The 71,529-nt window shown below is 36.0% G+C and overlaps 6 protein-coding genes, 2 long non-coding RNA genes and 1 other non-coding gene across 13 annotated transcripts; 7 read left to right on the top strand and 2 right to left on the bottom strand.

The window, feature by feature from the left end:
- Positions 1-292: 292 nt before the first annotated feature.
- LOC121257874 (uncharacterized protein C4F10.09c) lies at positions 293-16,401 on the top strand. The gene is made up of 17 exons (XM_041159131.1): positions 293-557; positions 6,020-6,833; positions 8,929-9,004; positions 9,416-9,535; positions 9,605-9,680; positions 10,075-10,143; positions 10,276-10,356; positions 10,841-10,912; positions 11,721-11,813; positions 12,110-12,280; positions 12,441-12,524; positions 12,667-12,810; positions 13,831-13,920; positions 14,280-14,362; positions 14,437-14,802; positions 15,099-15,321; positions 15,509-16,401. Exons 2-17 carry the CDS (start codon positions 6,062-6,064, stop codon positions 16,160-16,162), a joined length of 3,174 nt encoding a protein of 1,057 aa, XP_041015065.1. The 5' UTR covers positions 293-557; positions 6,020-6,061; the 3' UTR covers positions 16,163-16,401.
- Positions 16,402-17,411: 1,010 nt separating this feature from the next.
- LOC121261488 (17.4 kDa class III heat shock protein) lies at positions 17,412-18,607 on the bottom strand. The gene is given in 2 exon segments (XM_041163899.1): positions 17,412-17,686; positions 17,884-18,607. Coding segments are annotated over 2 exon segments (477 nt in total). The 5' UTR covers positions 18,106-18,607; the 3' UTR covers positions 17,412-17,431.
- Positions 18,608-21,101: 2,494 nt separating this feature from the next.
- Positions 21,102-22,127, top strand: LOC121261853 (auxin-responsive protein SAUR78-like). Its single transcript, XM_041164259.1, has one exon. It carries the CDS (start codon positions 21,547-21,549, stop codon positions 21,901-21,903), a length of 357 nt encoding a protein of 118 aa, XP_041020193.1. The 5' UTR covers positions 21,102-21,546; the 3' UTR covers positions 21,904-22,127.
- An 11,315-nt stretch (positions 22,128-33,442) lies between these two features.
- Positions 33,443-36,790, top strand: LOC121262119. The gene is made up of 2 exons (XR_005940043.1): positions 33,443-33,806; positions 36,423-36,790. It is a non-coding gene; the product is annotated as an uncharacterized LOC121262119 (long non-coding RNA).
- LOC121262216 lies at positions 34,914-35,284 on the bottom strand. The gene is made up of 2 exons (XR_005940059.1): positions 34,983-35,284; positions 34,914-34,944 (listed from the first exon to the last, which is right to left on the bottom strand). It is a non-coding gene; the product is annotated as an uncharacterized LOC121262216 (long non-coding RNA).
- A 6,658-nt stretch (positions 36,791-43,448) lies between the features above and the next one.
- LOC121260855 (chaperone protein DnaJ-like) lies at positions 43,449-46,684 on the top strand. 4 transcript variants are annotated; one of them, XM_041162908.1, is made up of 6 exons: positions 43,451-43,866; positions 44,200-44,293; positions 44,473-44,540; positions 45,068-45,124; positions 45,941-46,192; positions 46,343-46,684. In XM_041162908.1, exons 1-6 carry the CDS (start codon positions 43,762-43,764, stop codon positions 46,520-46,522), a joined length of 756 nt encoding a protein of 251 aa, XP_041018842.1. In that variant the 5' UTR covers positions 43,451-43,761; the 3' UTR covers positions 46,523-46,684. The 4 variants fall into 4 exon arrangements, with proteins under 4 accessions (XP_041018851.1, XP_041018866.1, XP_041018842.1 ...); XM_041162924.1 differs by having other exon boundaries at positions 43,452-43,866; positions 46,339-46,684; XM_041162917.1 differs by lacking the exon at positions 45,068-45,124 and having other exon boundaries at positions 43,449-43,866.
- Positions 46,685-54,736: 8,052 nt separating this feature from the next.
- On the top strand, positions 54,737-57,370 carry LOC121261769 (dormancy-associated protein homolog 4). 2 transcript variants are annotated; one of them, XM_041164219.1, is made up of 3 exons: positions 54,737-55,246; positions 56,144-56,227; positions 56,730-57,370. In XM_041164219.1, exons 1-3 carry the CDS (start codon positions 54,997-54,999, stop codon positions 56,732-56,734), a joined length of 339 nt encoding a protein of 112 aa, XP_041020153.1. In that variant the 5' UTR covers positions 54,737-54,996; the 3' UTR covers positions 56,735-57,370. The 2 variants fall into 2 exon arrangements, with proteins under 2 accessions (XP_041020153.1, XP_041020152.1); XM_041164218.1 differs by having other exon boundaries at positions 54,738-55,246; positions 56,144-56,246.
- Positions 57,371-64,967: 7,597 nt separating this feature from the next.
- TRNAA-UGC lies at positions 64,968-65,040 on the top strand. Its single transcript has one exon. It is a non-coding gene; the product is annotated as a tRNA-Ala (tRNA).
- A 1,705-nt stretch (positions 65,041-66,745) lies between these two features.
- LOC121260054 (trihelix transcription factor ASIL2) lies at positions 66,746-68,752 on the top strand. The gene has a single exon (XM_041161910.1). It carries the CDS (start codon positions 67,413-67,415, stop codon positions 68,553-68,555), a length of 1,143 nt encoding a protein of 380 aa, XP_041017844.1. The 5' UTR covers positions 66,746-67,412; the 3' UTR covers positions 68,556-68,752.
- Positions 68,753-71,529: the final 2,777 nt, after the last annotated feature.

Below are 71,529 nucleotides of genomic sequence, written 5' to 3' on the forward strand. Positions count from 1 at the left end.
GTAACGTTTACCACACAATTTGCATATATATATAGAGTTACTTGTAAAACCTTTAATTTTTTTATTTTCTTTTTTGTCGCCTATCGATTAGTTTTATGTTGTTTTTGTTTTTGTTTTATTTATTTTTTCTTGATTGCCTTATTCATCGCCTTTGTTTTTTTATTGGTCCTATTGGCTTCTATGGAACTCTTCCTACTATGTAGATTATCATCTTTCACTTCAAACTTTCCACTTCAACCCAGCATCAAAACGGGCGTCGTTTTGACACAAGGGTTAAAAACCCTCGTTCCCATTTCACCCCCCACCAAGCCTTCTCTCTCTCTCTCTCTCTCTCTCTCTCTCTCTCTCTCTCTCTCTCGTTAAGGAACCCTAGCCTCCCTCCTCAGTGCCGAATTGCAGAATTGAAGAAATCCCATCATCCTCGTGACCCCACCATTGTCGTCGCCGTCATCCTCGTGACTCCAACGTTTGTTATCTTCTTTTTATTCCGATTTGGGTCTGTTTTTAACTTTTAATGCTCAAATTTCATGACATAGTTTGCAAATGCTTGAGGCATTTTCTCGTGACTCCATCATCTCTCTCGTTCCAATTAGAGGTGTGCAAAATTCCGAGAATTCCGACTTCGTCCGACCTCCGCTCCGACGCCGACTCCGACGGAGTCGGAGTTGTCAGAATTCGGAGTCGGAATTCGGAACTACTCCGACTCGTGATTCGGAAGCGGAGTCGGAGTCGGAGCTCCATGTAGCTCCGACTCCGACTCCGAAAATTTTTTTTTAAACCCAGCTGTAAAACGACGTCGTTTTACAGCTGGGTTTAAAAAAAAAATTTTGAACGACACCGTTCCACTTAATATGGAACAGCGTCGTTTCATATGGCTTCCTAAGGAAGCCTTCTCCCCTTCTTCTTCCTTCTCCAGTTCTTCTTCTTCTTCCTTCTCCCTTCTCTCTCGCGTCTCCCGTCCCAAACTCCCAGTGACTGAACCATCCATTCTCTCTCGCGTCTTCCGTCCTAGTGCCAGCGTGCCGCCGTTCGTCGTTGCTCCTCCGTGCCGCCGTTTCTCGTTGCTCCTCTACTCAGCTTCCAAGTTCCACCTACGGTGAGCCCTAAATTTATGAGCACTAAATTTAATTCAACCACGTCTCTTATGAATTGGAGCCTGCAGTTGTGATTCTTGTGAATTGGTTGTATTGAATATTCAATATAGTCCCAACACGGCGCTCAAAACCCTGAATTTTACATTGTATTGCAGACTTGCGCTCGAGCGAGGTGTCGAGTGCAAGTCGAGCGCACGTTGTATTGAACATTGGCTCGAGCGCCATGTCGAGCGCGCGTCGAGCGAACCTCTCTGGATGGGTTTTGCTCGAGCGTTACGTCGAGCGCACGTCGAGCGAACCTCTCTGGATGGATTCTGCTCGAGCGCCATGTCGAGCGGAAGTCGAGCGAACCTCTCTGGATGGATTCTGCTCGAGCGTCATGTCGAGCGCACGTCGAGCGAACCTCTCTGGTGGATTCTGCTCGAGCGCCACGTCGAGCGCATTTCGAGCGAACCTCTCTGGATGGGTTCCGCTCGAGCTCACGTCGAGCGCACGTCGAGCGAACCTCTCTGGATGGTTTCCGCTGAGTCGAGCGCAAGTCAACCGAACCTCGATGTAATAATACATCGATACAATAATATATTATGATACAATAATACATGTCCTATTGTATAATACAATAGCCTAGTTTATTTGCACATCTAATTTTTTGCTTCTAATTTAATTTTTTCAGCTTCATTGATTGTGATATGGATCCTAGACATAGTGGAGATGATCGTCCACAAAGGAATGTGGCGGATGCCAATGCTACAACTCCTACACCGGTGGGTACTTCCACCCCTAGAGCCACATCTAGGGCAGCTACATCTAGAGCAGCTACATCTAGAGCAGCTACATCTTGTGCGAGTAGTCGACTCCCACTCCCAGTTGATATAGAGGATGAGGATATGTTCAACGAAGAGGAGGAGATGCCCATTGAGCAAGATCAACCACCACGACCTTCTAAAAAGAGGTCGTGGACATGGGAGCATTTCACCAAAATTCCTGGTGAAATTGCGAACCCAGTAGCAAGATGCCATTACTGTGGATCACTTTGTGGATGCCATTCGAAGAAGCAAGGTACCAGTGTGTTAATAGCACATCTAAATGGTTGTCAACGATATAAGATAGCGAAGGGATTGTAAGCCACTAATCAGACCAACCTCAGTTACCAAACTTCTACAGCCACTGATGGTACACAGACTAAGAAATTGGTCATCCCTTAATACAGTGAGAAGATGTTGAGGGACATGCTTGCAGAGATGATAATTACTGATGAGATGCCATTTACCACTGTCGAGAAAAGAGGCTTTCGAAAGTTTCTAAATTTTGTTGAGCCACGATTTCCCATTCCATCACGGTATACAGTGATGCGAGATTGTATGAAGAGGCATGCGAAGGACAATGAGGAGATGAGGAAGATGTTTATTACCACTGGCCAGAGAGTGTCTTTTACGACTGACACATGGACTTCCATACAGAACGTCTGCTACATGTGTATCACAGCACACTACATTGACAGTGAGTGGATTTTGCATAAAAAAATTATTAGTTTTAAAGAAATTGTGGATCATAAAGGTGCATCCATTGGGGCGAAGATGGATGATTGTTTAAAGGACTGGGGAATTCGAAAAGTGCTGTGTATTACAGTTGACAATGCCAGTGCGAATGAAACAGCAATTGATTGGTTTAAGCGGAACACGACGGTGAGAGATGATGTCATTCGGGCCCACGAGTTTATTCACGTTCGATGTTGTGCTCATATCATTAACCTCATAGTTGTTGAGGGATTAAAAGAGGTTCATGATTCCATAACCCGAGTCCGCAATATTGTACGATATGTGAGGGGTTCCCCTCAAATGCTTGCCAAGTTTAAGGCAATAGCAGAAGATCTGAAGATTGAATGTTCTAGTATGTTGTGCTTGGACGTTCCGACTCGATGGAATTCTACATACATGATGTTGGATGTGGCACAGAAGTACCAAAAAGCATTCGAGCGGATGGAGGTCGAGGATGGGGGCCTGAGGTATGCTTTGTTGGAGCCAGCAGGACAGGGGCTCGGTGCGCCGGACGCACATGATTGGACCAGTGTGAGTTATTTTGTTGAATTTTTAAGAACTTTTTATGAGATAACCATGCGGCTATCTGGATCCAAATATACGACTGCGAACTCATTTTTCGACGAGCTCTCGGAGCTTCACTTCCAGTTGGAAAATAGTTGTACTAACTCTGCTGGATTGTTATCTGCTATGGCTACGAGGATGAAGATCAAATATGATAAATATTGGGGGAATATTGAGAAGATAAATAGATTGCTATTTGTGGCTGTGATCCTTGACCCCCGAGTTAAGTTGGCCGTTCTAGAATTTTGGGTAAATTCCGTCCTCGGGGCAGTGAAGGCTGCAGAGTTTATTAAATTGCTAAAAAGTGATGTTGATGACTTATATCATCACTACAGTACTAGTGCTCAGCCTTCATCCGCAGTTGGTAGCTCCTCACATTCGAGGCCGACAGGATTGACAGTTTCCTCAGGTGATACTGACCCATCTGTAGGGGTTAGAGGCAATCGTATTATACAGCAGTATCATCAACTCATGTCAACAAGGAATATTATGCATTGTATATCTGAGGTTGAACGATATTTTATGGAAGCTGTCGAGGCACCTAGTGATGTATTTCAGTTATTAACTTGGTGGAAAGTTAATTCCACCAAGTATCCAGTCCTTTCTCGTGTGGCCAGAGATGTGCTAGTCATTCCTGTCACTACAGTTGCCTCAGAGTCGGCATTTAGCACTGGAGGTCGCGTGTTGGATGCTTATCGGAGTTCTTGTCACCGTCAACCGTGGAGGCCCTCGTTTGCACACAGAATTGGATAAGTGAAACGCCTATTGGACTAGATACCGTTGGCGTTGATGCCGAGAGCTATAGGCTTGAATCGGGTAAGTTTATATGCTTTTAAATGATGATTTAATTATTTTTAATGTTTCTAACTTCTAATTTTTATGATTTTATAGATCTAATTGTGAACCCTAACATAATTACCGATGATTGAGAGTCTGGAACGGACGCTACTTGAGAGTTGGGATGGAGTTGGGAGAACCTCCTTTCTTGGTAAGAATAAAATTATTCTTTTACCGTATTCAATTTTTTATTATCAATTTTTTTTCATCTGTTGATTGTTACTTTCTATCTTCATTTCAGGCATGACCAATGGAACAAAAAGTATTTGACTGAAATCCGTGTTTAATCGAATTGTAGTTATATTTCAAATTATAGTCATATTGTTATTACGTTATAAATGAGACTGTTATAACTTATGGCTACATCATACATGTTATTTACTTTTTAAACTATTTATATAGTTATATTTATGTAGTTATATCCCGAGCAAAGACGTGAGATAAGTACTCTTTATTCTATAATTTCTATTAGTACTTATTCATCCTCTCTCAAACGTTTAGAATTTATTATCCAACTGAAATTAATCGAATTATAGAAATTCGTACCATCATTCTTTTTTATAAAATTTTAAATTTATGTAATTTTCAACTCATGAGTCATGAGCACTTTTAATGCTAAATTTCAGGCGGACATAAAACAAATTAAAGATATAATCAAAATTCAGTAACAAAATCAGAACGAATATTTAAATTATTGAGAACTCTTGAATAAACCAAATATTTGTAGATCGTTTCACTTTTAAAAAAAATATATATGTTGCTCACTATCTGAAACGAAATTGAACAATAAAATTTAAATAATAATAAAAAAAAGAACAAAATTTTGTTCGGAGTTCGGAAATTTTATTCGGAGGTCGGAGCCCCGAACTCCGATCGGAGTTCCGATCGGAGTTCGGGGCTCCGACCTCCGTTCGGAGTTCGGGGCTCTGACCTCCGATCGGAGTTCTGATCGGAGTTCGGAGCTCCGACCTCCGATCGGAATCGGACTCCGACTACGTTCGGAGTCGGAGTCGGAGGGAAAATTCAACTCCGACTTTTGTCGGAGTCGGAGGTCGGAAGTGCCAACTCCGACTCCGTCGGAGTCGGAGCCCACCCCTAGTTCCAATGCGGGTCTGTGTTGGGTTAGTACTAAAGTTATTTTCGATTGAGATGCGGGTAAATCTGTGAAAAAATCTAATATGCATAAGCAGTAGTACTCTTCAACTCACGTACGCTTTCCTTCTCAAACTTCTCAACCCACTTGCTTTTAATGCGTAATATTCCCAAATCAGTACTTCCGTATGAAGTTTACAAAGAAAAAAGAAAAAAAAGCTAAGTCATGAAATTATTGACTGTGTGAAGGATAATTGTACTTTTATATGGGAAACTGTACCATTTCTAGTTATTTATTTATTTGTTTTCACTTCTTATTCATGCATGCCCTGTGCAGTGTTCTTGTTTAGAGGGTTTTGTTTCATTTTGGATAGTGTTCTTCAAATTTACTTTATGCTTGACACTTGTAGACTTGCAGTTGTGGTCTGGGGTGGGTATCCATGTTGGGTTGGGAAGTAGAGACTAATCTGTAGATTGTGAACATTGTTAGCATAATGAGAGTGTTGTTAGCATAATGAGAGTATTGTTTGACAGTCTGATGTTGAATTTGTATGGTAGTTTGGTGTTATGGCCAGAAAGGCGTTTGATGATTTGTAGGTTCTGTAATATTTATTAATTTGATTATTAATATTTAATTATTTATTATATTGTGTCTTATGATTTTTATTATTTAAAAACAGATGGAAGAAGATTACTTGGTTTTTATTACTTGAGGAACGGATCGCCTGCTCAGAAGCCATGACCCAAGCCCATCATAAAGTTTAATGGACTAATTACTAGTATGCCACTCGCCTACTCCGGTTACTTTGCATCGAGTCCTTCGGCTCCATAAACCCTACTCTCTCTCTCTCTGCTTGTGCAAAGTTCGCAACTTTACGACCTCCCAACGCTCCATTCAAAACCTTAAACCCTCGTCTCGGAGCTCCTTATTTGACAATGGCTGTTTCACTGAAATCGAAGAAACCTTTGAAGGCCTCAGAAGACATAGATACTCTCAAATCCGACGTAGCCTCCTTTGCTTCTTCTCTCGGCCTCTCCTCCTCTCTCCCACCTTCGTCCTACTCAGGCTTCAACGATTCTGATTTTCGGAAAACAGGTCCTCTCAAACCAAAACCCACAACACCACACAAGCCAAAGACCCAAAACACCAACAATACCAACGAGGATAAAGAAAGACCCAGGCGTAAGGGGTTTGACAAATCTCAACCCAACGGCAATCACAACCCAAAGACTCAGAATTTAAATCCCAACGGGAAAATCTGGAGTAACCAGAAGCCAAAGGACCAGAACTGGAACAAAAACGAGAAGGCCAAGGCTCCCGTATTGGCACTTGATGATCACGATAAGCAACAGGGTCTTAATAAATTCAAGAATTTACCAAAACTGCCACTAGTGAAAGCTAGTGGGGTAGGAGTGTGGTATGTGGATGCTGCGGAACTAGAAGCAAAGGTGGTTGGAGAGGGGAAGAGATTGGAAGCGAGGAATGTGGAGCAATTGAAGACTGTGGTGGAGAAGAAGAGGGAGCTCGGGGAACGGTTGATGGCACAGTATACGAAGGATTATGAGACCTCGAGAGGGCAGAGTGGGGATATTAAGATGTTGGTAGTCACCCAAAGGTCGGGTACTGCAGCCGATAAGGTCTCGGCATTCTCGGTTATGGTGGGGGACAATCCAATTGCCAATTTGCGGTCACTCGATGCGCTTTTGGGTAAATATGCTTCTGGAACTGAAATCTTTGAACTTCATGATTTGTACAACAAAAGGGTATTTTGTTTAGTTTGTTTCTTCCACAACCATTTTTTGTTTAATTGGAAAATAATTTATTTTCTGAAAATGAGAATTTCTACAACTGTGGTTAAAGAAGGTTTGGTTATGCTTCTGAACTATGGACTCTGAATAAGCTTATTAGGTTTATAAAAGTTATGCAATTTAGGCGTGAAACTTAAGTTACTTCTTCTTCTTCTTTTTTCTGGTTGATTTGGTAAGTATTGTTTCTTTCCTTTTTTTTTTTTTTTTATAATTTATTATTATTATTATTATTATTATTATTATTATTATCGGTAAACAAAATTTTATTGAGAAATCCATGAAAAAATTAGAAATGTTCAAGTTCTTCCTTGCATATTATATACACCTCGAGCAAGGCTATAGGCCCAGTGGTCTTTGTTGATCAATGGGCCTTTCAATTAATTCAATTAAGGAGGAGGAGGAGGAGGAGGACGCTGTAAGGTTTCAAATAAAAAGTTTATGTTTTGTTGTTAATCTCAATTATGAGAACTGTTACGCCCACAAAGAGATTCACAAAAAATACCTCACAAAGTGATGTGGAATGATGTAGTACATCAGATTTACTTTACAATGAAGAAAGCTTTATAATCTAAAGTACCACATTACGTCACATCACTTTGTGAGAGTTTTTGTGAAGCTGTTTATGGACTAATTATTTTCCTTCAGTTATATATTAATCAATAAGTGCTAATGTAGAAAGTAGATCTTTTTTCCATATATTGTAACAACTTAAAGCATACGATAATTATGTTTTTAAATAGATTCATTGGAAAATGCATGTAAGAGCATGAAGACTAAGAAAAATAGGTTAATCTGACATGAATCCAGCTAACTCAACACGAACCTGGATGACACGTACTCAAATGACTCATTTTGTTATTCGAGTCTGGTTAGGGTTGGCTCTTTTATGACACGACCCAAATAACCCGACACGAATCCTAATGACAGCACGAATTGTCACCCCCAGTATGTATGTCAATGTAGCACAGAAACTTGGCGGATGGATTCTTTGAATATAATGTGGTGCATTTGAAAGGAATGCACTGAGTGGAGATTGAAGATTTTTTGAGAATGCGACGGATGACCTTAGATCCATGGAGCTAGAAATTCTTTGGCTAGATGTCAGCTCAGAATAGATATAGCCTTGCTAGTTATCAAGATTTTGTCTTTTTGTTTTCTCTCACCTTTCTTTTCAGGCGCTCCTCTTGTATACAGCATGCATACTTCATTTTGTGTCCTTGCGCTTGTAATAAAGATGGCTTATATATATTGTGGGATTGGGATGCCGCAGACAATAGTGTTTGCTGGTTTCTAAATCTTTCTACATATATGTTTCTCATCCTGTTAATCATTTTGATTAGCTTTCAGCAAAACATCTCGTGAAAGATATATCCTTCTTTCTGTGGAATCTTTGTTTGTAAAGCACTGTTTTTTGATCTTAAGATCTTTAAGGTTAGCTGTTTTTTGGGTGATTAGGAAAGGTTCTGGCAACTGATAACTTGAGAAAGAGGCACATTCTGACAACAGTTAAATTGGATGGCTTCTCACAACAGCTACCAACTTTGCAGCTTTTTATATTTCAACTATGTTTGTTCTTTCATCTTCCTAATAGTTGGATGTTTCTTTTGTATACTTCCTATATACTAGGGTTACACCCACTGCATGTCTTAATGATATTGCATTACGAAAAAAATGAATGTTAAGGTCTTGGTTCTTCTATGACCTCACTCAAGATGCTAATTTGATACGGATTCTTAACCTTTCATTGTTTGTCCTTATAGATATATTTGCCAAAGGGAGTGGTAATAATAACCAACTTTTCTGGAATTGTCTATATATTGCATTTCATTATGGCTTATGATTATGCCAGAAATATGTGAACCAATTGTGTCAAATGCTATGCATCTGAGTGCTCTTGTCATCCAAGGACATTATATTTGCATTAGTTCAGTTGTTGTGCATGTTATATTGGGTCTTTGAACTGGCTTTTAATGGAACAGATTATTTGTTTGCAGGAATGGTAGCATCAAAAGTTGGGAAGCGGCATGCATTGACAGGTTTTGAAGCACTGAAAGAACTGTTTATTTCAAGGTTCTCTTCCTCTCTCTTCTATTTCATGACATCTAACAACCTGAAAAATGACCCCTTTGTAGTTGCTTAATGCCCTCTTTGAGGCACAAGGAATTGTATGTGGTGTGTCCTAGATTGGTGGCGTCCACCTGTAGTAGCCACTGTTCACACTGTTTATTATTTCATGATATCCTATAGACTCCCATTATTTCAATGGTAAATTTAGCGTATGAGAGGCTCAATTCCTAGTTTGGCATGTGTAATGCTATATGATCTGGCAATAAGAAGCTGGTCCACTTTGAGTGTATAATTACATTTGCTTCAACACTTCTGCTTGTATCATAACTCTCATTCAACACTTTTCTTATTTTCATATTTGTGAATTGTGCTTCATTGCTGCACTGATTATCCCGTATAATTTTATTTTACCAGTTTGCTACCTGATCGTAAGCTGAAGAGCCTCTTACAGCGACCAGTAGATAGTCTTCCTGAGACTAAGGATGGTTATTCCCTTCTTCTTTTCTGGTATTGGGAAGAATGCTTGAAGCAGAGGTAGGTATTATATCTGTTTCATTAAATGAGCTTTGGTTCCAGTTGTGCATGAGTCATTTTTTATTCTAGGTATGAACAGTTTATTTGTGCGCTTGAGGAAGCATCAAGAGATATGCTACCTGCATTGAAACATAAGGCGTTGAAGGTTAGTCCGGTCATTATTATCTGATCTCATCTGTGATTTCTTTCTTGTTTTTTTTTTTTTTTTTTTTTGGGGGGGGGGGGTAGAGAGGGAATTTCGTTGCATATTGTCTCCTCTTCAAAGCACTTTGCCTAGGTATTTTTGTAAATCGGAAGTGTGTTTTCAAGAATCATGCAGCTAATTGAGTTATTGAATAAATTACAAAGTTGGTGGATTTTGATTGACTGCTTGGGACAATGAAGGTTGAAGTAAATTGAAATCAAATGTGAGAGGTTTCAGTTCGTAACTAGTAAGTGAGAAAGATTAAATCTAATGAGTATTGTGGGTTAAAACTTAAATTATATAAAGTAGGTGTTTAGCCAAAGTGATTGTGATCTCATGGATTTTTTTTTTCCAGACAATGTATGCGCTGCTGAAGAGTAAATCAGAGCAGGAGCGCAGATTGCTTTCTGCGTTAGTCAACAAAGTAAGTTCACCTTGAAGTCTGCCTCATGTGGAAACTACTAATAAAAAAAATCCTTCTTGAAGATTTTAATTGAAGTTGCTTTAACTTTTGAAGTTGTTTCCTTGTCTACTTCAATTATTGTATTACTTACAGCTGGGAGATCCTGAAAACAAGGGTGCATCTAATGCTGATTTTCACTTGGCAAACCTTTTGTCTGATCATCCCAATATGAAGGTATGGCATCTGGTGTAGTTAATTCTAATTGTTTGCTTTGTGTATAATTTTTTTTATAGGTAATCAAGAAGTTTTATTCATAGAAATAGGCAAAGCCCAAGTACACAAGGAGTATACATGAGAGTTTGCTTTGTGTATAATGTGAAGGCTTATGTGTTGGTTAACTGGTTTAGCCTGCTTGTTTTAACCAAAGACACATTCAAGTTTAAACTTCGTAAAAGTTGGGGTATAGGGCATAGAACATTGCATTTTCTTTATTGAAAGGGTATGTACAGGTCATATGTCAAATATTGTAAGATTTCTCACGCTCATGGTCCTTTGTCATTATGAATCCCCTTCCCTCCTCACACTCTCCCTCCCACACCAAAAAAAGGGAAAATAAAATTTGCTGCTGAGTTTTCTGGCTTTTAGGATGCACTTACTGAAAGTCATGGTTGCTATTGTGGACGGTGATTTGATCTAATTATTGACCTACCGTTTACAGGTGGTGGTCATTGATGAGGTGGATTCTTTCCTCTTTCGGCCGCATTTAGGGTTACGAGCGAAGTACCATGCTGTATGGCTCTTCATTTTTACTGCTGATAATTTTAGTCTCTACCATGTAATTTGGAGGAAACTTGTTGCATAGTTTGAATATTAGTTTGTCCTGTATATTTTTCCAGTAGCTTGTATAATAATGGTGATCTTGTGCTTACGAAACGCGTACACACAGACTGGTAAGAGATTTAGTGAAGTTCTTTGCATTTGTTTGCACCAAATATATGGTTGCTATGATTGGCTTTCTAGAGTCAAGTATCATTCGATATTGTGAGCCAGATTAGTTGGCACATTTTTCTGCTATTCGTGTTGACTTTTACAAGATTGTATGACTGATTGGGAATCTTATGACCAGGCTGGCATGGATATTTATGGTTTTTTGCCATTGTCCTTAGCCAACCAAAGTATTCTGATGGCAATAACCATGTTTGCCGTTAAAAGTCAAACAGTGTTCACGTGTTCTTCTGTACTGATATGCCTCTTTACATTTGTTTTACTGATTCAAGTCCCCTTGATACTTTTGAGCTTGAACTTCCATATACTAGATCCTATTCATTCTTAATTAATTTTTCATGATCATAGACATTTAGTGTGGGTCTGTCTTATTTGGAACCATTTGTTTTCCTTCACTGAAACCACCTCTCTAAAACTACTGAACTGGTTCCAAAACCTTGATTATACTTCTGAAGGGTTGTGTTCCTCAGCTCCTGTATTGCACCACAAATCTCTATTTCTTTTGCTCAACTTTTCTCCTTACCATAGTGCACCCAATTCAGGCTTGTTTGTTTTGACCTGCAAGTTTTTCGTTCTTTTTTATACAAATGCAGGTTAACTTTTTAAGCCAAGTTCGACTTAGTCAAAAAGGAGATGGGCCAATAGTAGCTAAACGTTTAATAGATGTGTATTTTGGACTTTTCAAGGTATGGCTGCACTCCTGTTTTGAATTTGTATCATTTATAGTGCATGGCTTTCATATCACGTTTGAATTAAATTTACACATTCTCTATACAGTTTCATCTTTATTATTGTAGTTTTGAATTAAATACAGTTTCATACCTATACTTGCAAAAAAAAAAAAATGTATATTAAGAGACCATCTTTCTGACTAACTACAATTTTTTTCGTTGGACATTGTTGTTTTACTTCAACAATGCACTATCCTTCTGACTTGGTGAGGATGATAGAAGTACCTTATAGTTACAATTCACAATTTCAGGTCCTGATTACTGAGGCTGGTACTGGTGCTGATCAAAAGATAGATAAAAGTGGCAAGGCTCTGGATAAAAAGGCTCAGGGGTACCATAAGGATAGTAAGGGTAGTAGAGTGAAAAGTTCTTCAGAAACTCACATTGAATTGGATTCACGACTTCTATCAGCTCTTCTAACAGTTCGTATAAATGCTTATTCATTCTATGTCAATGTTACTCTGAATAGGATATTTTTGTTTGCTTCCCAGTTATAGTTATGCTCTAATTGTGGGCTTTTGGAAAAGCTTATTCTGAAATGTTTCTAACTACTTGTGCTTTCCCTCTCTTCCATTCTAATAGGGAGTAAATAGAGCATTTCCTTATGTCTTGAGCAATGAGGCTGATGACATTATTGAGGTCCAAACGCCCATGCTCTTCCAACTGGTAGGTGTAATGCTTGATGTCAATTTATTGCAATCCGTTGAGAGGAAACTTCATTTTTTGTGCTGTAATGTGGACGTTCATTAAAAAAAATCAGTGTCCTTATCAGATGTTTGGATGTTAATGTAAACCTTTCACCCTGCAGGTTCATTCTAAGAATTTCAGTGTAGGAGTTCAAGCATTAATGCTTCTCGATAAGATATCTTCTAAGAATCAAATTGCTAGTGACCGGTTTTACCGAGCCTTATATGCAAAACTTCTACTTCCCGCTGCCTTGAATTCTTCCAAGGCAAGTAAATATGGGTTGATGTGCTGTAGTTTTGTTTGATTGCACATCCTCCAAATTCAAATTCTATTTCAATTTCTAAGAGTGTTCATAAGCATGAGCTTATATTAATGTGATGCAGGATTATTTATTCTTTTTATTGTTATTATTATTATCTTTAATCTTTAATCTTTTTTTGGTTTTATTATCACATTATTTGGGTGTTCTGTTATCCTGTTTGATGCCATTTGGTTAAACTAGCTCATGATATGGAATTGGGTGAGGCTATTTTGATTCCACTACTCATTTAGACTGATTCAGATCTATGTTTCCTAGTTTACCTACTGTGATCCTCATTGACATCTATATATAGCTGGGAATGTAGTTGTGGAGGTTTTGCTGTATATTTGTGTGTACAGCTTTTCCTTAATGTAAGGAGGGAAAGAGCCTAATTAAAAAAGCGTAGTAAGACGTTCTTGACGTAAGGAAAGGTTGTGAATGGGCTCCTCTTTATCATACCATCCGTAAAAGGGAAGACTTACTTCCTGGCCGTGTGGCCTTGCAGCTCACTAGTTCCTTACAATTTCCAAGATATCTTCTGGCTTGGGTAGAGACTAGAATGGAATTTTGGATAAATTGGATTATTAGTTCTGTATAGGTTATTCTAACTTTTCTGCTGGCCAACCTGTCCATGGATCTGGATTCTTTGGCTGCTGATGTTGGAAGTTTCAGATTATGAGATCACTTTTCCCATTTTTTGCAAATTCAAGGTCCCTATTGTGAATTTATTATTTTCTCAAATAAGCGTGTCTGGGTTAGATCTTTGAATTCCATGGTAGTTGGCAGGACTCAACTTGACCATTGAGAATGTGGAGTCAATTTCTTATTTTATCAGATGAATAATTATCATGAATGAACTGATAATGATGTTAACATTACCAGATCGATCTTTTTAATATGTTATCGTTCTTCCAATTTGAGTTGCACCTTAGTATATGGTTGTATAAAGGGAAGTGGTTCTTTAATGAAGAAAATGTTCTACAGGCAGAAATGTTTATTGGACTTCTTCTTAGAGCAATGAAAAGTGATGTGAATTTGAAGCGTGTAGCTGCTTTTGCGAAGCGTGTGCTTCAGGTTAGTAAGAAAATGCATTCTTGCTCTTGTTAGACCTTTGTTTATCACACAGATGTCTGACAGAAACAATCTACATGGATAGCTCTGCACGCATTCGCTGTTGTAATGCACCCTGCTAATTTAAATCGAGAAGTTATGTTTTAAATAACATTCATCTATGCTGTTTTGGTACTACCTAGAAGAAAGAGGAATTTTTTAAATCGTGGGAAATTGGTCTTTCTTTTTTCTTATCTTTTAGCATTTTGTAAGTTTTATAATATCCTTGAGGGTTGTGGGCATTGTTTCCGTCAATTAAATAATCTATGGCTTCGCTTGTCCTGCACTTTGAAAAAGATTTACATATGCAAATACACCAACAGGTTGCACTTCAGCAGCCCCCTCAATATGCCTGTGGATGCCTCTTTCTCCTCTCTGAAGTTTTTAAAGCTAGGCCACCCTTGTGGTAAGTCAGATTTTTGTGAACTGGCTTGGTCCCCTTATCATTACCTTTAAATTAAGAGTTCCATCACTATGCAGGAACATGGTGCTTCAGAATGAGTCAATTGATGAAGAACTAGAACATTTTGAAGATGTAATTGAAGAAACTGCTGAGGAACCAAGCACTGCAGCAAAGGAAGAGGAAAATGATGGTGGGCTGGTTCACAGCACTGATGCTACCAACTCAGATGGTGAATCTTCAGAAGATGAAGATGAATCTCCAGCTTTTAATTCTGAAGATGATGTTTCTGATGAAGCAGAGGAATTTCTTATGAGAAATGATTCAAAAGATATTGAGGAATCCAAAACAGTATCTCCTCTTAATGCGCAGCGACCTCAAGTATCTTCTAAGAAGTCTTTGCTGCCTGGAGGGTACGATCCACGGCACAGAGAGCCCTCTTACTGGTCAGTCATCTATTATTCCCAGTTTATTTTTTATGGTTCCCACTTTCCATTGCTTGGAACACATTTAGGTGGCCAATTAAAGACAACATCAATAGATTTGACAGAAACTAATCTATATATTCGTTCCATGTAAGTTATTTCAAACGTTACCTATATATATATATTATAATAAAGTTATTTTGAACTTTGAGGAAGATAGAACAGCTCCGCTGCAGGAGCAACCTTTTTGACTGTGTTGTCAAATTCTTTTTTGAACATGGTTCTCCTTTTTATCTTTCATTTTAATGCATTTTCAGCAATGCGGACCGTGTAAGCTGGTGGGAGTTGGTGGTACTTGCTTCTCATGTGCATCCATCAGTCGCTACCATGGCTAATACTCTTCTTTCTGGGGCCAATATCGTCTACAACGGAAACCCACTGAATGACTTGTCACTTACCGCGTTTCTGGACAAGTTCATGGAGAAGAAACCAAAGCCAAGCGCATGGCATGGTGGTTCTCAAATTGAACCTGCTAGGAAGGTTAGCTTACATACTGGAATTTCTAGAGCAGTCTATTTTGTTTTTTTTTTCAAAAAATAAAAATAATTTTTCCCTTCAGGATGTAGAGTTCCTGCATCTTGCTCGAGTGATTGAATCAGTTTCAGTGGACATTGACAAACTATCAAGCCAATTAATTATTTTTCTGATTTTACTTTTATTTCCCCAGCTTGACATGAACAACCTTTTAATTGGGCAAGAGATTCTTTCATTGGCTGAAGTTGACGTACCTCCAGAAGATCTGGTCTTCCACAAGTTTTATATGAATAAAATGAATTCTTCAAAGAAACCAAAGAAGAAAAAGAAAAAAACAGCAGATGAAGAGGCAGCGGAAGATTTGTTTGACGTGGACGGTGGTGTGGATGGAGCTGATGAGAGTGATAATGAAGAAATTGAGAGCATGCTGGATTCGGCTAATATTTCCATGAAAGCAGATGGTGACTATGATTATGATGATTTGGACGAAGTTGCCAATGAAGATGATGAAGACTTGGTCGGTAATGCTAGTGATGCAGAAAACGATCCCCCCTCGGATATTGCCGAGGGAGAAGATTTTGATGCCACTGCTGATAATGGTCCAAGTGACAATGAGGATGACATTGACATGGGGGATGTAGATGATGGTAGTGATGATGAAGATGAGGTCTTTGACCAGAGAAGAAAACGGAAGTCCAGTGGGAAGGCCACGGCATCCCCATTTGCAAGCCTAGAGGACTATGAGCATTTGTTAAGCGGGGATAGTCCTGCTAATGAGCAATATACGAAAAAGAAGCCCAAATCACGAAAGAAGAAGAGGTCATCTTCCCGAGACGAATCTGTTTGACATCTCATTCACAATCCTTGTAGCTGTCTCCGAGGAAACATAATTTAGTTCCCTTTTCTTGTACCCAACAACATCTTTATTAGAAATGTTTTTGTTATTTTCTTCATGATCAAGCAGCATGGCTTAAAAATTTTGAGTATGCAGACTAGCTCTTAAAAGTTTTACTTCGATGTTTGTATGACCAAAGGATGTAGAACGTTGTTCCCCATACAAACAAAGTACTAATTTAAAGCCAGCTATCACATGGTAATCAGAATTTGAGCGCAAAAACGTGGGCTCTCATGATTATTTCGCATAAAAATTGACTATTTCGCATAAAAATATGGTTTATGTGGAATGTATACAATAGAATTTACTCTCAGATACCCGAGACCACGAGGCTCTGCCAAGTACCACAGTCAACTACGGTTTTTCTCCCCGTATCACTAGGGAATCCATACTACTTTCTGGTAGGGGTGGCAATATGTGATACGACCCGTTAATCCAATACGAACACGACATAATAAAAACGGATTAGGATTTACCATTAACGGGTTCGGGTCAAAACGGGTTGACCCGTTAAGACACGATAGCTTAACTGGTTGATAACAGATCAACCCATTATAATCCGTTATGATTCGTTAAGAAAGTTAAAATTACAATTATACCCTTATACCTAAAAAATAAAATTGTTGGAATTTTAATTTCGATATATTTATTGTTTGGATTGTAATTTTAGACTTGTAGTTAGTTTTATATTTTTTATAGATATTGTGATTTTAACATTTATATAAAATTATGCTAAACTTAACTAGATCAAATGGGTTAATTTTGGGTATGTTTCAATCCATTTACATAAATGGGTCAAAACGGGTTGACACGACAAGACCCGTTATGTTAATGGGTCGTGTTAGGGTTTGAGATTTTGACATGATAAGCTTAATGGGTCGGGTTAGAGTTGACCTATATAGTATAATATATATGTCTTGACACGACATGAACACGATCCGTTAACACGATTTGACACCCCTACTTTCCGGCAAACACAGCGAGGACCATAAGATAACCCATCAAACAGCGATTACAAAGATTAATCAAACTCCCATTAAATGAATCATAACATAAGTCCATGACGGTCACAAACCAAAAGCAAGACCTAAAACTAAAACTGAGGCCTACAACTTGAAACTCAAAGATGTCTTTCCCCTATGTGAAACCACCCACACCACCCCTCCCCACCCCCCCCCCCCCCCCCCCCCCCCCCCCCCCCCCCCCCGGGGCAAATACCCTTTAGGAAACAGTAACTTCCACAGTTTTGGGCTTGTTTGGCAGAGGAAGCTTCTCAACCACCACAGTTAAAACCCCATTCTTGCATTTGGCTGTGATAGCCGACACATTCGCATTTTCGGGCAAGCGGAACTTCCTCAAGAGCTTTTGGGGTACCCTCCTCTCAAGCCTGAGGTACTTGCAGCCTTCCTCATCATCTTCACGTTTTCTCTTACCACCACTACGGATCACAAGAGTGTTCTCATCTTCGACCGTCACCTGCAACAGATTCATTGATGCACAGCAAGCAATACCAACAAAGAGATTTCAGCAACCATTCGGATATGGAGAAGTAGACAATATGAACACGGGGTAATACAAAGAGGAGACTACTTCAAAAACCAGCCTCCCATCTCGCATTCGCTACGCGAAATATAAAACACGGCTATATGAGAAGTTGGGATAGAAAGATGCACCTGAATATCAGACCTGGATAGTCCAGGCACGCCCATGTAGAAAATGTACTCCTTGGGAGTCTCTAAAATGTCAGCCGGAATGCTCAACACGCCCTCATTGGACTGCGGTGGCCGTAAAGTAAACATTAATTTCTCACCGCTTTCTGGGAAATTGAACAGCTAGCTCACCGCCTACGCCCAGTCCCCAACAAACCCATTCGAGTCCGCAACAACACGACTCATTTTCACTCAACAGCCCACAGATGCCCTGTAAGGCTAGACAAATGCATTTACCACATTAGTTCCTGTAGAAAATATAAACCTTCAGCAAGAAACTACAACAGCCCATGGAGAAGACCAGTACCATGACATAATCACGTTGTCCCAAATTTAGGGACCCAGACTCTATTTTTCCCAAGGGAAAAGGCAGAGATTAGAGAGAGTGAAGCAAAAAGCCAACGAGTGAAAAGTGTGAGCCTCTCATTAATGTCGATCCATGTTTAGGAGTTCAGCAGTAAGTAACCAAATAAAATTGAAAAACAAAAGACTTAACCGTCTTCTGTTTGGTTTCTAGATAAAATGAGAAACTCCTGCAACTTACCTATTGACGCCTAAATAATGGACTTCCTGATTAGCGCAAGAAGAGGATTACGCAACGAAGAAAGTAAATCCAAGCAGCCAGATTTTTTGCTGAGAAAATGTGGGGATTGCTATAAATGGATGAAAGCAAAGAGGTAGGAAAGTTTGAGAGGGTCAGGTCTGGCAAGAGCTTTGGCATTTGGAGAGGTCGAGTGCTTACACGTGTATTTCTTCAGGCTAGTGTGGAACCCTCTAATCGTTTAACGATCAACTGTGTTGTCGTGTCAACTAAGTTGGCACAAACTATTTTGAAGTTAAAGCCCCTCATTGGGCTATTAACCGGCAAGTCTGCCGTCTAGCCCAATCAAATGGCGGGTGGTCAGGGCATTCAAAGCTCTGAAGCTCTTCGATCAGGCCCATGATTATGGTTCTTTTCTTTCAGTTTAAATCCTTGATGTTGCATGGCTAACATGTCTATGATACATTGGACTCTCACCATTTCTTTGATTTGATTGAGCAAGTTATTGGACTTGTGAGGCCCTTTGGAGGCCCATGTATCGAAAGATAAAAAGAGAACTTGAATTAACTGAGATGGTTTGCATGAGGAGAGAAGATAACTATGTTGTTAAAGCCCCTAAAACAAACAAGAGTTGTTGGTCTTGTGGAAAATCTCATTTTTTTCAACAAACACACAAGGACTTTCTGTTGACCATCTGACAACAAATTAAAAGCTGTGTGATTTTCTTTTAGGCTCTATTTAAATTCTAAGAATATTTCAGATTATCTATAAATAGTACTATTGAAATAGTTTATAAATAGTAGTGAACTGCTTATAAATAATAATGAAGTAATCTTAGAAGGTCTGAGAACACAGATATTATGAGCCTTAATTATCATGCAAGAAGGGCATTTTTTTTGCTGGGAAAGTAAGAAAAGTAGACGCTGATCCTTGGGTTCGTACATGGGATGTGTGATCCCTCATTCACCAAATAAAATTTGCTTAGATTGTTAATTTGGAACCGAACATGATTATTAATCCTACAATTTATTAATTACACGACTCGATCGATTCTTTAAAAATGCATTGATTATTTATGATGTTTCTTGTAAATTAAGCACGTGATTCAAGCTCTCAAAATCTTCGATCCATTTATATATAGATCACAACCTGATCATGTCCTCGAGCACATGCCCCCTAAGCGGCTAATATTCCTAACAACCATATATACTCGAGATTTTAGGATCATTTTATTCATTGAGCCGTACATCAATCGCTAGGGGAAGAGAGAACACCAACATGTGGGAGCTGCATTGCAACATACATACTGCCTTCATTACCTTCCAACAAGAGTAATTTGAATGTTCCTAATCATTTTCGATTATGAACCAGACCAAATTATTGTGTATGTTTTTTTCTTCAAGGACAAAGAATCTAGCCTGAACTTATATTTCCTGTTTTATATTGATTATAACTATGATTTAGTAATTTAATTTCTAATAGCTAATTTATAAGATGATGAGGCCACCTGCAAGACGAGAGCTAGCAAAAGCAAAAAGGGGCATGACAAGAAACCAAATTAAGCGTGGCTTGTTGTTAGGTATATATCCTATATCTGACTTGTTCGAGCTTGCTAATTGCAAGAAGAAATACTGTTGGTAGAGCAGAATTACTTGCTGGAATGTTGGACCTGCCGGATCTCCCTGGTTATGCACCTAATTAGGGTTTTAAATGTTTAAAAGCAATAATTTGTACAAGTACCAAATATATAAGTCTCGTAATGAACTGTACGAAATTTGTACACTTTAAGATTATAGATAGCATTACAACAGACCGAAAAGTTGTGTTGCTCTATTGAAATTTTGTTTTTCTTTCTTTCTCGTTTTTCTTTTTTAAACATAAACATCCCTATATATACTAATAACATTAAGGGCCCGTTTGGATATAGAGGTGCACTTCATCTCATCTTATTTAATTTCAACTAATAATCTCACAACTATTTACAAACCATCTCAACTCATCTCATCTCATCTCACTATCAAAATGAGTCCTAAAAGTTATGAAGCATTTCTGTTTGGTTTGATTCTTGATAGATTAACATTCTTGTTTAATTTATTAGGAATAAATAAAATATTATAACAATAAATAGGATACAATCATACAATTAATTTTTTTATTTTTTCAACAACAAATCTATTTTATAATAAAATGAAAAAGTTAGCTCGACTTACATATACTAATAACGCATCCAAAAGTAAAGACAAGAGGTGAAGCGAATACAATGCAGGTAATAAAGTATAGAGGTGAAAGATGTCCAAAGTTAGTTTATATTCTTTGTTGGAAACAAAAACCGGTTGTTTTTTCGGATGGAAGCTGGTGGGCTGCTCACCAACCAACAGCTTAACTTCGTTGCTGTTAATCATGGTAGAAGTATAGACAAGAACAAGAACAAGAACCAACCGCCTAGAATGAATGATACCACCTTATTATTGCGTGATTACTCTAATTACGTCTTCGTTGCTTTACCTCATGTATGTCCATCTGATCTTCATTTGTGATCGATGTACCAAATTTTGTTTATCTCGAGATGGTCGAATAATTCTCCTTTTTACAATACTCGTGACGTTTAGGTCCATTAGAAAGATCAGACAGTGAAATGGTCATGATAATTGTTTACTTTCGGAATAATTAAAAGAAATTTGAGTGTCGGGAAGGATAGCTACGTACATACACGACAAAGACAGAGATCATTCTACAAGCTATGGATAGATAGTAACTGCAGTAGTCCCACTCTCACCAGATGCCAAATAAGGCGCAACTGGTTTTGCTGCTTCATATCTCATTCTTAGCTGGTGTCGAACAGTGGGCCATGCACGTTTGTCCCCTCTCTAGCTCTTCTCTCTCCCTCTCCCTCTCCTCCATGGCTTTATATACGAACCTTCCCTCCCTCTATCACCACAGCATTCACAACAGAGACCCGGCCTAGGTAGCTAGCTAGCCTGATCTACATCTCTTTCCCTCTCTTATATAATTCCATATTCAAAAGCCATCAAACACTTTCAAAGATTCGGTACACTGTTTCAGAAACCCATCAAACACTTTCGAAGATGGCCAAAAACGGGAAGCTAACAAAGCTCAAGTCGGCCATTAAAAGATGGCCTTCATTCCCCAAGCTCACTCGCACCGCCAGCTCCGTGGCTGCCGCAAACGAATCCGATCAGGCGTCGAAGGAACTTCATGCTGTTTACGTGGGAAAGTCTCGGCGGCGATACCTTGTAAGCTCCGAAATCATCGAGCACCCTCTCTTTCAGGAGCTGGTGGACAAGTCGTCGACCGGTGAACATAATGATGGGGTAGCGGTTGCTTGTGAAGTGGTTCTGTTTGAGCACTTGCTGTGGATGCTTGAGAATGCTAAGACTCAGTTGGGGTCCATGGATGAGCTTGTTGAGTTCTACACTTGCTGAATTCGAGTACTGCAGTGATGATGATAATGATGATCATGATCATGAATGATCAAACTCCAACAAGATTCAATGAATTAGTTTGTAAAGTTTACATGAGTAGGGTTAATGGTAGCCAGTAGTATGCGTGTATTGTTTGACCGTTGGATGAATATTTATAACCCATTTCATTTTATAAACGGGGATTGTGATGTTAAAGATCAATTGATTAGGCTGGTTGTAAGGAACTCTTCTTCATCATTATTTTGAAGATTTGTCACCACTTTAATTTGTTTGAGTGATTGCTTGTTAGTTCATCGTTGTTGTCGTTCTAATTTCTCTCTTAATTTCTCTCTCTTAATATATATATATAGCTTTCTAAAATTAATCAAACGATTAGCCCCACAGGGTGGTGGCTTGAATTGCAGGCCACTTAATTAGAAGCCCCTTAGCAACCACACAACCCTTCGGCTCACTTGGATTATAAGTTCTGTAGAAGACTTCTTCCGAATGGCATAATTGTCCGATTTCTTCCTCGATCTTCAAAGAAGACTGACTCCTACTACTCCTCCTTCTTCTTTAGGATAGGATCGTCGTTGGTCCTTCTTTCACTAATGATCTAATAATCTCACCATTTTCTAGTAATTCGCGCGAACGCGCGAGGGACTATCCTTTCTATCGCTTGCGCTTGCTTTTCACTCTCAAGACAACGGTCTCTCTCTTCTATAAAGCGAAGCAAAGCGCATGGCGCTGAAGTGAAGAAAGCTCAATAAACACACACGAACACGATGCAGGGCATAGCATAAATGAGACCGCTGATCATTTCATAAAACATATATGCTTAACCTTTCTCGATGCTTTTTTTTGGGTGACTCACCAACCGACCCAGCAGTGATCGATGACAGAATGGTACGAACAAATCAAAGTCATTGGATTTGGTAGTTAAATTTGGTACTGTTGCTGAGGGATGATAATTAAGAAAAATCTTGCCCAACTTGCATGAATACTGCTCCCCCTAATTTGGGTCCTACTATACTGTGCTATGAAATTTTTGTCAACCTCCTTAATTATTTTGAGCTAGCGTATTGATGGTGGACCTAATCATATGTTTTCTGGTAAGATTGATCAACCAGTTATATATGGCATCAAATCCCAAACAACAACTTCATATATACTACTCAAATGTTGGGAATTTTTCTATACATCATCTGATCTTCAAATGTAGCTCGAGTACTTGCCGGTGATGACAAACAATACCGATATATATATATATATATATATATATATATATATATATATTTATCGCAAGCTATCGAAAGAGCCAAAGGGTCCAACGGACGGTAGAACGTTGATTAGAATAATGAGATTAAATTGTTGATATATAAGAACTTATGGGGGAACATTAATTTAATAAGCAAATGATTGGATAGTTAGTTAGAGATGCTTATGTGGCATACAAACATGAATTGATGCACATTTTATTGTCACAGAGGCTGTTTGTATAGGAGGACAGACATTTTGCTAATTAGCAAAGTTTAAGAATTGCTTACCAAAATTAAAAACAAAAAACTATACACGTACGAGAAGGAAATGGAAGTGTCCAATATTATACACCGTTGATAACACAGTGAAAGTGAATTAACCAATGGTCTGATATTGGTTAAAATTCATTGGGATAGTAAGGGCTAATTGAGAAAGACGTCATCTTATTGTCATAACTACTTTCCTTCTAGTATCGCATGTGACTGACTGTTCATCCTTGAATTTGCCTTGAATTAGTTACAATCTGTCTTAACACTTTTCACGACCCAGAAGTTGCAGATGAAGGCATGGCGCATGGTCCAGCATCTAAGCAGCCAGCCAAGACGGTAACGAAACCAGCGGCTTATATGATGCCGCCCGCTCGCCCACAAGTTGCTTTACAGTTAATAATGGTCTGGACAGGCAGTGGCTCAAAGCACTAGGAGCAGGATAGAAGGCCTGCTTATGCGGGGGGAATCGGCCAATAAACGGTGTGCGCTTACAGTGGGCCTTGCCCACTAGCAGCTCCATTTGGCCGCCAGATTATATATATATATATATATATATATATATATATATATATGGTATTATTATGAGTGCAAATAGCTCAAAGAGAAGGACAAAAAGGAGGGAGGAGGAATAAAATATGAAGGGAAGCAACCAAAACATAAACTGGCCCGCAATGGTCCCTCTAACTGGCAACAATAAGGACAAGTTGCGACAGAAACGTGGATTTAAAGAGAGAAGGAAAGTAGACCCAATACGGTCTGCTTTTGAGTACCAAGAATTGCTCTCACCTGGATTGTAACCTTTGTCCCCTCTGCTCTGATTTCGTACACAATTGATGTACATTTTGCTGTGCTAAAAAAGTGCCACTACCGACTAGGCATCCATTATTAGTTATAAAAGAAAAAAACTAAAATTAAAAATGCCAGCTGCAGTTACCATATTGATGGAAGTGTGCTGTAACTTGTCTTTCTTTACTGTCCTCAAATACCAACTTGATGCTCTCAAGGATAAGATTAAGAGTTTTGTTACGTAGAGATAAGTTTGTATACTAATCTATGTATTAATATTATTATCTTCATATTTTAAATTTAAATTAATATTATTTTTAATAAAATCTACTTTCTGATCAATCATATTGAATATATGTACATATTAACATACATAATCGTTTACAATTAAATTTTCTTATTACCGAACCCACAATTTGTCTTAAAATTTTACCTTTATAGAAAATGATCGAATATATTATATTTTCTGACAATCTCGTTCACGTGTGAGATTAGACTAGACAGCACGTACGTGGGCCTAGCAATGAAGTCAGTTTTCTTTTCTTTGTTTTTTCTTGTTTTTGAGGGGTCAGCTTAAGGCTTCTCATAAGATAATGCTCGTCTAATTACAAGAAAAGCAAAATATCTAAGTAATTCAAACAAAAAATGAGACTTTTTAAAAGCTAGGCAGACTAAAAAATCATATAAGACTGACAGCAATCGACATGGGTTAGCCAATATATATATATACATGACCCATTGTTCAGATGTGTAATTGGCTTTGTTTTTCATTGTTTGTCGCAGTTTTGTTTTAAGGCTGTCTTTTTCCCCTCACTCTCTCTTCATGACCAAACAGTGCGCACACACCTTGTGCCCTTGTTTCTCTTGGACCTTCTCATCATCCCTCATTGCAGAAGCCATATTATTCACCTGAGCTATACAGCAACTCCTTCAAATCCTCTGAGCTCCAATAAATGTTTTAAACCTAAGATCTAGAAACTTAATTTCGATCGAGTGCTTTTAAATTAAGGAAATAAACCTTAATTTGCTGGCTCTTGGTTCTATTCGCAAAGGAAAGGGGGCTTTTGAGTTTTGGCATGACATGGTCTGGTTTCATTAGTGGGTGGGTGGTACCTAAAAGGTACGTACTGGACCGAACATTTCAGTAGGGACTATGAGATTGACAAAAAGAAATGGTCCACTACTGGGCATATTCAACTTCTTTTACATATATATACATGTATATGCCGATCCAAATCCAATGTATTAACGTCGCTATTTCTTGCATCCTACTGTCCGGTCACTCATCTTTGAATACAACACGTGCACCTCTTTTTGCTTGGGAACCAATACCACCAGATTGACTACTTGTTAGACAAAAACTGGATTTTATGAGTGATTTAAGAGAAATTACTCTTTCTAAGATTATAGCAGAGATGTGACTTGACACTTTCCGTGAAGCATCACAGCAGCACATGGACTCAGGTCATTGAAGCAGTGAGAAAGCGATCAACTTTCACTAAATATATTACCCGGATTTGAAGTCTTAACGGGAGAGAGTGTAGCAGGGAAGAGGTAGGTAAAGCTATTCTTTCTTTTTTGAATGGGAGGGGAGGGTTGGATTGTTGTCTTAATTTTACTCATATTGTTTAAATTTCAAAAGTTGAAAACCCTGCAGAAGTTAGTGAATTTCAACCTATAAATCTTTCTAATATCCTGGATAAACTTGTTTCAAAAGTGCTAGCTAACAGGTTGAAGAAAGTCTTTCCAACCATCATTTCAAAAAGTCAAAGTGCTTTTCATCCTAAACAGACTGATCACAGACAATATTATGGTTGCATATGAAACTTTGCACACCATGAAAACAAGACAAAAATGGAAGATTGGAAGCATGGCACTAAAGCTGGACATTTCAAAAGCCTATGACAAAATTAAGTGGAGGTTTTTGGAGGATGTGATGAGGAAGCTTGGCGTTGGGGAGTAGTGGATCTTCTTGATTATGGAGTGTGTTACTTTAGTAACATACTTTGTCCTTATGAATGGTCAACTTGGAAAAGTTATAAAGCCTTTAAGAGGAATATGGCAAGAAGATCCCATTTCTCCATACATGTTTATATTGTGTGCTGAGGGACTTAGTTCCCTACCAGCCGAAAGAAGAGGTGAAATAAGGGAGGTAACAGTTACAAGAGGAGGCATAAGGGTGAATCATTTACTCTTTGCTGATGATTTTATCATCTTTGGAAGGGAAAAAATTTCTGAATGGGTAAAGATTCAAGGGTTCTTAAGTACTTGTGAAAAAGCCTTGGGACAAAGCTTGAATAAACAGAAGACTACCATCCTTTTTAGTTCCAACACCCCCATGTCAGTGAGATTGCAGATTCAACAAGAAGCAAGAGTGGTTATTTGTGGCAGCTATGAGAAGTATCTTGGTCGAGGTATAACACTTTCAAAAACCTGAATGAGAAAGTATGGCTCAAAGTTAACAGTTGGAAGAATAATTTCCTTTCACAAGCTGGGAATGAAACTTTACTAAAGGCAATCATACATGTGATACCTACATACTCAATGGGTGTCTTCAGGCTACCAAGAAGGTTATGCAAAGAAATATAAATATTGGCTGTTATGGCAAGATTTTGGTGGGGGCATATGCATAATGATAGAAGGATACAGTGGAGAAGCTGGTTTAAGATGAGAGATTCAAATAAGAGAGGAGAGTTGGGCTTTAGGGATGTTGGAGAATTTTCAATAACCCTTCCTCCCTTGTTGAAAGGGTAATGAAAGAAAAATATTTTAAAGAGGGAAGATTGTTGGAAGCTAAGCTGGGATATGGGCCATCTTTGATATAGAGGAATCTGTGGTACTTTATTGGCTTGATCAAAGAAGGACTTCTATGGAGGGTGGGGAATGGGAGTAAAATTAAAATATGGAAAGATAAGTGGCTGCCATCTTCCTCATCTCATACGGTGCAATCTCCTACAAAAACTTTGCCTGAAGATTCATGTGTCCAACAACTTATTGATGTAAGTATCAGTACTTGGAAGACAAAGCTAATTGAAGATATCTTTCACAAGGATGGAGCTAATGCTATTTGTAGCATGCCTCTCAATAAATTGGGGGCAAAGACAAAGTGATGTGAGGTTATTCTAATAAAGGGGTATTTTCTGACAAGAGTGCTTATCACTTGGAGCACTCAAGGTTAAGGATTGAGAAATGTGAAACTTCGATTGTGGTTGCTGCTAAAGTTGGCTGGAACTCAATATGGAAGTTGAATGTATAGGGGGTGGTGATAAGGGTGTTCGGCATCCGCTCATCTCCGTTGCTCTCTGTGTCTGTCACCGTCACCATCACTCTCTATGTTCGTCGCATCATTGTCGCCGAAGGTAAGTCCCAAATCCGAACCTCTTAGTTTTAGTATTTTATGTTTTTTTTTTTTGAGTTATGGAGATTGGAGGAAGGAGATCAAATTTGAATTCCCAGCAATGGATACTTTGTAATCCAGTGTGAGATTAAATGGAGATGGAGGATGAGATTTGTGAACTGTGTTGTGGAAAATCTTGATTGTGCATGTGATTTGTGGATGTGAACTGTTGTGATTCATGAATCTGTGATTTTGTGCATTGGTTCCGGATTGGAACCCTAAATTAGTTTAGGGTTCCAATCCAAATAAATGCATGCACCTCTTTTATATGGTATGTCTTTTTATTCTAATGTTGTCTATTAATTCAAGTTAATCTGACTTTTTTCTCACCACTAAAGCTAATTAAACGTAAATATTGACAGATTTTAGTTGATTTTAGTTACTTAATAAAGAAATCAGTCTCAGAACCATAGATTTGAAGATGCATTTGTTACAAATTTTTTGTTGAACTTATTAATTATGGGTTTTCCTAAGATTTTGTAATAGTTTTTATTTTACTTTTTCTCGTATGAGGACTATAATGTCTTTTAACATCTTTCAATTGTGCTTTTGGGCTCGTGCGTGCTACTATTGGAAATAAATATGTTTACCAATTAATCAGTGAAAAAATGTTTCAAAAACTAGCACTAATTAGAAATGCGGCTAATAATATGAAATTAATCATGTGATTGATTTTGGGCAGCATTGTTTTTATATATGATACTCCTTACAATATTGGCCGGCCATGGTGGCGCACACGACAAAAAGGCTTAACACTTTCGGGACAACAACCACAAAATTTCAGAATAAAAATTAAATACAAGAAAGTGAGATGGAAATGCTTAAACAAGAGAGAGAGGAAGAGGAACTCTGAAGATTAAATTGGGGAACTCATGGCCTATTTATAGGCCAAGTATGGCGGTAGGAGAGGCTGTCTATCGCATGGGTAGAAAAAGTACAAAATGACAGTGTAAGCTGTGGAGGAGATGCGTGGGAGTGAGGGTCGCATGGTGAAGTGGTGGCTTGACAACAGTTGGGGGTAGACGTTGCCAAACGACACAGGGCCAACCATGGGAGCTCGAGGTGGAAGGGGGTGGTCGCGTGGAGCGGCAACTGGACAGCGAGTCCTCAGAGCCACTACCGAGTGACACAATGCTGCCATGGAAAGGTGGTGGTGGCAACGGCAACAGGTGGAACAAGAAGTTGTTGGAAAATGGTAGAAGAAAGGAGAAGAAAAGAAGAAGAGCAGTGCGGCGCCAAGAAGAAAACGATGGAGCCCTAAGTTCCAATCCAAAACGGCGCCTTTTTGACAAACAAGAGGCTGGGTTCAAATAAAATGCATGGGCTGGGCCCTGCACACGGATTGGGCCATAACACAACACACACACGGGCATGATCAAATTTAAACACACACACGGGCCAAACAACACACAAATACAAAAATAAAAAGCACTACTAATTAAAAAGCCCAAACCGAAAATACACTAAAATAAATTAACATAACATAAATAAAATAACACATTAGATAAATAAAAAAGGAAATTAAAACCCATGAAAATTAGGGATCTCACACTATGGACCCTAGTCCTAACCCTACAAAACCTTTCCATGCCCCGAAGCCCATATAATGCAAGAAACATGTTGTAAAAGTTTGGTCTCACTTTACCAAACTAGAGGCTGGTGACCCCAATAACCCTCAAGCAAATTGTAACCACTGGGGTAAACTCTATAGATGTCACTATAGGAAACATAATACATCACATTTAAATGTGCACTTAGAAGAACAATGTAAGAGGAGTCCAATATTTAGATCCAACAAGAGAATAGTCAACCTAGACTAGAGATTGGACTAAAACAAATGGCGGATGGAACTAGTGGGAGTTCTACGTTTAAGGGGTATACTAAGTATGACCCCGATGAGTGTAGAAGAAAGTTAGCTCGTATGGTTATCATGGACGAGCTACATTTTTAGTTTGTGGAGGGGAGAGGGTTCCAAGAATATTTCAATTGCTTGGAACCTAGATTTAATATTCATTCTTGCTACACTGTGGCAAAAGATATTAAAAAAAATTACCAAAAGGAAAAGGATATTTTAGGGGCCAATTGGCAGGTCAACTTGTAAGCCTCACTATCGATACCTGGATATCCGTCTAAGATTTTAATTACATGTCTTTGACTGTATATTTCATTGATTATGATTGGACACTGCATAAGAAAATTGTGAATTTTTATCTAATTTCATATCATAAGGGTGAGACGATTGTGAAGACCTTGGAGGCAATAATAAAAGAGTGAGGGTTGGCACGAGTTTCGACGATTACAGTTGATAATGTCTCGTCTAACGATTTCGTATTGAGATATCTTAAGACCTATCTTAGAGAGACAAATAAGACAATCTTGGGTAGTGATTGTTTGCATGTTAGATGTGATGCACATATTTTGAATTTAATTGTGTCTGATGGGTTGAGAAATGTTGATGACTTGGTTGCACAAGTCAGAATGGCTGTGAGATTTGTGAGATATTCTCCTGCTAGATTGGAGAAATTCAAAGTTACTGCAATGAATGAGGGCATAACCTCTAGGAATGGTCTTTTTACTAATGTTCCTACAAGATGGAGCTCAACCTTCTTGATGTTAGAGGCGGCCCAAGAATATTAGGCAACTTTTGAATTATTGGGTGATGAAGACGTCCAATATGTCAGATATTTTGATGAGCACAAGGGATTAGAAAAGCTTATTGATGATGATTAGGAGGTGATTGTTATCTTTGCAGATTTTTTAAGACTTTTCTACGATGTGACATTGAAAATATCTAGTTCTTTGTACCTAGATCAAATGAGTCTACTCAATAAATATGTAGGTGAAAGAATAATTGGATGAGATGTATATGAGTGACCATACTAGGATGCGAGAAATGACATTGATGATGTGGGTCAAATATGACAAGTATTGGAGAGATTTGAGTAGACAAAATATTTTGTTATATTTAACTGTTGTTCTTGACCCCAGCTCAAGATTGATAGCATGATATATGGTTTGAGACTTGTGCATGGGGCCGCATGGTTTGAGCTTATTGGGGGCATGGTTAGAGATACCCTCGGTAGATTGTTTGATGAGTTTACTGTGATCAGGGGTGGTAGCGCACCTACACCTACACCTCTAGAAGCCAGGGCGGGAAAAAAAAACGTAGATTGGTGTGGGCACAAAGCCTTTCACAGAACCCCCAACTAGTCTGTCAATCTACAGAGATAGACTGATATTTGGCAGGGGATCTTCTCCGATATACAGAAGGGTTTGATATATTAGCTTCGTGGAAGATCAATGCGGTGAAGTATCATGTTTTTGGAGAGATAACCTGCAGTATTTTGGTCATCCCTATTAGCACCGTAGTCTCAAAGTCGGCCTTTAGTACCGGATGACGCATATTGGATTCATTCCGGAGTTCTTTGTCTCATACCATTGTGGAGGCATTGATTTGTACGCAGAATTGGATCAATGAGAATCAAATTCATGTTCCGAATGTTCTTAACTTTAATGAGGCCGAGGAGGAGGAGGGTGGTGGTGATTATTCTGGATCTGGTAATTGTTGATTTCATATTATTATTTTGATTTATTTTATTTATATTCATTTAATCGGTATTAATTTTAAATTTAATTGTTGTAGCCATACATGATACGACGTCTACCTCCGTTGCAGTATGACATCACCATATTGGACCACGACCCACCATTGCCATTTGTCATAGGTTTGTACAATTTGTATTGTCTCTTAATTTTTTTCATATTTATATAATTTTTGATATCTAATTATTTTTATAATTTATGTCATATGCGCACCTCAAGCCTCAATCATAATTCCAAGCCGAAAATCAAATGATATATTCTCAATGTCACATCTTGATTTCCATCTCATCTTGGTTAGTCAGGTTTTAATTTGTAATTTTTTAATTTGTTTCTTGTTATAATTCTAATTTATCTTCATGTTCAATTGTTAATGTTTCACATATTATGATCTCACGACTCACAACAGGCAGCACTAAATTCTATTTCCACCTTGGCCACCCGTTCCAAATGTCAAAGTCAAAGTTCAAAGTTCCCCATTGTCACTTTTATCATTTATGTTCAATTGACAATTGTATTTAGATTTTACATATTCAATTCTTTGTAATGTTGATACAATCACAATGTCCCTTTTATGTTTGTAATTTTGTAATTGTTTTCTCTTAATTTGTATTATTATAATAGTTTAGTTATTATAATTTTATTATAAATTCTAGTATTGTAAATTGTAATAGCTTAGGAGTTAGGATTTAGGAGTATTAGCAGTACTTCTTTAATATTTTTTTTAATCTTAATTTGTATTTTTTTTATTGTAAATTCAATTTATTCCTATTTAAAAAATTATATATATATTTTAATTGCTGGGCCCATGGCTCATTTTTTTTTTTTTTTGAGCAGATAGGGTATCTGCCCCCGCACCCCTGTACTCAAATGAGGTACCCCACCCTCATGGTGCGGGGGTGGGTGTCGGGGGAGAAAACCTCACCCCTATCCCATGCGAGGCAGGGGCAGGGAGGGGGTGCCTCCGCACCGTATGGTGCGGGTAGCATCCCTAGGTGGTGAAACAATTCATTTGGAAGGCTTGTCATAATTTAATCCCCACAAGATTGAACCTATTCAAGAAGCACATCATTAATACCAACCTATGTCCAATTTGTGAGAGAGAAGTGGAGACCACTATTCTATGGTGTTGTCCAGCAGTCTCGGATGTATGCGCAGAACATGACAGCCCAATCCATAAATGGGCTAACACAGAATTGGATTCTATGGTGTTATGACAAAAGCTGTGGTTGGAAGAAAATGAGGTAGATCTGGTGGCTTGTACCATGAGGCGAATTTGGTTGAGAAGGAACTCACTGATTTTTTAGAAGAAATTTTAGAATCCAAGGAGAGTGTTAAGTGCTGTCAAGTAGAGCAGGGATGAGTTTATAGCAACAAAAGTTCAACTACGGCCTAGTCATGTTGATAGGAATGTGCTTTAGTGGCAAAGACCTACTACTATGGTTAGTAAAGTAAATTGGAATGCAACCCTTGATGTGAAAAACAAAAAGGTAGGAATTGGAGTCAGAAGGGGACTTTTTAGCCTATCTCTGTTCAAAGATAGATGTTGTCACGAAGCTTGTAATGGTTGAAGTGTATGCATTGAGAAGAGCCATGGTCTTTATGCCTAGAGTTGGGTCTTTCCAGTGCTGTTCTGGAGGGAGATTCACAGTTAATAGTCAAGGACACTAATAGTAAGGAAGAGATATGGGTAGACTATGAAATCTTGATTGAGGATATTAGAAGATTACTTGCTGACAACTTGAATTGGTTGGTTATTTTTACTTATAGAGAGGCTAGTAATATAACTCATTTACTTGCTAAATTGACACTCAATTGTAATGAAGAATACGTATGGATAGAAGAGGATCCTTTGCAGATTATGAATTCTGTGTCGAGGGAGAAATACTGTAATGACTAGTACTGTTTGATAGTAAATGAAAGATACCACTTAGTACTTAAAAAAAAAAAAAAAAAAGGAAAGAACCTGAGAGAGAGACGTGTATCGTTTGTTACTTTTTGAAAAGTGTTTTAATTATAAAAAGAATTTATTAAAATAAGTTTATAAATTAACCTAATTTGAAGTGAGACATCGCATAATAAAATTATTTTTATTATAAAAGAGATAGAAATAAAATCTAAATGAATTTGTAAATTTCCTACTCCCCACTCCAACCCGAGACCCAACTTCAAAATATTTTTTCGAGGGAGTTCACATTTAAGGAAATTACTCTAAATGCGATCTTTTTTTTTTTTTTTTTTTTTTTTTTTTTTTTTTTTTTTTTTTTACCTTATACATGAAGGAATTTCAAGTTCCAGACTTTCATTTTAGAAATCGGGAATTATGCCAATCAGGCCCCCGCCTTTGGAATTGCGATCTACTGACTGGCCTGTTGAATCCACCAAAAAGGCGTTTCAATTCTTCAGAGAATCTGAGCCCCAACTTGAACAGCCCATTGGAAAATTAGCGACCAGGTTGCGAGAAGGGACCATGGTCCTTGGGGGAGACTCGAAGCATCTTCTTTGCCAAATGTAGGAGAGTGCTTATGCGTAGCCTGACGATGAGCGGTGACAGACGCAGTATTCTGGTTCTCCAGGGACAGGGTGGCGGTGACGTAATGCAAACGACATAGGTAATTCTCTCTCTCTCTCTCTCTCTCTCTCTCTCTCTCTCTCTCTCTAAATCGAAATTTAGCTTATATTATAGTTCATATTTAATCCAATATGTACCCAGTTGAAGTTGATCGTGTATCAGACTTATTCGTGGCTGCCTTATCGGAAAATGAAAATGATTTATACACAATATTTTTTACAACACTTTATAGTTGACTATGTTTTATCGCTGTTTTGGTTGGAAAAATAGTCATAGGTTTTATCATTACCAACCAAGAAGCACACGAGCGATTGCTTTGAATATTATTCTCCACAAGTTGTGTGATATTAACGGGTATTCCTGGCCTCGGAAATTCCACCCCCCCGCCCCCCGGCGAAGAGTTTGCTTAAGTTTTACGCACGTGGGAATCAAATGGGCAACCATGATTCCACCTTATATGGTGATATATTGTCCTTCAAAATGGGTTTTCGTAAGTTTTAGTCCATGTTCTTATGGATGTGATGACTTTTACATTTGGTTATAATGGTTGATCGTACTTCATTTCTTTAAGAGTGCATTAGGAAACTTGTATGCCTTTTGGAAATCAAATGGATGAAGTCATTTTGAATTTTTGAGTTACAAATTTGTCTTGTAAAATGATCTAATATATGAAACCAAACCAAGTATTCAACTGGTTGATGGTATATATAACACTTTCATATTAAATGAAATGCTGCAATTTTATAGGATCCTTACCTACTGGTCCCATCTAAGTGGGGTCCTTGGAAGGGTGTTTTGGATATGGTCTTATCCTTAAGCATTTGCGTTAAGTGGCCACTCTTGTGGCTCGAGCCTGCACAATTGTGCTGTGATGCCCCAATACTTTACTGGTGTATTTGGTATTTGCCATGATTTCATTTACATGCATACATATGTATGCACATGTTCATGTTCATGTTCATGTGTTTAGTATTTAAAAAGTTAGACACAAAAAAATGTGACCATGTTATATAATGGGATGTTCAATTCTACCCCACAGGACCAGAGGTATCGAATCATTGGTGTAGAATAAATCCAACGAGAGCTTTTTCCTTTTTCCGATTTCTTTTTCCATGCAAGAAGACAATTCCCAAAGACTTGATTTTTGTTGCATTTTAGGGGAACTTGAGGTGTCTGCACTGCAGCAAGCTTCCCTAAATGCAACCAAGAAAGGTACTATATGATTACCATCATCTCAAGCTTCTTTTTAGACTGCACGTGCTGTAGCAATGTTTGTGGGGTCTTCTTTGTCTTCATGATGCAGTACCAATTTTTCCTGATCCATATGCCTTAGAATGTAAGGGTTAGCTACATTCTGTAAATGCTGGAATCCATGCACTATATAAGCGTATTATGATAGTTGGAGGTATTTTTTGTCTAATCTCATTGTCACACACGATATATGTGTGATCGCTATTTATGAGTCTTTTGTTTTCGTTTTTGTGCAAAATCAATCTATAGCTCTCTTGTGGAATGCTGAAGACTTGATGCCTCCTACTGAAAGATACATATTCAATTTTAATTTGAGGGAAGAACTAAAGAGTTGGCATCTATATTCAGATTCTGAATATGGGGTATTTAAATACATGAGATCGAGTCTCTGTTGCATTCAGAAAACCACTGTGTGGTGTCTGCATGTAATTTTGCAGTGTCAGTCTTTCAATATTTTCTTTCCTGTAATGGATGGATCATGGAACAGAGCATTGGTTTACGGATGAAATCAGCCGACTTCCAAAGCTGTAATGACCAGCTATGTATGAGGCTTGATTCACTGAAACTTCTTGATTGGCAATGAAGCTCTTATCATTCATCAATTACCTCTTGATAATTGCAATTGGTATACACTTATCAAAAAAAAAAAAAAAATTGCAATTGGTATACTGTCGGGAGGTTGTTTTAGTAAGCACCTTGAGACTCATATAAATGTCAACGTTTAATTGTATTCCAAGTTTGTCCACTGCCTCTTTGGAGATCAAAGAATCTGAAAATGGACTCTGTGGTACTTCTGAATATCTAATTTTACAAGTTGTAACATATCAGTATAATCCTGATAGCTTATTATTTCCAGTTATGTTGGCTCTGATTACCACTTCTAATTACCTGGAATTTTTCTTTCGTGGTGAACTTTAATACGTGATGCATGTTTTGAACAATCAATTGCGAATAATAAGGTCCATTGTTGTATCTGACATTGTTGACCTAAGAAGTGTTTGTTGCTTGAGTTTTTGACCAGACACACTGGCTGGTGGAATACTGTTTTCTCTATAAACGGACCTGGTAACCTTCTTAAGAAACTTATGTTTAAGAAACATTATACGAGTGTATGAAAGAATGCAATAAGAATTAGTTTTCAATTCCATTAGAACCATTTCCAAGTTCTGTTGCTTCATTTAGATGATTATTGTCTTCATGAAACACTGCTTCTAATGTCATAAACTCTAATTCGGTATGGCCAATTTGTAGGTGGTCATACAACAGATTTCATAGAGCTCGAGTCTCCTTTTTATGATCTTAACTTTCTGCCATCATTAACTTTTTGAATTAGAGTTTGTTTTCCTAATCTTTTTTATGCAAAACTAGCAAGTTTGATATTAATCTTTGTCAAATTATGATGCAGATCTATTCAGAAAATTGGGTAACTCACCTGGACAAGCGGAGGATAAGTCATGGCAATCTTTTGTTATGGTACCCAAAGACAATTGGTATATTGCAGAGGCACGTTTCCCTTTCCTCAAGCTTCTATTCTTAAAAATAAAATATTACTGATTACAGACTTAGCTCTCTCTCATACTGAGCTTTAGATTCTTTATATGATGTAAAAATAGATGCTTACGACCATTACATGGGTAAACTAAGTGAAATTAGGACCATATTAGTTGTAAATTTTCTTAATAAATAAGCTATTCGATTATTAAATTTTCTTTTATAGAACAAGTAATTAACAACTGATAGATGCACAAGAATCGATATCATGGTTCACCTTCATGTACTTTACATTGGTTTTTTGCTTTTAAGCGTGGAGTGGTGTTTTTGGGGGAGGTGAGGGATGGGGTTGCATGAATGAAGGCCTTGGACCTACGGGCTACACGAAGCTGGATGGCTTTCTCCCGTTTCTCTTGTGTATATATTAAAATGCATTGTATAATCTACATACAAACTACAGTGGCAACTGCTGTAATGTATGAGTACTTTGTGTAACACATGGGCGTCCCTGAACTCCTTCAATATCGCACCTACTACCAAAGACTGAACCAGAGAAGGGATGGGATAGATATAGTCATCTCTCCCTCACCCTGTAGCGACGCTAAAAATAGTGAACCTTGGTGGCAGAGCCTAAAGCACCCACCGCAAAGGTACTGGGGAATGATCCAATGCCCTAAGCTCCTACCTTATGACCTCCACAAAAAAATTTCTGGCTGTAGGAAGAACCCACGTCTGATTACCATTAAGGTTCTAAACCCTGATATGAGTAAAGCGTATCCCACAAGCAAGTTGGCCATTCCTTCTCTTTGTCTTGCTGAAATCGCTCTTTTTCAAATCAAAAGAAGGATTGTTCTCAACTCTATTTCAAAAATTCCATAGTGAATCAGGACGTGAATTAGAGGTGTAAATTTAAACCGGAAGACCGGACTGAACTGGATCAGCTGGTCCAGTTTTTGAACCAGTCCGGTCCGAAACCGGTTCTTATATTTTGAAAACTGGCCGTAATCGGTTCCGTAGTTTTCGGGACCGGACCGGACCGAACCAGACCGGTTGAAAAAAATATATAAAAATTAATTTTATATATTATACAAAATATTATATATATAAGTTTTATATATAATATATAATTATATATTAAATTTTTATATATAATTATATATCATATATGAAATAATTTCATATTATAATTTATAAATTATAACATAAAATGTTAATCTTAAATATGAATATTTATAATTTGTTTGATTATATGTTATTAATATAATTATAGATACGATAATGTTATTATAATTTATAAAATAAAAGTTTAATCTTAAAGATAAAAATTTAATTGATCATATGCTTTAAACATAAAAAATATATATTAAATTATTAATAACATTTTATTATAAGAGGTAACATTTTATTATATATTTTTACATTTTAAAAAAATCGAAAAACCGGACCGGACTGGACCGAAAATCGGTAAAACTGGAGATACCGGTTTAGGAGGGTAACTAGAGCGTAATCGGTTTTGAAAAATGTAAAATCGGTACATACCGATTCGGTCCTAAATTTTGTCTAAAACCGGACCGGACCGGATCGGTTACACCTTTAACGAGAATGAATCCGAGAATCTAGGATGTTGATGTCGTGTTTTCGCAGACCTAGGCAAATCCATACCCCGGTGCCGCGATGTGAATTATTTGGAGCCCCCGACGGTATTCCAGTGCGGCTGTACTGTGGCATTTCGTACGTCCACGGTGGTGAATAGAAAATAAATGTTGTGAAAGTAAAAAGAGACGACACAAAATTTACGTGGTTCGACAATATGGTCGTGGGTTCGAATCCCACAGACGGCGACACTGTTGATGTCGTGTTTCGCGGGTTTGGGCAAATCTACACCCCCGATGCCGCGATGTGAATTATTTAGAGCACCCGACAGTGTTCCGGTGCAGCTGTAAGATGGCGTTTCGTACGTCCATGGCGGTGAATGGAAAATAAATGCTATAAAAGTAAAAAGGACGACACAAGATTTATGTGGTTCGAAAATATGCCTACGTCCACGGGGTTTGGGGAGGGAAGTCTCTAATATAATATATATCAGTTTACAATTACTCATGAATCCTCATATCTCACTGTATAGAAAAGATCGGAACTCTTCTTGTTGAGGGTCATATCTTCCTTGAAGGGTTGCTTGAAGAAGAAGATCTCACTAAGGGAGAGCCCGGTCCCTCCTCTTATCCTCTGACACTTTTTTTTTGCCTCTCACATCTCTCATCCCCTTCTTATCTCTTCCTGGCCCTCCTGACATGTGCAGTCTTCATGTCTCACTCATGTCCTTTATTGTCTCTTCATGATCTCCCTTTTGTCTTTAGTAAAGGCTTGGTGGGCTAGGCCCTAGTTTTATGGGCTATGGGTATTTTTTCCCCTCACACAGGACATATTCATTCCCCTGTTCTTTTAGTCTTTTCAATGGTACTTGGAATCTTAAGTTGCGGTCATGTCACCCCCCAACAAAGTATAGTGACCGGTTCCATGTTTTCCTCGAATTTCATCAATTCCCTCATGAGTCGACCAATTCCTCTATCCCGCTTCTTTCCCTTATCTTTCTTTCACTATTCCCACCTAGGTCTCTGGCTTCCATTCCAGCTGGATCACTTTGCAACCAGATTCAAAACTAAATGTGTTCTCAAGGTTACAGGACAAAAAAATTTCCCCCTTTTTTTACTGCTGGCTATAAACAAATGGGGGACCATCTCTTAGGTTTTGTTTGGATATAGAAACACTCTCAACTCATCTCATCTTATTATTACAATTTTTCTAAATTCTAATACAAAATATAATAAATAATTCAACATTTTCGAATATCAAAATAATAATAATAATATTAAAAAATAATATTCTAATAATATTTTATTCAACCCATCTAAAACTATCTTATCTCATCTCACTATCGAAACAAGCCCTTATTCTGATAGATTTTATTTTTGCAATTTACCTCCATTTATACCCCCGTAAACTTGTTTAATAAAAATGGTGAAATTTAATTTTTTTTGCCTTCCATTACAATGTGCACTTAAAAACTATAAAAACTATTATATTGTACGCTCAAATTACTAAAAGTTTATAATTTATAAATTTTATTAAGATATGACATTCAAGATTATGGCACATGCTCTCGTTTCATTTATTTTTTAGAGAAGTGATAGGCATAACTAAATCACAACTATTTCACAATTCCATTAAAAAATAATATTTATTTTATAAAATTTAAACACATTAAATTCAAATAAATTCTAAAAAAATTAATATTTTATGAAGTAGTTGGGTAAAAGTTGAATAATTGTTGGTTTTTATCATATTTTTTTTTTCTAGGCTTTTATCAACTTTGTTTGTTTTATGCTTACTACAACGGAAGATCTGACCTATCTACAGAATGTATTCTAATACGACAGCTTTGGATGGTTTTCAAAAACAGGAAAAAAATCCTATGCCCGGAGATAGTGAGTGGAAGGCAACATCAAGTTCCACTCACATCAAGAGTTTGATGAATAGTGTGACTGAGAAAAAAATAAGCTTTTTAATAGCAGTGGCAGTATTTGAATTGTTGGGCCCTGATGGTGATGTGCAATCGAGTTACCATAAATATTAGGTCAAGCCCGCCAACCTCCATTTGTGGGGTAAGTAAAGAAAGAAAGAAAGAAAGAAAGAGAGCCCGGATCTAAAGCGTGGCATGTGATCTGCGTACGACATGACAGAAAATCACGTGGGCATTTGGAGCCAAGGCAATAAAAAGGACCACGTCGGAATTTGTCTGGATAGTAACTCCTGAATAATGGTCCCATCCGAACATGGATTATGCTACACAGCTCACGACGGCGCCGTTTTGGTAACAGGATGAGATAAAATAATTTTATATGTTTTAGATAAAAGTTAAAATTTTAATAAAATATGGATGTGGTTACTATGCCGTCCCATGTTGACCGCTGGGCTAGGCATACCGTCCAGTGTAAATTTTTCTTTTCCTTTTTTTTTTACATATTTTTTTAATATATTTAAATATTTTTAAAAAATTAAAAAAATATATCAATACACTTAAAATCACTTCCTTAATCACTAAGTAAAAAAAAAAAAAATTTTTGCCAAGCGGTCAAATGAAACGGTCACAATGGGTGAGCAAAGTAGTGTTTCTCATAAAATATTATTATAATATTATTTTTTAATATTATTATTATTTTAAGATTTGAAAATTTTAAATTATTTATTATATTTGTAGAAATTTAAGAAAATTGTAATAATAAAATGAGATAAAACATCTAAACGGAGCCTACATCATTTGTCCTTAACCTAAAGTCCATTGATTCTCACAATGGCAAAGCTTTTTGGATGATTTAGATCGAAACCTGTTCAACCCCAGCTTCCATCTCATAGATTTCCAATATTGTTTAATGGGAAATTGTTTATATAGTCAAATCTTATATATTCTCTTTGAAAAAATGACGAACTTAAGCCCTAATAGAAAAATCTAAATTTTCATGGTGATTTTTATTTATTTTTAAAATGAATATACGAAATTTGGATACTCTAAAATTATATATAGCATTAATCTTATTCATTTTCTGATGTTATGTGTTGTTATAAGGTTATCTTGTTAATATGTTAGCTTGGAACTTGTGAAAATTATATTTCTTGGAAGGGTCATGCTACTGTACCGCCCAACTCTTATTGTTGATATGATCGTTAGTTCATTTTGATTTTTTAAAAGAATATTATTTTAAAAACACACAAATTTATTAATAATAATTTTTAAAATATTTAAAAAATAAACAGTCAAACCCACAGACAAACTAGTATTTTCCTACTTGGAAACAAAGAAAGAGGAAAAAAGTCCTCGCAGAAGTACTCAGGGGAGATGGCCTGGAATCATCAACAAGTAATAACTAATCGAGTGGAAACGAGTCTGTTTGAATGCCAAGTTCTGTTAAATATAAAATTCATAAAAAGTTTGGAATGAACTGAAAATGGAGTAAAGACTAGTTGTATCTTGGAGAAAAAATAACTTCAGATGCCTTATTAGTTAAAAAAAATAACAACAAATACACCTATAAACATATCTATGATTCCTATGAAGCTGCAAATAGGCAAAATATAGCTCAAAATCTTAAGTTTTCCAGTGAGAATAACTAATAATTATGATATGATATATACATGTGTTTAGTTAGTAAAATAAGAAGTTATGCCTGTTGAATGTACGACGTGTATTTTATACTATATTATTAAATAACACGTGTTCTACATCTAAGGAATCTAGTCTTAACACAAAAAAAAAAAAAAACTAAACCTAGATCTGGTCATTTATTCATGACCACTAGCTGAAGCCTGAAACCCGTCCCAACTAAGCCTTGATTGATTACACAAATGAAATAAAATAAAATTTTAAAATTAAATAAAATATTATAAAAATATTTTTTTTAATATTTTTTTATTTAAAAATTTAAAATAATTATAATAATTAGATAAATAAGAGAACTTAAAATTATTTGTATAATCAAACAATACCTAACACTTAAGTTGTGCATCAGCTTCAATAGTAACTAATTTTTTAAGAAAAACTTCATTTTTAAATGTTGAGAAGTATTACCGTCATAAATATGATACATTAGATCTACTTTACAATAAAAATAATTTTACAATTTAATGTACTATATCAAGAATCATCAATTTGTGAGATCTCTTCATGATTAATGCGTTTTTCTCAAATTTTGTCTACTATATAAATATTATATAGTGCATGTTTAAAATTATGGTAGAAAATATAACTTATAGTTTAAATAATAAGTTCTATACTTTAAAAGTTATTTACTGTTTGATAAATATGTATCTAAAGTACTTTTAAAGTTAGGTACATTAATTTTTTAAGAATATACAATTATCTACAGGAGTTTTCTGATAAAAGTTTCAATTTGGTACCTTTTAAAAAAGTAGATTTTCAACTATTTTAAGTGATTAAAGCACTTTTTATAAATTTATCAAACATATTATTATTTTAAAAAGTAACTTTTAAATAATTAAAATATTTTTTAAGCTTTCAAACTCAATCCCAAATAGGCTTTTTAATGAGTGGTGTTACATCTACCGAGAGTGTAATTCAAAAATGGGTCTCTATAAGACCATTTGACATTTTTTATTTTTTTCATTCACGTTTTTATACAATTAAATATTTTTAAAAAATTACAACATGATTAAAAAAAATATTTACTTAATCACTAATTAAAAAAAGAATACATGGGAACCACCCTCGGACCCATCCTCGAGATAACCAGCATTCCTTATCTAATTCTTATAGAAATCATAGAGTTTTCCAAAGAAGAAAAAAACAGGGCTTCTTCTTACTGTATATTTATTCCATTTTCTATTGAATCCCTGCATCACTCACAGTCACTGCCACATATTTAATCTGAAAAAATATGTGTCCCCAAAAATAGAATGGCACTACAGTAAAATTTTCCAAAATGGGGGTCTGATTGCAGAGGTGGATCCTCCACCTCTTTTTCATGCCAATTGAGGGACCCAAATCTGGTGTTTCATTTCTCATCAGTCTCACAAAGTGTGCCGTGATGAAAGACCTCACAGTTAAAACAGAAGTTTCTGGACGCACAATCTGGAAAAAATATCTACCACCACCCTGCAATCTCAACCGCACATCGTGCTCGTGGCCTTATCACACAGTCAACAGATAATGAAACGCATGGAATTAATTGTTGAAATCTGGATATTATAAATTATTGTAGTGTTTTGAAAATAACCCCAAAAAAAAACAGTAAATGTAAAAGTGAGTACTTGTATATTAATTGTTGAAATCTGGATATTATAAATTATTGTAGAGTTTTGAAAATAACCCAAAAAAAAAAAACAGTAAATGTAAAAGTGAGTACTTGTATAAAAATAGACCGGTTTCTGGAGTGTTCTTGAGCCTTAGCGTTTGGGGGGAGGATTTTAATAGATTGTGATCTCTCTCCCTGATTTTTTTCTCTCTCCTCCCCTTCTTTGCCACGAAAACCAAATGCTAAGGTTCCGTGTTCCAACCTACAAAGATGTAGTCCAAGTTTCGTAATATGCATACGTATCGTTTAGGAGTTTACGAGATTGTTTGATATTTAGGCCAATAGGTCGTGTAAATTCGTCGACAACGAAAGAGTATCTTGGTTTGTGTTGCTGTTGTTTTTTTTCTTTTTTCCCGAGTTCTGTGTGTTTGTTTGGTGGGTTGGAGAATGGAAAACGGAGAAGAGAAAAGCGACGACTTCTATGCAGTGCTGGGGCTGAAAAAGGAATGCACTGCGCCGGAGCTCAGGAATGCTTATAAGAAACTTGCACTGGTTAGCGTTGGAAACCTTTCTAATTGTTAGCTTTTTTCCAAGGCTTTTCTTCACGATTCAATCAAATGGGTCTTCTTTCAAATCTAAAAACATCTTTTCCTGAGCTTATGAGTCTCTCAAGTGAACATATATATGGGTTCCTTCCGGATCATTGAAAAATTACTGTTTTTATGATAATTTTTTAACTGTAAGAGGATTTTGACTTACGGGAGGGATTTCCTGTAAGAGAAAAAGAGAAGGGCTCGGAAATGAAAATTTTTTTCTGGGATATGCGAGAAACTGTGTGAATTGTAGAACCTTGCTGTAAGAAAAATATTTTGCTTGTTGCGTTAGAGATGGCACCCAGATCGTTGTTCAGCTTCGGGGAACTCAAAGTTTGTGGAAGAAGCAAAGAAAAAGTTCCAGGCCATCCAACGAGCCTATTCTGGTAATTATGATTTCGATTATTCTCATGTTACATATTTAAGCATTTATTTGTAAAATGTTCCGAAAGTGATTGCTTTTTCTTTTTTTTTTTTCTTTCTTTTTTTAATTCTATCTATTGGGTCGAAATAATTTATTGGATTCACGAAATGCTGTCTTGTTCTTACTGTGCTTTGGGTACAGTTCTCTCTGACGCGAATAAAAGGTTTCTGTACGATGTAGGAATCTACGACAGCGATGATGACGAAAACGTAAGTTTTCATTCTCCACTACCTTGTTAACATGCGGATTAGATCGTGTCGTTCGTGATTGGTTGGAAACGTGGTCTTCCGCTTCTTTCTTTGACTTTTCAAAACTGTTGACCGATATTTATTGGAAGCTGTGGAAATTTGATGGATTTGCTATTCCTCCAATCATTGCTTGTAAACCAGAGCATTTCTTGTGGGCGTCTAGGCATTTTTGTTAGCCTTATTGCACTACTGGGTTTTGCATCTTTCGGTGGTTTTAATTTTATCCCCGGAATCAATTTATGCGTTCTATAGTGATCGCAATGGCACCATTTCAATTAGGGGTTTGACAATCTCATGTTCTTTTCGACGTGGCCATTGGCCGCCAACCCTTCTTTGTCTTGTTATTTGAATGTGTCAAAGTTTTGGATGTGATTGTCGGTGAGAATATGAACATGCTTGGAGCCTTAACAAGAAACACAAAAAAAGAAAAAGAAACAAAAGGAATCCCCTTTTATTTGATTTAGCTTATGACCCTTGGTTACCCGCAGGGAATGGGTGATTTTCTCAATGAAATGGCAGTCATGATGACCCAAACAAAGTCCAATGTAAGCTACTTTCTCTTCTTTTTCATTGCTTTTTTACCAGGTTAAATTTCTGTTTCCAGTCCAATGAAACTATGACCATCTTTTTTATGAAATCCTACATGGGATTGGAGCTGTCTTTTGCTGGCTTTAGTAAAAAGGAGAAATGATGTTTGCAATCGTAGAATGTCCAAGCTCTGTAATCTCTTTATAAAAAATAGTACATATGGATCCATATAAAAAATAATAATAATTTTTTAAGAATAAATATATATAGAAGTTACTATTAGGAATATCTATTTTACACATATGATATGTCATTATCTAGACTACACATCTCTCTAAGTGAGTGTTGGGAACAATTAACTAGAAGTAGCCATGCAGTAAGTGTAAAGTGTATACTGCTACAATAGCTTTTCTCTAATATTATTCATTTTTTAATTGTGGGCTCTATTTTTTTTTTCAAAACGATGGTGTGATGCATGCGGCCTCCATGTATCATTTCTTACCACCCTTCTTCGATTTTATTATTCATTTGGGCCCTAAACCTTTTGGCGAGATATGCCCATGGATGCGTTCCATATCTCGTAGGGTATCCGGTGCCCATTGAGGTGATTGATCAATGACCGTAGACCACCCATTTCTGCACTGGTGGCTGTGATTTTGACGCTTGTGGGTCCCTATGAAATTTGAGTTGCAAGATATTCGCGGATTTGCAGGAAACTACTTTTATTTGTTGCCATGAAATAAACAATATCTTGTAGAAAATGACAAGAGGATTAGCATGCGAATACTGAGGATGTCTTTAATATATTGTACGTGGGTTGTGAAATTTTACAGGAAAAGGGGGAGGAGAGTTTTGAGGAATTGCAGGAGTTGTTTGAGGAGTTGTTTCAAGGCGATATTGGCTCATTCGGCTCAAGCTCACAGACTACTACTTGTTCTAGTTCGTCCTCATCCTACACGTCTTATTGTGAGACTTCTGGTTCCAGCAACAAGCGCAATTCCTCAGAGATGAATTGTGGGAAGACAAATTTGGAGGACACCTCTGCCTCTGGGTTTGACGCCAACTTTCAGGATTTCTGTTTTGGGGTTAGTACAATCTCTCTGTTTAATGGAGTTATAACGTAGTTATTAGTCTCTCTCTCTAGAGCACTCAAAGGTTAGACATGTTAAGAACTGAGAGGTTCTTACGTCAGCTGCATACTAATGCATTTTCCATACTTATATTATTGAAGACAGGCGGAACAGCGACGAGATGCCAGAAAGCAGAGGGGGGTCAGAGGAGTTTCAGGAGGAGGCGGTAGACGAAGTTGGTATGGCAGGAAACTTAAGTTTTCATCTGATCACACCAATAGACTCAAATCCAATCTTAGCTTATTGACTCGACCCTCTGAGAGAGAGAGAGAGAGAGAGAGATGATGCATCATTTCAGCAGAGATTTACTTGGAAATAGCCTTTTGCTCACATTGGCTGACGCAGAATTGACAAAACACCCCTCCCCTCGATATCATGGCTCATTGTTCTATCCCCCTTCAACGTTTGTAGCTGTATGCTTCGTGCTCAATCTTAATGTTTAGTTGTATTGCCCTGGTTCAAGTATTTATTTATTTATTTATTTTTTTGAGGTTCCTTCGGAAGCAAAGGCTCTCTGGTATTCAAACTTCAAAGTACTCGGCTAGATGGGCGGTATGCCTAGGGGCGTAATCGGTCAAATGTTATATTACATTTATGTTATAATAAGATTAAAATTTATACGTTATATCATGTTAAGTTTTATGTTATAAAATTAATAGACATAAATAATAAGATTAAAGTTTATTTTATATTAATTAGTAATTTTAAATATAATATATAATATTAAAAAAATGTACTCTGGTTAAAATTGATTTTAAAAATATAAAAACTAGCATAAAATTGGTTTTGATCCAGTTTCGAGTCTTAAAAACCGACATCGAACCAGATGGATTATGAACGAGACCTATCCTATTAATTCGATCGATTTAGGAGATGTATGGACAAAAAAGTTATCTCTATCTCATTTTATTCTTAAATATTATTTAAACACAAATTATTTCAAACTAATCATTACAATTTTACTAAATTTTCAAATAAAAAATAATTAAATTTTTTTAAATCTCCAAATAAAAATAATATTATAATAATATTTTAATTTTATAATATTTTTTATTTAATTTTTTCTCTCTATTTTTCTGAAGTTTAATAAATACTTAATTTAAATTATTTTATTATTATTTACAAATTATTTTAATTAATTTTTTAATTTCTTTTACACCAGATACGCCAGAGCACAATTAATGACACGAATGGATATTTTACGTAGAAATACTATATTTTCCATGTGAGGGGAAAAAAGAGAGAAGAAAAAAACTCCGAAAAAATAAAATGGCAGAATTGTAGAAATGTTGGAGACTAGGAATATTACTTTGGGCCTATGGCCCTACAGCACGTGGGTAGGAACCCACGACAAATTCCATCTGTTGAAGATACAGCTGGTCTACCTTTAGGTTAAAAAAAAGTCATGGGCCCATCATGTTCAACCAGAAATTTTGAATGCAAACAATGAAATAATAATAATAATAAATTTGAATGCATACACAATTTTGTCAATTCATTCATAATTAATGCATCCAGCTAACTTATATGCCAATTGAGATATTTTCTGACTTCTTTGACCATATTAGATACTCTAGTTCAAAGAAAAATAAACATATTAAGTTGAGTAATTCTATATGTAGTTATGGAGTACATAAGTATCGTGCAGTCGTTTTAAAAAAGAGTAAAATTTATTATTAAAAATTATTATTTTTTTATGTGAATCTCGTATTTATTTATTTTTTTTTAAAATAATTATACGGCACGTGCACACAACTATCATTTCTCTATTAAGTTACATAGTGTCTCAAGATTCTCACAGTTCACATTAACTGTTATAAAATGTATATGATATATATATATATATATATATATTTCTCTAAATTTGAACTATCCAATTCAATTAAATAATTGGGAAAATTACTTCATCCAAGTGGGTACTTCATGCCCAATGATTTTTTAATTACAAATAAATAAAACTTTTTAAAAATGTAAAAAAAAAGTACATACATGATTGTGTGATGAAAAAGGCTGCTATGCCGCCTCAAATCTACTGCTTAAATGTACCGCTTGCCATTTTTTTTTTTTTACTTGGTGATTTTAAATATATTGGGTTTTTTTAATATTTAAATACATTAAAAAAATGTGAAAAAAAAAATTAAAAAAAAAAAAACAAAAAATGAGGGGCAGTAACTTTGAGCAGGCTACTCATGTACGGCTGGTGTGCATCCTAGTATATTTTTATTTTTTTAAGTATTTTTAAAACATATTTTAAATATTTAAAAAAAATATGCACATTTATTAATAATCAATTTTTTAACTATCAAGAAAAAAAAAATTAACACACGAACAGTCAAACTAAAAGAACAAAATCAAAAGATTACTCGGCATTTTCCTTTCTGGAAATGAAGACAGCTACAATATGAAATTTGGAGCAGAAAATGAAAGGCCACTTGCTTTTGTTAATTTAAAGTAAGCGATGGAAACTCAAAGAACATCGCGATCGCGTTGCTTTCCAAACTAGTTCCATAGTGTGCATGTGTAATGCATTATCATAATGATCCTACATGCCGATGTTCAATGCCACCAATTCGAGTTGATTGAGGCTATGACTCATATATAACATCATCAGCTTGATATTTTAATATATCAAGACTACACTAAAAAATACTGACTACTATTTGGAAAAGATCAGTGTATTCATCTACCTTCCTCTATTGATATTTTCATAGTGATTGTGCTTTATATTTGTTGCGTTAGCTAGCTAGGTACATTATATTAGATATTGAATCAGTACAGCTTGATGGATTTGTATGAGTATAGGGTGTGCAAGTTTCGTACAAGTCATTTTAAAAATAAAAATTTTATATACAGTAATTTTTATATATTCTTTACACACCCTATTGATATGATTAGTTAAAACAGTAGTCCATCCTGAGACCCCGTGACTATGGATATAATTTGGATCCGTTTTGGACGGTTCCATGATGGGCCGCCACTTTTTTTTTTTTTTTCCCTTAACTGTTTTTAGTGGTGGGTGGTAATGTAATTCTCTTACATATAATTTATAAAATTAATATTAACATTTTTCTTCTACTTTAACTCTCTAGTCTAATCCTCGGAAGTTTGATTCTGGAAATTTATGTATACGGTATTTTTTCGTAAGAATATTAAAAAACTTGTATAACGTCTTATTCTTAAAAAAAAAATGACATTTTAAGAACATGTACTTAATAATTCGAGATAATTTCTTAACATTTAAAGTATATATGTTTATCTATTAATGCGATTATTACTTTTAAAGTTAATGGAAGCAAGTGAATTGGGTCCAAGGTAATTTTTATATCCATGATTATCCTTTTCTGTTTTTTCTTTTTTCTTCTTCATCTCGTGTTGTTTTAAGGGGAAGCGGACAATTACTTTATTTATTTTAATTATTTTTTTGTTTGGTTCGATGACTGAACTACATGAAAGGATCCATTCCTGTTGTGAAAATGACGACGGATAAAACAAAATTAAACACAAGTAAATCAATTATACAATGTAAAATTAACGTGGTTCAATAACGTATCTATGTCTATAGAATTACAGAGGTCTTTATTAGTTGAGGAATCACAAAATACACTTTGGGCTGAAATTCACTGTTCAGAACCAACTAGAATGTTCATTGAATACATATTTACGGTGTCACACGGCAGAAACCTTAACTTTCACTTTTCTACTTTATTCATTTGAATGAAGTGTCGAGCGCCCCTCAAGCGAACTCTTTGACTAATGTTCGCTCGAGCGACATGTCGAGTGAGTCTCGAGTGAACCCTCTCCCTAAGCCTCGCTCAGGCTAGGTGTCACACGAACGTCAAGCGAATTTTCTATCTAATGCTTCCCGAATCGCAAATAAAATGGGTGGGACATATGCACAACAAAAGAAGACATTACTGAAAACAAATATACAGTCCTTGACTCTCACTATCGCTTCTTTACCTAACCAACTTGAATTATTAGGGACGGTAATGCATTTTAAGTGTAATATTAGACTCATTTGATCAAGACTTTCATTCAGAGTCATCATGTAGAGTCCTGGAAATAAAGTCTTTGTGGGGCCATTACTTAATTAATCCAATTTGAAGAATTTCCCGGCAAAATTTAGTGGGATTAATAATATTTAAGGTTTGGTTAATTGGAGACATGTACTTTTCAACATTTGTGGAATCTTAATTTAGTAATTTTTTTGTGAGTAGTACTCCAATGGAATTCAAATGGTGATCATCACATATTCTATGATCTTCGGATTCATAAAAGATCCAATCTTTGTGGGAATATATATGAAGCCATTTGAAACATTGGTATCCACTTTTCAAGACTTTTGGAATTTCTATAATTATTTATATTCGGTGGTCGTATTTAATATTTATACACCTCATTTCATACATTCATTTGATATGAATTTTATCTTGCAAAAGAGTTTTTTTTTTTAAATAAATTTATTTCTCAAAGATTCTTAAAAATAAGTCAAATATGAACCCATTTCACAAAACAACACACGTAGACATCATATCCTTAGATATGATTTGGATCGATGTTTAAATTATGGTGTATTCATTAGGCCCTTGGAACAAGTCTCCATTAGTATATCCTACGATACCATTGGGGATGAGATTAAAGACTCGTTTGGACACTTATAGAATATTTCAGAATATCTATTAATAGTAGTACTGACATGGTTTGTGAATAATAATAAAATTGTTTGGGTTAAGATGTTTTATTTAGTTTTAGAAAATGATAGAGAAAAAATTAAATAAAAATATTATAAAAGTTAAAATATTATTCGAATATAATTTTTTAATATAGTTTTTGTTTTAAAATTTAAAAAATTTATATTATTTTTTGTATTTTGTTTAGATGTTTAAGAAAATTGTAATAATTAGATTAACAAATTAAAAAATTGAAATTAAAAAATATTTTATATTTGAGTAATATTGAAAAAAAAAATATCTAAAACTATCTGAAAACCTAATAATCTATTAATCTCTTCCTCGAACTCAATAATTTTGTTTGGGAGGAGATAGATTGTCAATTCCCTCCTGACCCACGTTTGTGTTTACCCCAGAAACGCAACTTTTACATTTTTGATTACGTAGGTATATCCGTATATACAAAATATAGAAAATGACATATTATCATACATTAATATATAAGTTAAAAATACTTATCTTTCTCTTTTGCTTTCCAGTACTTCACATCACAACTAATTAAATAATAATAGTGTAAATAAATATGATTTTTTGTTTTCTTTCCCCTCCCTTCACTATTGACTATTTTTATCTCTAAATAAATTTTTTAGTTAAATTCACGTAGATTGATGTAGTATGTTAAATTATAAAATTAATTTTATTATAAAATATATCTAATAAATTACATAAAATCACGTCAATTTATAAATTTAAAATCTCAATTTTTATTTATTTAACAATAATATTGTTGGCCATCATTGTTAGGATATTATAAGCTCAAGGAGCAAGTTGATCTCTAGCTAACTCTCATATTCGAATGGTCAGTTCTCTTTGTACAATGGACATTTATGTCTCATACGGAAAATAAGATAATCCTCCTGGCCCATTTTACACCCAAGTCTCAATCATGGTTTGTAAGATTTTTAGAAAATTTGTATAAATCTATCCCGTCCTCACATATATTATTATAATTTCTGCTATATACAATTATTTTTTATGTATTTTTTTTTACATATTTTATTAATGTGATTGGTCAAAACAGTTATTTTATATTAAAATAAAGTGATGCAACCAATCACGATAATAAAATGCACAAAAAATACGTATAAAAATATTTGCATATAAAATTTTTGTATGGTTATATGCTTATATTGGTTTCAGTTATCATGCATTTATTGAAAAGTGTTTGGTATGAAAATTCTTAGCGACTCCCATGCATTTTGACTATTTGTATACATACATATAAATATCATATTGTTCGGGGCAAGATGATATTTTATATTGAATAATGATAGATATAATTATTGATTGTGCAAGCGACGTTATAAATTCATTTTGAAAAAGATTGGACCGTGAGATCTATTATTAAAAAAATTAATTTTTTCATACGAGTCATATATATATACTCAATTTTTTTAAAAGAAAATTTGCAGCGGTTACATATTTTATGATTATAAATATTATTTTTTTTTTAAATTTTGTCATTATTAATTATATTTATTGACGTGACACATTATATTAAATCTATTTCAGCCTTCAACTCGGCATTGTAGTCGCGATAAGGCCAAAAACTTGACTTTACTAATTAAGTTAGAGAAGCCCTTTCTAATATATTAGTAAAGCAATGAACAAGACAAGAGATTAATGTGTCCCAAAATATCTTTTTTTCTTTTTTTTTTCGAAAATCCCAAAATATCGATTTGAGGACGAGGAAAATTACTTCTTGAACTAGTAGGTATATTTGAACTCACGGAACCATTAATTAATTATATATATATTTAAAAAAATAAATAAATAATCACTTAAATAAATAACAAGGGGATATTGCAACATCCCAGTCAGGTGGACCTCAACATCGAAGTGTTGGTGGATCTAGATTCTTAGATTTGCTTCAACCTTATCCCATTGACGTGTAAAATATTTATTTGCTTCGTGGGGGCCACCTGTCTAACCACTTGACTCAGTCTCTGCTTCCGATAACTTTGGCTTTGCTGGGTGCTTTTCTCATTCTCGGCTCGACTTTCTTTCTTTCTTCGGCTGGCCGCCCAATTTTTCTTTCTTTCTTTTATTTTATTTTTATTTTTAAAATGAGAAATATTTCGGTTAATCTCCTACGTAAAAAATTTCTCTTTTTTTCAAAAATATCGACGGCTATCATATATTTTTTTTGATAATATTTTTATTTAACCTACGTCTGTGCTTTTACATTCAAATTTAATTGTCATTAACGAAAGATCTAGTAAATGATCTATTAGGCCTCGTTTGGATATTGATATGAGATAAGATATTTTTAGATAAATGTTGAATTAAATATTGTTAGAATATTATTTTTTAATATTATTATTGTTTTAAAATTTAAAAAAGTTGAATTGTTTATTATATTTTGTGTGAAAATTTAAAAAAATTGTAATAATAAAATAAGTTCAAATGAATTGAGATAAAATCGTTATTGTATCTAAACGAGACCTTATTTTTTAATATGTAGTACCATAACTACCCATGCATGTGACTTGTATATATTAGGGGTGCTACTCGCCCCCGCATGGGCGGGGGTTTGATTATTTTACCTGTATCTTACCCCCGCCATTACGGGGGCGGGGTACCCCGTCCGTTTGATGGGGATGGGAGTGCACCCAATCCTCCCCCCTCCCCCCCCCCCCCGAGTCGAACGGACGGATGATGGGGTGATGGATTTCTTGCCTTTGGGCCTCGGCGACAGAGACGAATACGAGGAGTCACGAAAGGTTGCGGCGACGGACCGAGCTGCGAGACACAGAGAGCACGGCGAGTGAGCGACAAAGCGAGTCTGCAAGACGCACAGAGAGAGAGAGAGAGAGATCAGAATTGAGTGGGAGGGAGGGTGATCGCGTGGGGCGGGTATATATATATATATATATATATATATATATATGCAATTTTTTATTAGTTTGGTGGACTTCCTCCATTTATCTTTTATTGGTCATTTCAAAATTCATGAGCCTAAATTTGTCCACTAAAATTACAATACAGATGGCTAAAATTAAGATGATGGCGATCTATAGAGGCCGGATTCATTTTAATTGCCCATCATTAATGCCACAAATGATTCTTTGTTTGGTTTCTCTACCTTGCCCGCCCGCTTTTATAAGAGTGTTCGAATAATTTTTAGTTAATTTTTGGTGCAAATCATGTAATTATTAAATGCATTCAAGTTATAATTAGTATTATATATATATATATACACGTAGTATTATATATATATACGTAGTATTATATATATATAGGAAAATACTTTTCTCACAGAAGGTGGTCACCGATGGCATGGCCACTAAAATTTTTTTTAATGTTATTTTTACTTAGTAATTAAGTAAATATTTTTAAATGAATATGAAATTTTCTCTGTGGACATAGCAACGTCCATATATATAATATATATATAAACAAATTAATTAATTAAATGGATGCAGAAACTTTGAAGTTTGAACACACAATTCAAGTATGACGTTAATCTTCTTCTTCTTCTTGCATGTATATTAATTAAACGAGCAGTTAATTAAATAAGAGCTTGTGATCTTGACCCGTACGTTGTTAACGAACGATGGAGATCTGGATGAGATTAATGATGGGAGTTATAAACTTCCAACGACGGCGACCCACATGCATGGTTAATTTAACCATACCCCAAATAGATTTGATGGCTCCAAACAAAGCCATATTAGCCGGAGCTACCCCAACTCAAATTTAGCCGTCAAACATCTTATCCTCTAGTACCTTAATTCTCATGCACAAGACTTCCCCTATAAAAAACCCTAGACTTACATGATCTTTCTTCGCAGAAGAAAGATAAAACTCTTTCTACCCATTGTTCCATCTTCTCTCTTTCGTTTCGTTCCCCCATCTCTTCGTATATATACTTATTTTGTAAAGCTAGCTAGCTAGGCCGATCTAAAGCCAATATTTCACAAAATAAGTATATATATATATATCATATACATACGTACCAGCTTATACATATAATACACGTACATACACGTAAATTAGCCGTTCCGGTTGTTACACAGAAAAGAAGTCATGGGTTTCCTTCACAAGCTTTGGGACGAAACACTTGCCGGTCCGGCACCCGACACCGGCCTCGGCAAACTGCGCAAGTATGATTCATTTTCAGCAACACGATCGACTCCTATGGTAGCCAATGAGGTGCCTGTCACTCGGAGCATTACCATTCTTAGGTCTAACTCCAATTTTAGAAACCTTTCGGTTGATCCCGGTTCGGCACCAGAATCTCCGGCCGGGCCAAGCAACCCTGAGACACCTCTAACACGTAAGTTTAAATAATTACCCCTCCCCCTGGTCTCTCTCTCTCTCTCTCTCTCTCTCTCTCGCTTGCATGAAATCAATATATCAGAGGGTATGGAGATCATGATGTTCTTTTTCTTAGACGGTTTTCTTGCTTCGGAGAAAGAAAAAGAAAAGAATGGATTTATTATATCTATAGAGATGGTTGGATGGAAATGAATAGTGTAAATGGATTTATTATATCTCTTTGTTTAAATATTATTTCGGGAGGTTTATCGATCGAGGCAAAAAAAAAAAATAGAGTGATTAATGGTTGGAAAAGAAATAATAAAGAACTTATTCAGTATCTTATGTTCTGGATCAGATAGATCAGGTTGAAATTTATGTTTTAGGATTAATTAACAGACTCTTTCTCTTTTATTTAATTGATTTGTGAAGACGATCCCCCGTTTGTTGATTGCTTATAAGAAAGTCTTGGCCGCCTGGAAAGGGATGAATGCCAATTCATTATATTATATCCTGTCGGGGTCGTGATCATCATGGGCGGGCACCGGGGTTCATCAATATTTCATGCATAGTTATTAAAGTAGTGGACAATTTTTTAAAATATATGTTTGAGTAATGTTATTTATAAATTTTAAATAGACAAATTTCGCACAAATCATTTGTAAAAAGTAGGTCTCATTAATAAAAAATAATTTTTTTATAATTTTTTTAGGTGAAGTCTATTTTTTTTATAAGAATTTATATGAAACTTGTATATTTAAAACTTATATAAATCATTTCTTATATTTCATTGTCGTATATATGTTTTCTCAGCAGCCAAACAATGCAAGCCTTTTCTTTTCTATGTACAAATCAAAGTATGGCTTTGTTTATGTTGTATTATATGTGGTTTATATGGGTTTTGGTTTGCATGCAGCGGGGACACCAGGCGGAGACTTCAAGAAACTTACGAGGAGAAAATCGTCAGCCGGGGCATTAGATCAACAGGCTGAGTCAAGAAGTCCGACCGCTTATGATTGGTTCTCTCTCTTTTATTTACTTTTCCGAATGACATATATGCCATTGCCGTTCTGGAAATTGTCCATAAATTTTTTTTTCACGTGGAGTCATTTTTACCTATTCATTACGCACTCTATTAAGGCAATTGATAATATTATTTTTTTAATATAAAATAAATATTTTAGCCAAACATATCAATAAAGTGTATTAAAAATATGAAAAAATGACTGTATGCAACGTAACTAAAAAAAACTCATTACTAATTTCTCGCGTACTAGTTTATTCCAATCAAAATATTAGCTTTTTTGGTTAGAAGTTTGAAATCATGAATTTCACGAACAATTAACGCCCGATTACAAGCTTTTAGTTCCTAGCTATAAAAATGACATGGTAAAAAAATCTGGCAAAAAAAGAGAGGAGCAAATTGTAATTTAGGGAAATGTGCATGCCTGTATTCGATCCGGCGGGATCCTGATGATCGTCTACTCCTACATGTGTTTCAGGATAGTGATTACTGCTTTGGATCGTTGAGGGAGCAAGTGGCGATTTTGTTTCAGCTTTCAAGCATCCGCAGAAATATCATATGATCATGTATCTATATATATATATATATAATATTTGTACATATATATAGAGAGAGAGCGCCCTAGCCCTAGCCATATATATGGTCTCAGCTTATATATGCGTCTACATGTAAATATAACAAATTATTAATTAGACTAGTACTAAATATAATATATATATATAATAAAATGGATGGCTAGCTTGGATGAAGAATGTTCGAAGAAATTAATTAGAACCAATGCTTTGGAGTTTCCAATTAGGAGGAAATTAAGCCGAGGGGCATGCAGGGGATACCCGGCTTTGTTAATGAATTAAGCTGCCTAATGAACCGATGCTTTGGGGTGACCGAGATTTGGAGGCTCGTTATTATTGTTTTCTTTGCTTAATTTCTTCATTAATTTTCCCCTTCCTGAGCCTTTAGTACTCATGCATGTTGATCAGTGCGTGATCTCTTAATTTGTGTAAATATATATGAACTGTGTTTTGAATCCTCTCTCAATGCAGAAACTCTAAATGGAGATGAAAGTTAATATTGTATGCACTATATATATATATATATATATATCCTCAATTGGTCTGACGTACTATATATGTTGATTTTGCCTCGACTACCTTCTTTTTTCTTGTTTTTTTTTTCAAAATATATATACCTTATATAATATAAATTGCATATTTCTTTCCAGTAGCAATATCATATCTCTATTATATTTAATTGTCTCCTCGACCGATGCAAGATATAATATAACCATTATTAGGTTTATATCGATCTTTCAAAAACCTAAATGGCCCAAGGCTATCCCAAGTTGATATAAATTAGATTGGCCTGATGATGTTGACCCATTACTTGTCACCTATCTTGATCCCCTTTTTTTGTTTGTTTTAGCTATATATATATATATATATATATATATATATATATACTAGTAATAGAGCAACGTCCAAGGGACGTTTGCCTAGTTCAGATTTTTTACAAAAATTATATAATCTTTTACAAAAGGAAAATGATTAATAAATTATCTAACAAATTTTAGCAGTGATTTAATGTGCAAAGCGCGTTGGGCACATTTGTCTAATACTCAAAAGACATTTACATCCTCACAAAAAGGGACACAAAGGAATAAAAAAGAAGGATAAAAAAGGTCCAATACAACACAACTTTTATACGGATGAATAAGAATTTACTGTGTAGGGGCTCGATAGAGGACAAAACATACAACCTGTAGAAGAGAAAAAGCATAAAAATAGTTTACTGACACAATTGGCAAAATATAAAGGATAAAAATAATAAACCTAAAATATCTTACCACTCAGCGGATAAAGATGTGAAAAGTTTGACTTAAAATCACCGTTTCCAAAGCTGCAGTAGTGATTTAACGATTCCTATCAATATCCATCTCGATCCTCCTACAACGGTGTACACAGTACTTTCAGATACTGAATTTGACCAACCCTGAATGCATGAGTTCTACTATTAATGTTACAAAATGCATGGGATTAATTTAATTCAATTTATTAGTAAATGAAAATTAACAAACTTTGTAAGGGTATCTAATTTGACGGTCCATAACAGAAAAGGTATAATTAAAAGCAAGTAACTTAGTTAGCAGAATTACTTTTATCTCCCCTTTATTTCCATTCTCTGTTTGAAAAGGAATGGAAGGACTACGAAAGGTCTGAATACACCCAAATATATCAACAATCGAGATCTACAGTAAACATAATGCATTTCATGGGCTCTCATGTGTGAAGGAAGTCGTAGCAAGATCCTTTCTTACCATGTACATGTTTATGAGAATTTCAGATCAAAGAATTCTCTTTCTCATAATGTGAATCAACTTTATTCTTGAGGAAAAGTACTCGTAATCATACCAAGACAATCTGAAAAAAAGATGAATAAGATGTACTGCTGCTAAACAATATGAGGAAAAGATGAAAAAAAAAATATCTTGCATGAGAAATTCCAAAAGGTAATACTCAATGGATAATGTGAAAACCTGCAAAACAGACTAAAAGATAAGAAAAAGTAGACATACAACATACAGACTGACAGATAAAGATGTGAAAAACTCAAATAAAAAGCTTACAACGAAAAAGCATGAAAGTGGTGGACTGATGTCAAAACCTAAAGGAGAAAAATAATAAACTCAAAATAATCTAATACTCAATGGATAATGTGAAAAACTGTAAAACTGACTAATGGATAAGAAAAGCATGAAAGTGGTGGACTGACATAACTGTCAAAACCTAAAGGAGAAAAATAATAAACTTAAAATAACCTAATACTCAATGGATTATGTGAAAAACTGCAAAACTGACTAAAAGATAAGAAAAAGTAGACATACAACCTGCAGACTGACGGATAAAGATGTGAAAAACTGCAAAGGATAAGAAAAAGTAGACATACAACCTGTAGACTGACCTTCTGAATCACACAACCTGCAGAGCAGAAAAAAATCTTTGTTCGTACACACAATAGCACAAAAGACATGAACCTGCTTTCTCAATAAACAGGCACCAGCAAATTGGACGACAGAAAAGCAGGAGCAAGAGCAGAAAGATATTTGACAAGTCCCTTTCAAATGCATAAACTCCAGTTGGGTTCCATGCATTTTTATCAAAGGAAAGGCCCTACTGGTTTTGGGGTAACAGCTCTACGTATTAAAGATGTGAAAGCTAAATCAGGTAGTAAAGATGTGAAAGCCTAATGGATAAAGACGTGAAAAACTGGAAACTGACTAAAATAACTGCTCCCAAAGCTGCTGTAAATGGCCCTATTGGTTTTTGGGTAACAACTCTACGTAGGGCTGCAAATGGTCCGGTCCGGTCCGGTCCGACGATGGACCGAATGTTTTCGGTCCATCATTTTTTCGGATCGGACCGGACCGGACCGAACACCCAAGGGACCAGACCGGACCGATAGTCCAGCTTAATTTTTTTATTTTTTTAAATAATTAATAAAAAAATTTATTTAAAATACTAAATTAAATTAACTGACTTATTAATGTGGATTTTGTAACAAACTCAATAAAAAAATATTTTATATGATCAACGATAATAAATTAGATGAAAATTATATTATTAATTTATATAATTAACTAATTGATATTATATATTAGTTAATTCATAGAATATTAACAAGTGTTAATAACATATTTAAAATTTTATATTGTTAATAGTGATATGTTAGATGAAGATATATATATATATATATATAATATTGTTAATTTATAGAATATTAACAAATATTAATAATATATTTAAAATTTTATATTGTTAATTGTACAATTATTATATATAAAATATATATAATTTTTTTGTTCATTCGGTCCGGTCCGGTCTGGTCCAAAAAAACCTTGGACCATGGACTGGACCGAAAAGTTTCGGTCCTTTAAAATGTGGACCGAACCGGACCTTTCTAAGTCTCGGTCTGGTCTGGTCCGGACCGAAACGGTCGGTCAGGTCGGTCCGACCGGACCGTTTATCACCCCTAACTCTACGTATTAATGATGTGAAAGATAAATCAGGTAGTAAAGATGTGAAAGCAAGTTGTTATGCCTTACGAATGTAAAAGGTCAAAGCAAATGTATTTGATCATATAAACACATGGGAAAAAATGAAAGTTTTGCTAGTATCAAAATCCACATTTAAGCATAGAAATCTTTTCTTATGATAATGTCATGCAGACAAAGAAAGCAGCTACCAGAGCAAGGGTCTATTTAACTTTCAATTTCTAAAATTTATTTATAAAAGAAAAGAAAAGAAAGGAAAGGAAACAAAAGAGCTAAACACAAGAAGTTCTTCTCTTTTTTTCAATTAACTGAAGCACCTATGGAAATGCACGTGACCTCATGCATCATCCATCCTTATGCAGGTTGGAAGTGCCACTCAACACAAAAATAGAAAACATAAATAAAATGTAAAAACCTTTGATCATAATTAAAGTAATACCATGCAAATCACTTTCTTTACCAACAGAAGTTGAAGAAGAAACTAAGTCTGTCTTGGACAGCTTCAAACTTTCTGAGTAAAGCTCTTCAGCAAGATTGCCCTCCATCTGTACAAGCATAAACAAGTGAAACTAAAGCAACAAAATCCAGCATATCAATAAGTAAAACACCACACACACATCTCATCATGTGCCATTGCTTAATTAATTTGCTTTCTATAAAGCTCCATGTACACCACCCTAGCTTTTTCGATCCCTGCTGATGATCACTTCCATCGATGATCTTTGTAGCAAATATGTATCTAGGAATTATAATTGTTTCCATTTCTCGTTATAAGGTGCATGCTTGAAACTTTGATCTAAATTATATTAATCAGTACTCTCTGATCTACTTTTCATGCACAAGTAAATCGATGCTCTATTTTGTTAGTGACTTTTGTCCACATTTTATCCTTATTTGAGCCGATCAAACGCAAAGGATATATCGATACAAAATCGAAGTTCATCAACTATATATTGTCTCAACGCAATGAAATTAATTGTGCATGTATCTTTCAAAATAAATGTTTCAAACATGAATAATTCAACTAATAAATTAATGTTCTAATAACTGCCTAATTATAACGACCAAACCAGTTTTTTAGCACCATTTCTTGCAATTTTTTTTTCCTTTTGTGTTGTATGATCTGATGTTCTGGGATGCATGCATGGGGTGATTGTATTTTTCTTACCTTTACCATGATGTAATTAATTCGACCATTAAAAAAAGAGGCTATCTAGCTAGATGCAGCAAATGGTTTGAACAGAATATTATATACATCGATTATGTAATAAAATACAAAATGCATCAAATTAAACACTACGTACTTATCATTACAATATCTATATATATCATCTTTTCCTAGAAAAATTTGCTCCCCATACTTTGTTCCTAACAGCTTAATTTCTTAGCGAAGACTAAATGGTAGAAGAAAACTTATCAAAAGCATGCTTTGTGGGTGCTTGCTTGCCTGCTTTTCTCTCTTTATTTCTTTGTTTAGAGTGTTTTTTGCTTTAGTTGAACTTTTTGTAGAAGACATTGGCTGAGTAATTTGAGTAATCGGTGCAGTTCCAAAGTAGAGATTTGAGTAAAATAAAATGACCAAAAAACACACAAAAGGTCTAAAACCGATGGAATTAATGGAAAATCAAAACCTATGTTCAATAAGACATTCCATCAAATACAGAGAATGTCCAATATAAAACCAAACATCAAAACTGTGAACATTTACCACCAAGATCGATATTCCACAACAAACCAGCAATCCTCCATAAATTTGTTTTTCAAGTTCATATAAAGGAGAGTAGTTTCGAACAGAAAATGTAGAATTTAATCACAATCATGTGTAATGAAATGTAATACATACATACATACATTATATATAAATATATAATACACAAAATCAAGATGAAGCTAAAAACTTACTTGAATGAGCTTGAAGGAAGTCGGCCACCCCTTTCCTTTCAGGACATTTGAAGCCCATAAATTAAAAAAACTCAAGAACTTGCTCACGGGGACCTTGATACACAATCTGGCCATCAGAGAGGATAATAATGTCATCAAAAAGATTGAAAGTCTCTGGTGCCGCCTGGAGGAACAAAAACCAAACAAGCATAAAAATGAAATAAAAAAATCCACATGAAACGGGAAAAAAAAAAAATCAAAACATCCTTTAGATTCCAAAAAATGGTCCATACTGACGAACAAAAATCCAACAAGCATATTCACATAAAAAAAAATGGAGAACAAATACCCAACAAGCAAAAAAATGAAATAAAAAAATCCACACGTGGTGGTTTGGGAACCCCACACGTTTCCTTTAAATCGCGCATCGGCGCAACGCGCCGCTCTGATTGGCTCCGAATCCGGTCGACCACAAGATCGGCGAATGAGGCTTCTCCCGGTGGTGTGCGTGTCAGACGATGGTCACTGGAGGAGCTCGAAACGATTTCCCCCTTTATTCGGCCAAAAACCTGAAAAAAAAAAAAACAAAAAAACAAAAAAAACTCAACAAAACCACGAAGACGAAGGGTCGACGGAGAGAGGGGGGGAGAGGAAGAGGAAGAAGAAGCCGAAGCTCCCCTTCCCCTCCCTGGATTCGGACGAGCGAGTTTCTAGAAAGAGAGGGTCTGGTTTCTGTCGAGAGAGGGGTTTCAGTCGAGAGAGGTATGGTTTAATCGAGAGAGAGTATAAAGCAGAAACTTAACGGAAATTACTGTAGCTCCGTTAAAACAAGAATTTCCGTTAACTTCCGTTTGATAGCCACTTATATAATAGTATAGATATATTATATTGTTTTTCAGGCATCCAAGTAATTGGCTGCATGGATCAACCTCTAGCTAGCTCATGTTAATGTTTTGCAGTGAGTAATGCTACTTATCATTATAATTCTCATTATTTTTTTATCACTATCTTGTGATGTGACATTAAATGATTAGAGATTATTTATTATATTTCATTTGTAAATTTATCATCTAATGCCACATTATGAGATGATAAGAGGATAGTGAGAAAATGAATGATGACATGAATATATTTTTTCTTTGCAATAATAAAACTTGAACGTACAAAACTCAATTTATTTGAGATGCTAATTTTTATAGGGATTCCAACAGAAAAGCTTATTATGGATTACATGTGATTTTTTTCCGCGAAGGGGAAACTAAGAAAATCTGAGGAACTAGCATGCATTGGGGTGAAAATTGGAAACCGAAACAAAGGAATTCCCTTCGTCGTCATACATATCTGACTCTTTATGGTTTGACTCAAACTAGCTATATAGGTAGTACTTCTTTAGAGGCAATTAGGACTAATTAAGCTGCAGCCGCCTTGACTTTCTCAATCAGATCAGCAGCATCTTGAACTGTTGAGATATTCTCAGCACCTCCTTCTCCGATTGACACCTCAAATTTCTGTTCCAAAGCCATCATAATTTCGACCTGAAGAATTATCGATATCCAAATTAACGACTAAATTAAACTAACTACGTGAGTTATATATATATATATATATATATATATATATATATATATGACGATTCAATTTCAGAACCAATCATCTTTTCCATATTATAAAATATTATGGCTATATTGGGTCTTTATCGGGTCATGCACGTACAATTGAATGGAGAAAATTAGAAAATTCAGGACTTACAGTGTCAAGAGAATCAGCACCCAAATCGGCAAACTTGGTTTGGGGAGTTACAGTAGATTCGTCAATAGACAGTTGCTTTGCTATGATGCCTTGGATACTCTGCATCGTCTCCGGTTGAGCCTGCACAGGCAGTTCGCATGCATGGCGCTAGATGAATGAGATATGTACGGGTTGGAATAAAATGATCAAGCATACGGAATAGTCTTTATAGATATGCATGGCATAGTGATATCGAGTTATTACAATGGAGCATGAGATTGTAGTCTTGAGGCAACTCGGGAGATCAGGAGATGATTGCCTAGCTGCCTTTGTGATTTTGATTTTTGGCACAACTCTCAGTCCTCCAATCATAGGGATCACACCCTGCAAATGAAAAAACCAAATTCTGTGAGAAATCAATCAATCAATACCCCTCTTTCTCTCCCTTTGAAAAATTACTTAAACCATATATGTAATACAAAAAACGAAAAAGGTGTGGCACTTGCAATGGTGCGTAGGCCGGTATTGGATGGGGAATTGATGCTCGTGATCTTAGGACCATTATATTGAATGGTTGCCAAAGGAGACGAGGAAGAAAGAAACGTAGCCATAATATACTCGAGGACGACTTAAAAAGAAGAGAAATAAATAAAGTGGCTTAATCAAAGAACTTGTTGATATACTGATGCAGATCAGAATTAATAAATGGTCACTTCAAGTTGCCTCATATATAAGAGGTTTGGGGACCATAATAGCTGGAAATGAAGGTAATCAGTGACATACCTAAGAACTATTTCCAATGATCGTAGAGTTTGGGGCGGATTATACCATGTATTTTTGTCTGTTTGTGCTTGTAAAGCTCAAAAATCAGATCGAACTGGCCAAACTTAAGAGCTTGTAAATATCGCTTCTGTAAAAGGCCTGCAGAAAACTGAAAAGGGTGTTAGTGCAGCTAAGCTTGTTTTTTCCAATGGCTATGTCTTCAGAATTCAGCTCCCTAAATCACTAGGGTATATAGAATATGCACATATATTAGTTAGATAACTGCATAATCCACCTGGGGATGTAGCTCAAACGGTAGAGCGCTCGCTTTGCATGCGAGAGGTACGGGGTTCGATACCCCGCATCTCCACTTCAATAGATTTTTGTTCACCACAATGACTACCATAAATAATGCAAGGGTACGTGTTTATCTGTTGCCTTTGCTGCTCATTTGAAAATTGAAACCTTTGTCTAAGCCCACAAGACCAGGCTTCCCAATCGAACAAGCAACAACTCAAGAATTCCCTCTTCTTTGGTTTGCTTTGCCTTCCTTTCTTCTCTGATCTCCTCCTTTGTTTTATGTACCCAGGTGGTTACGTTAATGTTGCTGTAGGAATTGTATCGCGCTTTGTTTCACTCCACTCCCCTTGCGGCCTTTAACAATTTTGTCATGAAAGGAACATGTAATTAATCAACCACAACTTCGAAAATACTGCTTCTAGACAGAATAGAAAAAGAGCTCGAGTATCTCCACAGAGCAGTTCGGCTTGTCGCGTAATTGTTCTGGTACGTGTGTTTGATATATTTTGTTTGCATTGCTTACTCATCTAAATAGATCAGCATGGATAATGTCGGTACCAGGCTGCTAGCTAGCAATCCCGTTTCTTATGATATCATTTACTTCTTTGTCTTGATCTTGGAGACAAACATGCGAAGCTTAGTCATATTTCAAGACCCATATATAGTAATTTTTTTTAATGTAAAGCAGCAAAGTTGTATACTTTTCAAAATTCAGGACCAACGCCTGCATAAACATATGCAATTTTTATATTTGAATGTTGAGATGATCTCAAATTATCTAAAGAGCAATGCTACGTATAATTCTGAAATGAGGACTGTATGTGTAAGTCTAATCAATTTTATCTTTAAAACTTTTTAAAATTACAATTATATCTTTTTTAAAATTGTATTTTTTTCTATTTAATGAAGAGTTTGTACGTGTAGTCTCTATTTAAAGACTGTAAATAAAATTTCTCTTATCGAAAAATTGATCAATAAATAGTAATATTTTATAGGCTTTATTAAGATGTATTTAAATGGCAAAAAGTTAGAATATATATTTAAATGTATGAAATAAATTAAAATGATTTTAACTTTTTATAAGGAATTAAAAAAATAATAAATCCTATCGATAATTAATTTGAGAATAATTAAAGTGCCAAACATAGCCTAAAACTTTTAACTTCGGATCCAAAAAATTGGAAGCAAGTGCTGGGAAGCAATCATTTGAAACTGCCTCCTTTAGATTTAAAATTCATCTCAACTCATCTCATCATTACAACATTATCAAATTCTCATACAAAATAGTTTAAATAATTTAACTTTTTCAAATCTCAAAACAATAATAATATTAAAAATAATATTCTAATAATATTATATTCAATTCATTTAAACTATCTCAACTCATCTCTAAATTTAAACAGGATCTCAATATTTGTAAAATAGAAGATATTTGCAAAAAACTCAGGTTTCATTTGTTTTTATAATTCATCTTAACTTATTTTATTTCATCTAATCATTATAATTTTTTTAAATCTCCATACAAAATAAAATAAATATTTTAGTTTTTTTAAAATTTAAAATAAAAATAATATTAAAATTATATATTCTAATAATATTTTATTTAATTTTTAATTTTAATATGAACGGATCTCATCTTATTTCATACGGAAAAACAAACCATGCCTAAATTTTTGTTTAGCTTTTTGTTATTGAGATACATATCTAACTGTTTTGTTTTTATTTCCTCCATATAAAGTCTGGTTAAGGTATAAGCAGGAGGCATCGCCATCATCCTTTGGTCGAACCCCAATTGCCTGAACGACCAACTCGTAGGAACTTGAAAGTCCAGCGTGGCGTAGCATAGCATTTGCTCCAATTGAATTGCAAGATGGTTTTTTCCGTCATATTGACCCAACCCATCAAACACGAAGTCCACCCATCCAGCCGGCACGCCGGTGACGGAATCCCCGCGCCTCGACCAATCGCTTTCTGCCAGCTCATCCATCATTCACCTTTCTCTTCCACGTGTCCCCTCTTCTCTATCCCTCCTTGTCCGACGCCGTCAAACCCAATCTTTTCTTCTTTTTTCCGTCAACCGATAGAAAACAAAACAAACACTGTAGGATTTATCTGAAAAAGGAGAATAAGCGAAGTCGGTCAATATATTCGCCGATCAATCAAAACCCTAACTGCTACATCTCTCCCTTTCTCTCTCTCTTGCTCCCTCTTCCTCTCTCTCTCTCTCTCTCTCTCTCTCTCTCGCACTCGGATCTCTTACGGTTCCATAGATCGCCGATGCCCTCCGTTCACCGGCGTTCGTTAGCACGAGCCAAGCCAAAACCATTTATTAGGTCCGTGTATTCCTCGCGATAGCACACCTCCGTGAGAGAGAGGTAAGCGTTTGATTTGGAGCTCGGCAAGGGGGTTAGTTACCGGATCGGTGCCCGTTAGCTCTGAACGATGGAAGAAGACGACGAGATCCAGTCACACCATTCGCAGGAGACGGGATCTCCGGCCTCTCCAAGGCCAAACGGGAGAATAACGGTGACGGTGGCCGCCGCACCACCTGCAGTCGCACCGACGTCGCAGAACACTATAACCACAGTAGCGCTACCTGTTCAGCGAACAAGAAGCGGCGGCGGGGGAGGAGGCGGCGGCGGAGGAGGTGGGGGTAGAGAGGACTGCTGGAGCGAAGGCGCCACCGCAGTGCTGATCGACGCGTGGGGAGAGCGGTACCTGCAGCTGAGCAGAGGGAATTTGAAGCAGAAGCACTGGAAAGAGGTGGCGGATATTGTAAGCAGCAGCGAGGACTACGGGAAGACCCCCAAGACCGATATACAGTGCAAGAATCGGATCGATACGGTGAAGAAGAAGTATAAGGTGGAGAAATCGAAGGTTGCGTCCGGTGGCGGACCTAGTAAGTGGCCTTTTTTCGATAGGTTGGACCAATTGATTGGTCCGACGGCTAAAATTGCTGTTTCTAGTCCGCCCTCGCTGCAGCTAAAAGTGCCTTTGGCAATTCCGGTTCGAATTCGTTCCGCCTCCACGAATCACTATAATAACAGTCAGTTCCTTAATAAACCACCGAAGAAGGAGGAGGAGACCGTGGTGCTGAGGAGTGGTAGAGGACAAAGGATGCAACAGTTTCGAAAGAGAGGCGGGTTGGAGTCTGAATCAGAATCGGAGCCAGAGCCAGAACCGGAGGCTGATGCTGATTCATTGGATAGCTTTCCGCCGCCAGGGACAAGTGAGAGGAAAAGGCCTCGGAGGATGATGATAGGAGGAGAAAAGGAGGGGAGTGGAGGAGGGAAGAGTGGTTGGGGGAATGCGGTGAAGGAGTTGACGCAGGCGATCCTGAGGTTTGGAGAGGCGTATGAGCAAGCGGAGAGCGCCAAGCTGCAGCAGGTGGTGGAGATGGAGAAGCAGAGGATGAAGTTTGCAAAGGAGCTGGAGTTACAGAGGATGCAGTTTTTCATGAAGACCCAGTTGGAGATTTCGCAGTTGAAGAAGCATGGCGGGAGGAGAGGTGCTGGCGGTGGTAATGCTAGTCATCACCACAGTAATAATAATAACAATAACAACAATAGTGATAGCAGCAACTAGGTTTAGATTTTGGGTTAGATTTTCTGTGTTCTTGTGATGGGTGAGAAGACCCAGGTCTTGAAAATTTGTTCTGGAATTGGTAGTCTCTGTGTGTGTATGTCTGCTGTCTCTTTATTTACCTTATCACAGTCTTAACTTGTGTCAAATTGGTGGCAGGGACTGACTAGATGCTCAAATACAGTAGATTGTGACACCAATATCATTCTCTTTGTGCAGTTGTTAGTGTTATTATACCTTCTTAATCTAAAGCAGCTTTAATGATGGTTATTACTTTGCATGTCTAAAAATGAGCCAGCCTGAAAAGACTTGCTTGCTATATCTCTTTGTGATTTATGGGTCTACATGATACAGTTTCTCTGAATGACATGCTATGGTTGCTAGCGACCACTTTGAATTTGATCATCTAGCTTTCAGTTCATTTTCTGCTATTGGTATGAAAATTGGGATTTGCTTCTTGTGGTTTGCGACTGAGAATGTATATTGATTACTTACTATGATTGGAGAACAGGTTATTAAGTTCAGGAAATATACACGTTTTTTTTTTAAGAAGTCGTTTGCTGAATAACTTCATTATTTCCCATAATTAAATTGTATGTCTGAGTTAGGTTAAAGGAGATGCTATTTACCTCTGTGATTTAGAAGTCATCATCGGCTTCTCTCGGGAAACTCTGTGATGACTCAAGTGTTAAGGCATGCTAGTTTCTCTCAGAACACCTTCAGAATACAGCTTCACTCTGCTCTGAGCAGGTCTAGGATTCGAGCAAGGTCTATAAACCTTGCGTTGAAAAATGCTGGGATCTAGAAACAGAGATACTGGGTTAGTAGGTCTTGCTGAAGATTTGATCTGCACGTTTAAACTTCCAACCTAGCTTTCCCCAGATTCAATGTGTTAACAAAGACCAGTTGACAAAAGGAAAACGGTAAGCACAGCTGAAATAAAAATCTATCCATGAGAAGGTTAATATCTAGTAGAAGAAGACTAGTAAGACCACTTCTATGCTTCACCAGAAGCATCCTTCGAAATGCTGAAGGAAGATATATACCCCTTCAAGAACATGAAGAAGGTGACTTAGGCCTATTTGGTTACACAGATAAGATAAAAGTTAGTTTAATAAAATATTATTAGAATATAATCTTTTAATATAATTTTTATTTTGAGATTTAAAAAAATTGAATTGTTTATTATATTTTGTATGAAAATTTAAAAAAGTTATAATGATTATATGAGATGAGATAAGGTAGTTTAAACTATGTAACCAAACTAGGCCTTAAGGAAGGAAGATTGACTTGGCCTGGTTTGGATAGCAAAGTCCTCCCAACTCATCTTATCACATCGCAATATCCAAATTTCACAAGCACAAATATTTTTCAATTTCAAATTTTCAAATTTTTAATCTAATTATTATAATTTTTCCAAACTTCTAAATAAAATAAAAATAATATTAAAAAATTTATATTATAATAATATTTTAATTTTATAATATTTTTATTCAATTTTTCTTTCTCCTTTCTCACATATTAATTTAAATAATTTTACTACTATTCATAAATCATTTTATCTCATGTCATTATCCAAACAAGAACAAGAGCTTAACAAATGTTTCCCATCTTATTTGGTGAACATCTTCTGGGGAAGAGCTTAGTATTTCAAATAAAATTCTTTGAGGAATTCCGAATCTGTAAACCACACAAAACAATACCCAGTTCATCAAAGTATGATGATGATTAATCAGTTGGAATGGAATCAACAAGCTCCATGGCTTTCAATGAATTTTGCATGAAAAGTTACCAGTTAACTGTAGTGTCTTAATCAAACTATGCTTGTCTTTATTTATTCCTTTTTTTTTTCCCCTTATTTTTTTAAGATTACAGTACTTTTATCTTATTGATAACTCTTACTTTTGACCGAGTAATTCAGGGTTATAAGTAAAGTTCGGCGGACCCAAAATTAAGTTTTGTTTTATGGTACATTCTACCCTACTGCTTCTACAAGACAAATATTCAAACAAAATCTACTGATATACATACAAAACAAACTACTAATGGCAATATCAAAGAGCCCATCCTGTAATCTCCCAAAGCTAATCTTGGCATCTGAGCAACCTTGAAATTAACTAAGCATGCACAGATTAAAATCACATTACTGAGCCTGAAATTGGGATGTGCTCCCACAGTAGTGACCAGTTGTTCCATTTTCGTTTGCAGTACATAGTAGGGTGGGGAAGTTCTGAGATGCTGTATTAAAGTGAGGAGACGGACCCGGAAGGTAATGTAGAATGTGGGGCGATGTGCTCAGAAGCTAACATTAGAATTCAACCCAACAACTGTCCAGTAAGGCGTCCAATTGGGTTTTGTTCCTTTGTGAGGCGAGCAACTAAATACACGACAAAAACTTAGTTTGCCGACTAATCAACCCAACAACTGCCCCCTGCATATATTCAAATGAGTACCAATGGATTTGAACCTTAAAATAGTGTAAAGAAGTATCAAACACTTCGTTTTGGTCAGCAATTCACAGCCAAACTAAACTGCTCTCTCCATTCAGGAAAATAAAGAGAAGGTATCATTCACAATCACAACCGTTACTGCTACATGCAGCAAGACGATACCATCCATACAAAACACAAACATGGTGGGCTCCGTTCTAAGTTCAAATCCAAGGTTGATTGTAGGGAGGGAAAATAAGGAAGTCCATCCATCATGTAATTAGGACCCCAAGATCTAAATTATTTTCACTCCATCCCGACAGATCGTGGGAGCCACTCAACAAGCACCATCAGATGGATCTTGATGGTTCGTTTTGTTTATTTATTTATTTATTTTTTTTTATTTTTTTTTTTGCACTTACTTTACCCTTCAAATCAAAATAGAGTATTTTTACACTTTTTGGTTAACCTTAAATTCATCTATAAAAGTTCAGATTTTCACATTTATTACCCTCAATAATCATCCCAATCAAACGGTAATTATTATA

Source organism: Juglans microcarpa x Juglans regia, chromosome 1D (genome assembly GCF_004785595.1).
Source record: "Juglans microcarpa x Juglans regia isolate MS1-56 chromosome 1D, Jm3101_v1.0, whole genome shotgun sequence".
Lineage (NCBI taxonomy): Eukaryota > Viridiplantae > Streptophyta > Magnoliopsida > Fagales > Juglandaceae > Juglans > Juglans microcarpa x Juglans regia.

What these genes read in the sequence shown, in the direction of transcription:
- LOC121261853 (XM_041164259.1), top strand. Translation starts at nt 21,547, where the DNA reads ATGGCCAAAAACGGGAAGCTAACAAAGCTCAAGTCGGCCATTAAAAGA.
- LOC121260054 (XM_041161910.1), top strand. Translation starts at nt 67,413, where the DNA reads ATGGAAGAAGACGACGAGATCCAGTCACACCATTCGCAGGAGACGGGA.
- LOC121261769 (XM_041164218.1), top strand. Translation starts at nt 54,997, where the DNA reads ATGGGTTTCCTTCACAAGCTTTGGGACGAAACACTTGCCGGTCCGGCA. An exon ending in CCCTGAGACACCTCTAACAC is followed by an intron (nt 55,247 to 56,143) that starts GTAAGTTTAAAT and finishes GTTTGCATGCAG; the next exon opens with CGGGGACACCAGGCGGAGAC. An exon ending in AGTCCGACCGCTTATGATTG is followed by an intron (nt 56,247 to 56,729) that starts GTTCTCTCTCTT and finishes CATGTGTTTCAG; the next exon opens with GATAGTGATTACTGCTTTGG.
- LOC121260855 (XM_041162908.1), top strand. Translation starts at nt 43,762, where the DNA reads ATGGAAAACGGAGAAGAGAAAAGCGACGACTTCTATGCAGTGCTGGGG. An exon ending in CTTATAAGAAACTTGCACTG is followed by an intron (nt 43,867 to 44,199) that starts GTTAGCGTTGGA and finishes TTGTTGCGTTAG; the next exon opens with AGATGGCACCCAGATCGTTG. An exon ending in CATCCAACGAGCCTATTCTG is followed by an intron (nt 44,294 to 44,472) that starts GTAATTATGATT and finishes CTTTGGGTACAG; the next exon opens with TTCTCTCTGACGCGAATAAA.
- LOC121257874 (XM_041159131.1), top strand. Translation starts at nt 6,062, where the DNA reads ATGGCTGTTTCACTGAAATCGAAGAAACCTTTGAAGGCCTCAGAAGAC. An exon ending in GTCACTCGATGCGCTTTTGG is followed by an intron (nt 6,834 to 8,928) that starts GTAAATATGCTT and finishes ATTTGTTTGCAG; the next exon opens with GAATGGTAGCATCAAAAGTT. An exon ending in TTGCGAAGCGTGTGCTTCAG is followed by an intron (nt 13,921 to 14,279) that starts GTTAGTAAGAAA and finishes ATACACCAACAG; the next exon opens with GTTGCACTTCAGCAGCCCCC.